Here is a 72,089-nt window from a genome sequence, read left to right on the forward strand (position 1 = left end):
AACATGTACCCCATTGTTCATCATGGCACTGTTTGTAACAGCCAGGACATGGAAGCAACCTAGATATCCATCAGCAGATGAATGGATAAGAAAGTTGTTGTACATATACACAATGGAATATTACTCAGCCATTAAAAAGAATACATTTGAATCAGTTCTAATGAGGTGGATGAAACTGGAGCCTATTATACAGAGTGAAGTAAGCCAGAAAGAAAAACACCAAAACAGTATACTAACACATATATACGGAATTTAGAAAGATGGTAACGATAACCCTGTATGAGAGACAGCAAGAGAGACACAGATTTATTGAACAGTCTTTGGGACTCTGTGGGAGTGGGCAAGGGAGGAATGATATGGGAGAATGGCATTGAAACATGTAAATTATCATATGTGAAATGAATTGCCAGTCCAGGTTTGATGCGTAAAACAGGGTGCTTGGGGCTGGTGCACTGGGATGACCCAGAGGGATGGGATGGGGAGGGCTGTGGGAGGGGGATTCAAGATGGGGAACACATGTACACCCATGAGAGATTCAAGTCAATGTATGGTAAAACCAATACAATGTTGTAAAGTAAAATAAATAAATATTTTTTTTAAAAAGGAAGATAAAAAATAAATAATTTAAATTTTTAAAAAAGAAACTATATAACAGAGTACATATTCCAAGTTAATTTATAAATTTTGAATGATTGAATGCTCTCAAGAACAAATGCAGTGTTTATGGAACTGAATGAAGAGGTTCAAAATAAGAATACAAGGCAATAAAAATACTTTATAAATCGAAGAATAGTCCTCTACCTAAAACACTACAGTAAAAAAAATACAATACTACTTAACTAGCTTAAATACATAAACATAGATTAATAAAAATTTGAAAGCTTGGAAATGGAGATAAAAATTGACATACTTTATAATTCAGTAAGGTCATTAAATAATAGGTCAATAAAAGAAATATTTCATAAACTAACATATTTAGTTGGTGTGTAGCATAAAAAATATAATTTATACATTATTGCAGATGGATTGAAGAGTCTAATAACTAACAAAAAAGATTTTAATTATTAGTCATTTAAGACTCTCCCTGGTAATTTAGACTGGCTAAGCTTTGTTGCTACAACCTTTATAAACTCGTCAAATTATATGAGTTGCATAGCAAAGAAAACTAAAATAATAAGGTTTAAAGAGGGACTGAGAAAATGGCTTTTGCTGTTATAAAACACAGACTTCGAAGATTTATAAAACTTTTTACATAATGGATAAAGAATAATAATTCAAAATTAAAATGAATAATATGACAGCAAAATAAAAATTGTAAATATATTTAATTTCTTCATCTATCACATTAAAAATAATTAAAGGTAAAATATTCCAGCTATAAAGATTAAAAATCTCCACACTACCCAATGTGTGTATATTTTATATACTTCTATGTTTCAGGCACCTGTTATGATTTCAACCACCTAATAGAATCTCTCTGCATATTTGTTGTATGAATTCATAAATCACTGGAGACATGTAGAACTGACATGGCCACACATTCTCAATAGCCACATAAAATGATTTAACAATTTTAGAAAACAATACAGTCACATACTCAAAGCAGCTTAACATTTCACATGCTTTGACCCAGCACTCCCATTCCATGAAATTATGAAGAGCAGAAATTAAATTTCTAGCATGAATGAATAATTGGGAAAAAAGTATATGTATAAAATAGGTGACTGGTTCAATGTATTATGATATGAATTCCATTGAATTCTGTGTATTCAAGAAAATTATATTAGCAAAACTATGTAGATAAGCTTAATAATTGTATATTTTTGTACCAGTATGTAAACATGGCATTTAAAAGACAAAAATTTAAGTGAACATTTGGAATTAAACAATTGATGAGTGGAATTGTGGATAAATTGTCACTGTTTATTACTATTATTGTTGTATTACATATGCCTATGCTGTATTACATTGCCTATGCTGTTTTTCCAAAAGTGCTATGTTTGTTGGTATGGTATGACCTGATATATGTTTGTGTCTGCATGTCTATATGTATTGGGAGGAAAAGGAAAGTAGTGGACCTACATTATAATATTATATATAATTGTTTATTTTCTCTTAATTTGAAAGAATAACAAAAAGTCTTATTTCAGGGTCTAAAAAAGTGAAGATGTCAAATGAAGCATTTCCATTATGATTATGGTTATAGTATTTGGTTCATCAACAGGAAAGAAAGTTTTTGTTTCTCCTCAACACTACTATATACATATTACATGCATGCTCAGTTGCTCAGTCATGTCTGACTCTTCAGCAGTGTTTACCATTTATATATAATGGATTCCAGTTATTAAATATGCTCCTTGTGTGTAATATTGGACAGCCATCAACAACAGGACAAAAATGTTTTTTTCCTGGTGAATTCACCACCCAACAGTAACTTTCTTAAAGCTCCCTTCATGGCTTCATTCCTCAAGCTGTAGATCATAGGGTTCAGTGTTGGGGGCACTACTGTATAAAAGATAGATATGATAATGTCAGAAGCAGTTGGAGAATCTGAAGTTGGTCTTAGGAACTCAAAAATGCCTGTGGAAAGAAAAAATGACACAACAAAGAGGTGGGGCAGGCAGGTAGAGAAGGCCTTGGAGCGGCCCTCAGCAGAGGGTATTCTTAGAATTGTGGAAAAGATGTGCACATAGGAGAAAACAATGGAGACGAAGCAGATGGACGAAAGCACAGTCATGAAAGCAGCCACTCCAATCACGCCTAGGTAATCATTGGAGCAAGAGAGCTTCAGCAACTGGGGGATATCACAGAAGAACTGGTGGATTATTTTGGCCCTACAGAATGTGATGGAGAATGTGGCAGCCGTATACAAGATTCCAGAGATACCACCACTCAGCCATGCTGCTATCACGACCCGCTTACAGGCTCTGGGATCCATAATGACTTCGTAGTGCAGTGGGAGGCAAACGGCGGCATACCGATCATAAGACATCACTGTGAGAATGGCCACCTCAACCCAGGCCAAAGATGTGAAGAAGAAAACCTGAAGTATGCACTGACTGTGGGCAATATAGCCATTGCCTGTCAGTAAATTTTCAATGGACTGGGGAACCGTGACAGAAATGAAGGAGAGGTCCAGTAGCGAAAGGTGCTTCAAGAAGTAATACATTGGGGATTGGAGATGTTGGTCCAGAGTTGTGATGGTGATAATCAGGAGGTTTTCTGTTAAGGTTAATAAGTATATTAACAAGAAAAGCAATGCGTGTAAGATCTGCAGCTCACGGTTGTTGGAAAACACCACGAGGAGGAATCCGCTCATTGTGGTTACATTTGCCATAACCATTTTGAAGGTACAAATTGTGCTGGCAGCTGGAAGATAGAGAAGATGGAGGAAATGCAGTAGAGAGATGTTAAAATATTCATTTATTCATCAATGTTTCTTTCAACAATTAATTTTTGAGTACCTGTCATTCATCAGCTGTGCCCTAGATGTTGGGGACTCAAAGTTGAAGATGTGCATATCTTGTGTTCAGGGAGCTTACAGAAAACAAAAGTAAACCTGAGTGCAGATGTAATCAGAGTCACTGGTCCTATCACAGAAAAATGGTTGTATTTCCTCCACTAAAAACACTATTCCATTTCCACAAAGTGAAACTTGCTGCTTTGCTTTCAGTCAAGAACAGAAATTCAGTGATCAGTTCTTAATTAGGGGTTTCACAAAATTGGATAGATTATATTGTTCTATTTTAGTACACTGAAGGGCCCTTTAGAGGAATTGTGGTTGGATGGGATGATATCTAAGGTTCTTCCCTGGCAAGCCATTCTAATAAAGAGAAAGTTCCTATAATTGTGAGGCCGACAACCAAATTATGCAGTGTTACTGCCTTTCCAGCTAACATTTTATTTAATAAACACATCTTGAAATCAAGAACAAAAAAACTTTTACAAAGGAATTACTTAACATTTCACTATCAGATTTAGTGTTTAATCTGTCTAGGGTTTCTTCTGGTACCTAACAGTTTTTTCTTTGAAATTTCATTTCATTTCATTTCTCTTCACATTGTCTTCAGCTAAAGTCATTAAGTATGTATTGACTATTTACTACATGCAAAGGCATCTGCAAAGAAGAGGAAGAAAGAGTGATTGCTCTGAGGTGACTTTCAATGTGGAAGGAAAGCTTTCAAAAACCCAATATTCAACTTCAGAAAGACACTCTGAAAAGGTATAAAGTGATCTACAATTCAGAAAAGAAATACATCAAGTTTTAAGCCATTGTATAGTGTTTTGGGCTTTGCAGGATGGAGATAAACAAAAGTTCTCCCTTCATTAAAATATACCTCAGTATATGAGAACTGACCAGTCACTTAGTCATGAGCCTCTCATATTCCTTAATTTTTTCCTCTTCTGTGAGTTATAGGCAGCAGCTGGAGGGGAAAAAAAAAACAAACTGCTGAATGAAACAATCTCTTTGAGTTTTATTCTGAACCATGTGCAAGATTGAGGGCAGGAGGAAAAGAGGTGTTAGAGGAGACATGAGGGAGACAGAATAAATCTGAATTATAAATAGGAAAGTTTGACATTAGAGAAGAGAAAAAAAAAGTAAATGAGAGAGGCTATTGAACTAACAAAAGCCTCTCAGACTGATGAGAAATGGGGGTGGGGTGCTGATCTAAATAAGATTCTCTTAGATATGATTAGCGACTGAACAACAAATGTGAAATCTCACCAGAAATTTGTGTGTGTGTGTGTGTCTCATTAATTCAGGTTCTTGGAAATCAATCTCCTTCATGAAGAATGAACTCAATATCTGCCCACCCCCTCCTTCTACCAGCAGGGGTCAGTAGTATTAGTTTTACAATTTTATATTAACATTAAATTTAAATTTTTAAATGTTTGTTTTGGCTGCCAAATTAAAAGTCTTTCTCTTTCTCTATGCATGTGAATTGCAAAGGTATCTAGAATATCACTCTCTTACTCCATTTTGATTAAAGCCTCACACAGTTAATAGAAAACAGAAAGAATTAAAGAGTAAAGGCTACGCTTTCAACAGTTTCTCCCTTTTTGCCTTGGAGAGGCAGTTGCTGCTTGTTTGTTTGTTCCTCTTTTCCTTGAACTGATAAAATAATAAATGACATTATTATCCATACTTAATTTTGATATTGGTACATTAAGTATTTTAGTTTGCCAAATTTCCATCAGTGATTATCAACAGTCTGGAAAATAAACTGAAACATTTTGAGCATTCATTTTCATGAGACAGACACCATGCTAGAGTTTGTCATAAAATATGCCTCATGTTTTATTTTTTTTATCTTCTATGGCCTAAGCATTTTAATCTCTAGTTTTAAAAGAAAAAAATAAGATTCAGAATACTTAAGTGACAGAATCAAATCTAAGCACCAAACCCTTTCCTTTGAAATTCATATCACTGTCTTACATCTAAAATCTCTGAGTATTTATGGAAGACATGCAGAAACATTGGGGAAAAAAGTCAAAATTACACTGAACATTTATCTATTCAAGACTTTGTCTTTCATGGTGATATCAGAGACTATGATATCACTATAGTACAGTTATTCTACTGTTATAGTACAGTGTAAGTACTATACATGTTATAGTGCAATTACTTTACTGAATGCTTATATAAACATATAAAATATTAACCTTTCTTAATTTACTGACTTTTCTTAAATTGCTCATTTTGTAATATATTCATGTGAATTAAATCTATGACCTTTATTAACAGCTCATTTTCCTTGTTAGAATGAATAGTCTTGCTTTTTCAAATTCAATTTGAAGAATATAACGTTCTGTCAATTTCCATAAAACATTTTTCTCTTTCCTCATTCAAGATTGTAAAACTTACCACATCTACTATTGGTGTGTGGGTAGTTATGAAAGCTGATCACAAAATTTTGACCTTTCTCATCTATAATGACATCTTTTAAAACATGTTGTTTCCCTTGAGAACCCAAGGTTTCTGTTGCTTTTGGGATTTTTTCCCCCCATCTTTTGTAATGGAAGTCTGAACTGAATGATGAGACTATTTCATTTTCTCTCCTTCTCTTGTCACCTGGGACTTGGAACTTTTCACACAGAGGGGGAGTGACTTGGTAAACTGTGGGGATTTTGTTCCTAGTTCAGCAGTTTGGAATCTTTAGCAGAGGTATGGCTCACCTGGAGAGCTTGATAAAACAGATACCTAAACCTTACACTTAGTAATTCTGATTCAGAAGGTTTAATGGTACCTCCATACATTTGAATGCTCAACAAACTGCCTGCTGCTGCTGCTGCTGGACTGAATGCCACATTTGGAGAACCGCTGTAATAGCTAAATCATGCATTCCAGAAAGGCAAACATGATTTTAAACATTAAAAGAAATTTTTAATGTCAGGTGTCCTGGGAAACTAGAAATCATTGTTTATAGAAATTGCAGCCTATGCATTGCATCTCAGATTTGGAACAGCTATTTTGGGCAACCATTGTGGTCTCTAATAAACATAAAACTATCTACTAAAAGATCCTAAAACAAATTTAGCAACAGTACCTGAAAATCTTATAAAGAAAGAGGCTCAGTTCATTAAAATTTATTATTTAAATATATGCAACTACTTTATAAGTATACTTAAAAATGAATGTTAGTCCATGATGTTGTTTTGTAATTTCTGAATTCTCTTACCATCTTTTATATACATTATTAATATCTTCCAGTAATAATCATATGTCTATAAGTTTATTCAATTTATATTACAAAGACTTCTTCTGAAGCTGTAAGGACATAGATTTACTGTTTTAAAGGCTACATAGCATTCTGCTGAAGGCTATCTCATTAGTGTATAATAGTAGAATATACTTATTTTTACAGATGATACAAAAACATGTATACTCACATGGGGTTGCAAAGAGTTGGACACAATTGAAGCAACTTAGCATGCACACACACGGAGAAACAAATCATTTGCAATGAGTACAGGCAAATAAGTGAGCTTGGAATCAGACAAATATTACTTTGAACCACATATTTACTATTCTTTGAGAAGTCTCAAGAAATTAATCTCTTCTAAATTTAGTGTCCTAATTGATAGAATGGGGCATAGGTAGAACAGTTGCTTAATAAAATCAAAAGAAAAATGTATATACTGTACCTGACGTTTATTAGAGACTGAATAAATAGGTATGGGGAAAGCTATTATAATACATAAAAGGAAGGGAAAACTAATATGGGTACTTAATGCACATAAGAAACCTGGAGGTCTATTGGAAATCACATAATACACCATAGATATACTATCTCATGAACACAATCAAGTTATTTGGCAGCAGTCTGGAATCTATCTGTTAAAAGCCAACTTTATTTTTGTCAAGCCTTTTTATTTTTTACTGGGGTATAGCTCATTAACAAACAATGTTGTGATAGTTTCAGATGAATAACGAAGGGACTCAGCTATACCCATAGATCTACAAAAGCCAGCTTTAAATTTTGCTCACCAAGTCCCAAACTAATTGCCTTTTCTCTTTTAGTTCAGAAAAAATCCTATAAGATGCCTAAAAATAAAAATTGAAATTGTGGAAAGAAGACCAATATCCCTAGAACCATAACATCTTAAATTCTGAAGAATTATGTTTTGCTGCTGCTGCTGCTAAGTCGCTTCAGTTGTGTCTGACTCTGTGTGACCCCATAGATGGCAGCCCAGCAGGCTCCCCCATCCCTGGGATTCTCCAGGCAAGAACACTGGAGTGGGTTGCCATTTCCTTCTCCAATGTGTGAAAGTGAAAAGTGGAAGTGAAGTCACTCAGTCATGTCCGACTCTTAGTGACCCCATGGACTGCAGCCTACCAGGCTCCTTTGTCCATGGGATTTTTCCAGGCAAGAGTACTGGAGTGGGTTGCCATTGCTTTCTTCGAGAAGACTATAAAGAACAGAAAAGTTAGAAGGGAGTTCTGGAAAGAAATCAGATTTATTCCTCCTACAGTCTGAAACATAATAACAGTACCTTTTATTTGTATGGTACTTTAGAGTTTAAAAGTGGCTTTTAAATGCATCTTTCTCTAAGGGAATTCTTCTTTTGACAGTATCTTCCTCAGAGCTGCCTTCATGGCTTCATTCCGCAAACTGTAGATAACTGGATTGAGCGTTGGAGGTATCACAGTATAGAAGATGGAGAACATGAGATCCATAGCTGACTGGGACTCAGAAGGGGGCCTTAGAAACTCAAAGCCTGCAGCTGAGAGGAAGAAGGTGACTACAAATAGGTGGGGTAGGCAGGTAGAGAAGACTTTGGTTCTTCCCTCAGCTGATGGAATTCTCAGCACCGCAGAGAAGATGCGAATGTAGGAAAGCACAATAGAGATCAAACAGATAAATGCTGTTGAGGTTGTGAATGCAGCCACTGCGATCTCATTAATGAATTCATAAGAGCAGGCTAGTTTCAGCACCTGAGGAACATCACAGAAGAATTGGTGAATGACTCTCTCCCCACAGAGCAGTATGGAGAAGTTAACAGCGGCATGCATGAGCCCAGAGAGGCCCCCAGCAACCCACACAGCTATCACTGCATGCCTACAGGCACAGGGGTCCATAATGGTCTCATATTGCAGTGGTTGACAGATGGCTACATACCGGTCATAAGACATCACTGTGAGGATGGCCACTTCTGACGAGGCCAGAGCTATGAAGAAGAAAACTTGAAGAATGCACTGACCAAGGGAAATGTAGCCATTGTTCATAAGTGAATTTGTGATGGACTGGGGGACAGTGACAGAGATGAAACAGAGGTCCAGAAGAGAGAGGTGCTTCAAGAAGTAATACATGGGGGAATGGAGGCGATGGTCCAAGGTAGTTATGGTGATAATGAGGAGGTTGCCTGTCAAGGCCAGCAGGTATGTCACCAAAAACAGCAGTGCATGTAAAATCTGAAGCTTACGGTCAGCAGAAAACCCCATGAGGAGGAATCCACTCACTGAGGTCAGGTTGGCCATGGTCACTCTGAAGATAGTAAGGATGACTCTGTTTAGGAAGCCAAAGAACAGTAGGAAAGAATGTATGATATTGATATAGCTATTAGTCAAGTAACTAAGTGTACTCAGCAAAGAGCTACTAAAATCAAGACAAATTTATCTTCATGGGAATATGGTAATATTTAATTCAGAAAAATCTTTAGCCTTTTTTCAAAAATTGAACTTCTAAACGTGATCAACAGCTTCACATAGTTTGAAAAAAGTTAGGAGAATTTTCTGGAGAGATAAGCAGATAAAGTCTTGATGGTTGATGAATGTGTAGATGAAGGATAAATTTTCCTATTTTTTGAAACAGAGAACAGTGACAGGCAGATGATTGGGAGAAGAAATGAGTTCTGGTGGGAGAAGCCCAGTCTGAGGTATGCCAACCATAAAGTTGGATATGAGGATTTGGAACTCAAGACTATGGCAGTGCTTGAAACACCCCCAATTCAGTAAGAGTGCTCTTACAAGAATTATTTTGAATTAAAAAAAGGATGGAAAAGAGGTCTGAGGATAGACTTTTAGATACCATCAAATTTAAATAGATGTAGAGAAGAGGACTGAGTCAGACTGAGGAAAAATATTTACAGAAAAAGGAGAAAACCTGTAAGGAGTGACATCATAGAGCCAATGGAAGATAGATGCTTTAAAAGAAAAAAAAATAATGTACAACGTGTGCTAAGTTGCTTCAGTTGTGTCTGACTCTTTGTGACTCTGTGGACCATAGTTCACCAGGTTCCTCTGTCTAAGGGGTTCTCCAGGCAAGAATACTGGAGTTGGTTGCCATGTCCTTCTCCAGGGGATCTTCCCAACCCAGGAATCAAACCCACATCTCCTGCACCTCCTGCGTTGCAGGCAGATTTCTTACCACTGAGCCACCAGAGAAGCCCCCATGTACAATAGATTCATTAATTTAAGAAAGGAAATTTAAAATAACAATAACAGTATTGAATTTACCATTGTGAGGGTCATTTGTGGATTTGCAAGAAGCATTTGGGAGGACTAATGGGTACAAAAGCATGAAAAATGTGGTTTAAAAAACAAATGAAATGTGAAAGGAAATATATAAATTTTGGAGCACAGCTATACAATGTTTTATAAAATATAGAGAAGTTTCACTCACCAGAGTTGATCTTCATCAGTAGGAACCAATCTCTTTTAATCCTAAAATTGAACATCTCTAGAATTGAGCTGGTGGCTCGATCTTTGTAATTTTCATGTAGGGAAAGGACTGAGATGTTTTCATATAAGATTAAACAGTGAGCATAGACCCAGAGATATTTTAACTTCCCACTAAGCCGTTGATACCCATGAGCCTATGGACAGCCCATGAAGTCAGTCTTTCCCAGGCACTAGGGAACAAACTTGTTCAGTGTGGTTGATGTTTCACGTAAACACTATGAGTTCAAGCATGGGACTTCATGGACCTGTCCCTCAAGGATTGTTTCAGTGAAAAGTAGTTAATTATCATCTGGGTTTAACTGAATCTTAGATTCTGCATTCCAGGGAGTGAAAAATATACAACATATATAATTTATTTTCTGTAAGTTCAGACTTAAGTTTCTCTAGTAAGAATGATCAATTTTAACTTTATTGGTCACCCATGAAGTCATGTGTGTTTGTATGGACCTCACTTAAAAAGAGAATGTTTAGTAATTGTTACGTAAGCTCATACAAAATTACAGAATCAAAGGAGTTAGAGTTAAAAGAAGACTGAGTCTAGGCTTCATCCAAACACTATATCTTTTCTAAAATAACTCTGAACCTGATAATTCACTCACCAGTTTAACAATAGGCTACCACAGATGGATAATACATCCAAAAATGAACATATTCTCTTTTCAAATACCTATGATAATGGGAAAGGCATTTAAAAAAAAAATTGTGGTACGAACATTAAACATGAGATCTACCTTTTAAACAATAAGATAAATTTTTAAAAGTGTTTAATCTTACATCTACTCCTAAATGTAAAAAAAAAAAAAGCGAAATAATGCTATTTGCAGAAACATGATGAACCTAGAGATTTTTATACTAAGTGAAGTAACTCAGAGAAAGAAAATTATCATATGATATCACTCACATGTAGAATTTCATTTCAAAAAGGTAATAAATGGACTTATCTACAAAACAGAAGCAAAGAGATATCAAAAGCAAATTTGTGGTTACCAAAGGGGAAATGTGGGGAGGGTTAAATCAGAATTCTATTCTTTAGTATTTTTTTGTTTCTACTTTATGTGGGTTCATTTTGTTTCTCTTTTTTTGTTTTTTACTTAAGGTAAAAGTTTAGATTATTGATTTGAGGCCTTTACTATTTTTTTAAAATGAGCATTTACTAGTAAGTATTACCCTTTAAGCACTGCATACCACAAATTTTGATATTTCCTTTGATTTTCTCTTTGATCCATGATTTACTTAGAGAAATATTACTTAGTTTCAAAGCCTTAGATATTCTCCTGTTATCTTTCTGCTTCTGATTTCTAGTTTAATTTCATTATGGTCTGAGAACATGTCACAGATAGATGAGTGAGGAATTTAAGACCTGAAATCTCGTTCACCTTTTACTTTCAAGGATTTGCTCACTTAGAACCTATTGTGTGATTGAGGAGAAAGACCTAACTATTCCCACTCTACTTTTCCTTCTAAATACCGAGGATTAAAACACTAGAACTCCTTTAACAGGTTTCTTTTTTCTTCTGCTACTCCTTAATCTAGAAAATTAAAGTAACCAGTAAGATTGATTCATGTAGAATTATTGCCATAAGCGAGTGGTCCTAAGGCTATGGTCCAATGTAGTTATTAACTGAAAAATTTCCCCAGAATTTACTTTATGAAAAATCAAAGTATTTGTGGTAAAAAGAGTGATAAAGTTTCAGTTGGATACCTTTATATTAGTAGTGCCATCTTTTTGTACAAGTTCAACTAATGTAAGAAATATGAGTTTAAACCTGCTTGCTGATTTGTGTTCTCTATGTAACCCTCTCACCAATCAAGCTGTAGATTTAGAAAGAAATTTAGGGTTTTTAAATTTTATCAGTCTAACTCAGAAAATCATGTGCTGGCTTATGTTTATAAACAGGACTATTGTTGTAAGGGGCAGCATGAACAAAAGTGGCTTATATTTCTAGTAATTTTACATGAATCATAATGGGAATACTGATACTTTACCTAACTGCAATATTTACTGCAGGTATCAGTTTTAAGCATTTTTTTTACAATTATATTTAAATAATACAATTTCTTACATTTGGAATTTTGTGTGTATGGTACTTATATTAGTCAAGGTAACATAGGTCTTGCTGCAATAACAAATCAATTTCAAATCCCAGTGATTTAAAACAAAACACTGTATTTCTTATGCACATAAAATCTGACTTGGGAAGTTGGTGCTTCCTTCTTTCCAATAATTGGGGATACAGATTTTATTTATCTTGGGATCCAGTCATCTCAAAATATGGCATACATGAAGTAGGAAAAAGTGTTTTTTTAAAAACTGTTAATCCAGAAAAGATACTCATCACTTAGACTCACATTTTATTTACCTGAATTATGTGGTCCCCCAAAAATTAGAAGGTAGATGTTAAAATGGGATATCACACACGGTAGGAAAGAGGAATCTGTATAGTGCCACATAATCTAAGCTTTGATTTGTTTTTGACATCGTTGGGAATTTTCTAGTGCTCCTCTAATAAATAGACACTAGTCTTTGTTTTGAAATAGGTAAGTTTACCTTGTTGAATATGGTTCCCTACTGCTTTTTCTATATCACAAAATATTTTTCAGTTTAATGACTTACTGATATTTATAAAATTTACTAATATAAATTTTAATAAATTTACTGATGTTTTAGTAATACTTCTAAGAATATTTAAATTTTTTCATTAATTGTGTTTTCAATATTGCACTATATTTATTTGCCTGCTTGACAGTACCTGTACTGTAATTCATTTAACTGTGTATTTTAATGTATAAAATTCTAAAATATCAGATATCATTTATGTAAAAATATTAAAAATTCAGAATTTTTTTAAGTCTCAAGTTTTTGTTCTGATATGTCTGTAATATTGAAGGTAAATCAAAACATACCCTTAGGATTTGGGAGGGGGCATATTGGAAGCAACCTCCAATAGCAGCGCTAATTTTTTTTGTGGTCCCATGTTTTTGCTTAAAAATGTATGCAACTTCCACAGCATAATAGATCTATGTTTGTTCTAATACAAAATAGTAGTTTCAATGTTCACTTATTTAAATTTTATCTAGACTGTCAAGCAAAACTAATAAACTCAAGAAGATTAGCATTTTTATTTAATACTCTCTGAGAAGTACAACATACAAGCTCTGAGAAATACATTGCTTTATCAAGAATGAATAAATTAATACTATAAACATTTTAATATAACTATTAGCATATATTTTATTATATAGTGACATGAAGTCCTGTGTAAAAATGGATCATGAATTGTGACAAACACTGTTATCAAATTTTTTTTTAAGTTTAGTATACTTTTCCAGATTATGTCAGAATTGAGGGAACAGATTGTCTTTCTCTAATCTAACTAGGAATCTTCATTTCTTTAAAATCCATTTCCTTATATTTTAGCTTCATCTGTCTCCTAGTTGGACCACACAAATTGGAAGTGTTCACTGTAACTTAACTGACAGGAAGTAGATCTTTGCATTGTTCTTTTTAGGAGGAGAGGGGGAGGGTTGCAGTGGGAAAAAAGAGAAAAAGGAACAGGTCTAGATTCAATCATGTTGGGTGCATTTACTGAACATTTATCGTGTCCAAAGCATGAAAAAGAAATCTGCAGTAATCTGAGAAATTACAAATATGAATGTTATATGGGCTTGGGAAGGACTTACATTGAAAGGCAATGCATTGATAAAGTGTTCAAATAGAACCCACCTGAGAGGACACCTCATGTGATTGGGGTTAACTGTTGTCAGAAAAACAAATTCTAAATACATTCAAATATGCTGAGTAGGAAAATGCCAAGATTCTTACTGATATGTGGGGAGAAAGAGAAATTCATATGAAATATTCCATTATATGAGGTGATCTCGATTTACTAGAATATTTTATCTTTGAGAGGGAGAGTTTTTGCATATTTAATTACATCTTGTCTTCAGTATTTGCAATTCAAAATTTTACATGATTTTTGGCTGTGTTGAACACATAGATTGTTAATGTTCCTAGTCATACACCAATTTAATTCAGATTCCAAAATTCATACCATCCAGTGTATTTATTCTCCAAAATTAAGGAATCTGATGAAACACACTGATGGATTTTGAGAAATTCATGTTTATCAAGACCCTAGAGATTACTTTATTAAGGGACTGTGATTCATTACTTTGAAATAACTAGAGGACTAAAATAAGTAAAAATGGTTAAATGTATTTTGGAAAGGATGATTTTACAAAGAAAGTTTGGGGATGTGTACTACAAAAGAGAGATTGGCAGAAATTTTACTGATCCTCAGAATAATGCTCTGTAATGACCCATATGGGAAAAGAATTATGTACAGTTCTATGAATTTAGAATTAAAATTTTGTTATTTAGATTTGTTTTATGGGCCACAGAGCTATAGTATTAAATATTAAATTCAAAGTTTGCTAAGAAAGGCAATTTCAAGCACCTTTTAATTAAGGCAAGTGTTAATGTCCCTATTTGGTGGCAAAGAAACTATAGTCAAAGATAATAATTGGTTTTCCTTACTGAGGCACACGTATGTTTATCACTCTATCTATGGGGCTAAAAATACTCATTAATGAACAAAAAGATTTGATTTGCATTCCAGGCAATGATGAGTTTTTACTGAACTCAGTTGCTTTTCTTTAGGCATGTTTAACTAATTCATATTTGTAAGGCAGTTTATAACCAGAGGCTATAAGACTTTTCAAGTAAAGCTAAGAAGTCAACCAAGGCTTGAAACTCAATATGATATTCTCATAACTCCTACATTGAACTAGGCCTACCTTACCCAGTGAAGTGGTAAAGGAAGTTGTCTCTCATAAACTACTAACTCATAACTGCTAGTAACTCATAAATTACTAGTAAATTTTCTTGAGTTAGAATATTTTCAGCCTTAGGTTTTTCCATCACTGTTCACTGTTCAAAGCATTCTTCTGCTTTTCCTCTCTTCCTCCACAGTAAGTTTTATTTGTATTTGCCCTGGCCTCATTGTTATTTATCATACCATAAAACTGGCTAAGGTTTATGGCAAAAGTAACATATTTAAAATCACTGAGTCTAAATTTTTTATGTATTTCCCTTTGCATATGTCTATCTTATAAGCTTTTGACCTAAATGTTTCTTGATTTCACTTGCCTCTGGGGTCTTTGGTGAATGACATAATTGGACATTGATTGTTAGAAGATGACTAAATGCTTTCAATATATGTTGGTTAAAGTTAACTCAGGACAGTAGTGGCATTTTTTAAAACATGGGATCATTTCCAATTTACTTGGGATTCACTTAGGAACAGTTTATGTCAAATATACCTTTTAAAACTTTCTAAATATCTTTTCTCTAGCTATGACACCAGATTTTTCCCCTGAAACTAAGTTATCTAGTCGTAAGGGTTAGGGAAAAAATTGACATGACTTGGTAAGATCCAATATTGCAAAAACAGATAGTCTCAAAAGTAGATAAGGGCTCTATGGAGATCATTAAGAGTTGATGGTTTCTTTCTTTGTCCTGTTTCACCTGTGAACTTTATGATACTGTCCTCTCATCACTTCCATGTCTGAAATCTTCTTTGAAAGGCAGAAACATTTATCTTTACTTCTTAGGTCTTCTCTTCAAAAATCATCTTGTCCTGACCCAAAATTCCTTAGCTAGTGCCCTTCTGAGGGCAGCTTTCACATCCTTGTTCCTTAGTGTATAGATAAATGGATTGAGTGTGGGTGTGACGATTCCATAGAAGAGAGCCATGATCTTCCCTCTGTCCCGAGAATAACTAGAGGGAGGCTGGACATACATACTGATGGCTGTAAAGTAAAAGAGAGAGACCACCAGCAAATGTGAAGCACAGGTATTAAAGGCCTTCCAGCGACTTTCAGCAGAGCGGATTCTCATTACTGCCCGGGCAATGAACACATAAGTGCCCAGGATGAGGAAGAGGGGCACCAGAAGTAGCAAAGCCGCTAGCACATTGAGCTCAGCCTCATTCACATGGGTATCTGTACAAGCTAGTTTCAGAAGAGCAGGAACTTCACAGAAGAAATGGTCCACCACCCTCTGTCCACATCTTGGGGTCAACACGGTGAGAGTGGACTGCACAAGGGAGTTAGCAAAGCCACTAATCCAGGTCCCAGTGGCCATGTAGATACAGCGTCTCTGGTTCATGATGATTGGGTAGCGGAGGGGCTTGCAAATAGCAGCATAACGGTCAAAGGCCATGAAGGCTAGAAGTATGCATTCCGTAGAACCCAAGGCCAAGAAAATATAGAGCTGGGCAATGCAACCACCATAGCTAATGGTCTTTTTTGGTCCCTGAAGGTTGACTAGCATCTGTGGGACAGTACTGGTAGTAAAGCAGAGATCCAGAAGAGATAGATTAGAGACAAAAAAGTACATGGGGCTATCCAGCTGGGGATCCAGGTGGGAAACTAGGATAATAGAGATATTTCCAAAGAGGGCAAAGAGGTAAGCCACCAGAAAGATTACAAAGAGTGGTGTTTCCAGCCAGGATCGATCAGAAAATCCCAATAAGATAAAACCATCTAGTGAGCTCTGATTACTGACCCACATATTGGCACTGATAGGAGAAATTACAGCGGAGACCTCTAAACACCCCTTCTAAAGATGGGTATCAATGACAAAAGGAAGCCTCTGGAAACTAAAAACCAGAGATGCTAAGATGAAACTCTCATTTCTGCTGTAACCTGCATCTGTATTCCAATTATGATGAAATATCAAGCCAACATTATCAGTGTAATATTGAAAGATTATTAAGAAAATAATAAAAAGAACCAGCAAATAATTGGGAAATTTTCCTTATGTGATGAGTGTCTTCTGGTTAGTTATCATTCCTTTGGATTTTGTTGTCTTCTCTTCTAAAAAGTTTCAATAGAGCTACCATCAACCCTACTTGTCATGAATATTTAACCGAAAACAACATAGTATAGATGAAAACAGATTGCAAGAAGGCAGAGTTTCCCAAATACAGGTTGAGCAAAGGACAGCATGAAGAAGGCAGGTGGATCAGCAGTCCAAGGGGAGCCAAGGCATTTTGGTATCTTCATCTTTCTCAAACTGACCCTAGTCAGAAACATCATGGGAACTGGAGCACGTCATAGATTTCGCACAGTGAAAAGACAGAGTATCAGGACTCCTTTTACCTCTTCCAAGCATTAGTGCTGATCCTATTAAGAAAATTTGAAGGTAAAAGGAAGAAACAAAAAATTCAAACAAGATAACACACACAAAAAACAATCAAGCATTGGAAACTTACTTGCTCTGAAATAAGAAATTTGATGAATTTCTAACCTCTGGGTGAAAACACCAGAAAGAGTTTCAAATACTTGGCTCCTTTAAGTAAATTTCTCTTATTTTTATATACAAATTTCTAACTCCTCAAGATAATTATGGGCACATTAAACATTTTCCCCTCTCCCTTCTTTATTTTGTTTTCTTACACCCTGTTTTACCCTTAGAGCAAATATTTTAAGGCTTTTCTGCTCATTCCCAAAATGATGCAACTAATCAATCAATAAATTTATTTATTTTACTTATCAAAATCAATGGATTTTCAATGACACTTCTAACTCCATACTGCTTGCATGATAATTGGATCAAGAAAAAACTATATAATATTAAGGGAAATATAAGCAGTAGCTGAAATATTAGTAGGACTACTTACATGGTAAAATCATATAAAAATGTTTCTGGAAATTTTCAAGTGCCTGTGAACTTCTATGGAAAATCAAGTTGATTATAGAGACTCCCCCTTATAAATCCTGTCCTTATATATAGATTAACACTCTTCATTTAAAACTGGTCTTATCCAATATCTTTTCTTCTCCCATTTCTGATCATATGATAGTGGGACTTTAGGAATAGAGTCTTGGAAATATGATTATGCTTGGCATTATATTTTATTTGCAAAGAAATGGCACAGATATCATTGCCAGTTGATTAGAGAATTAGAGCAATAAAACATAGGATCCTGATTCAACATTGAGAAACATTTTTATCTTTATACATAATTTCTGAACCAAATTTTGCCTCATCTATTTTGATCAAAGAAAAATCACTCACCTGTTGCAGGGTTACTTTATAGAAGGATCCGCCTCAATGAGCACATGAGTATTTCCAATTAGAATCATAAAAGATACAATTGTAGAATTCACCCTATCTGAATTGCTTTCTTGCTAAATAAACACTCAGGATCTCATTATGTAGTTACCTGCACTCAGACACTATTTTTAAATCTAAAGAAAGCTGAAAATTTTCTCCTACCATTCACAGATTATGGCCATGCTATTTTCCCGATCTTTATTATTTTCTCTTATATCCCTCTAAATGGATCCAGCATGTCTTTAAGTTTCTGAGATAAGCTTGGACTGTTATGAATAAAATCAAATCACATACTTACTTCAGGAAGAGTAAAAATTTTAAAAGGAAAATATGTAGTATGTTTTATTGGTTTTCAGAATACATGAAAGTATTCCTAAACATTGAAGGTATATAGAAACATAGTGATAAAATAAGTGATGATAAAATGATGGCAACAGATAAGTAAAGAGGGGGAAAAATAAAGAAAGAAAATAGGGCAAGAGGGAATTTCCTGGTGGTCCAGTGGTTAACAGGTTGGATTCCTGGTCAGGGAAACATAGTGATAAAATAGGTGATGATAAAATGATAGCAACAGATAAGTAAAGAGGGGGGAAAATAAAGAAAGAAAATAGGGAAAGAAGGAATTTCCTGGTGGTCCAGTGGTTTACGGGTTGGATCCCTGGTCAGGGAGCTAAGATCTCTCATGCTATGTGGCAAGGACAAAAAAAAAAAAAAAAAATAGAATTGATAGAACTATTTAGAAAAAAGAAAGAAAAATGGGAATGAGAGAGAAAAGATATACACAGACAGAAAGAACGTACTCTTTTGTCTAGCACATTGCAGATGATCAGTTAAATGTGTCTTCTGAATATGCAACAGGAGAGAGAAACAGAAAAAATTAGGATGCAAAGATTACAGGGGTGATCCAAATCCAGTAGTTTTTTATTTGCCTGGAAAGGGCTGTGGGGAGTTTTTGCCTTTCTGGTTGTGTGTGAAAAATTATGGGATTAGTAGAGCTTAATTTGTCTAAATAGGAAGTTAAAGGAAACGCTGATGAACCCCCCAGAGGATGAGAAAATGGAGCTGGGAAGACAGAAGAATCTGTGCTTCTCCAGCAAATAGGACCTGCAAAGGAATGAAAGGGCAGCAAGAAAGAAGTATCTTAAAACATGGCTTAAGGAAACATGGGCCATTTTTATAGATGTTTGCATCATGATATACTCTTTAACAACTTCATAAGCATGACTCAAATATAATATGTTTTGACAAAATAAAAACAATATTTAAGTATTCATTTCACCTCTGATTTACTTTAGATATTGTCTGAAGATCTTTGCTGTGATCTCAATGCCATGTTCTCAGCCTATCAGATTCCTTTATTCTAAATTGTCAGAGATTTAAACAGTCTTTGATTTGTTTGAATAGTAGGACCTTCAGAGCTTAATTGCTATCTACACAAAATCAATATCTTGCTGTTCACAAACTTTGTAATACAAATAGCAGTTTTAACCTAGAGAAGTGATTAAAAAAAAGGCACACCTAAAAATATTTAAATGAAAATATAAAGTCTCAGAGGTACCTAACACTAATAGTAAATTTATATTTTCCCATAGCTTTCCTCATAATAAAATAATGTATACCTAGGATTTAGAAATACCAGAATATATCAGATTTCCCATAAACATATATGCAACCGTATATATATATATATATATTTTTTTTTTTTTTTTTGCTTTCATACTCATATAGCAATCTTCCTCACATGTATGTTTGTTTTGTTCTCATAATAACCTTCTAAAGTAAAAAGGATTCTTTTTAACAATAGAGGAGAAGAAACTCGGGCAGCAAGAAGTTACAGGACTTACCCAAGTATATAAACCTAGAAAATTCAGAAGCAAAAATTTGAATAAAATAGGATTTTGAAACCTAGGTCTGTACACTTTTCCTAATTTCATTGTTCTCCTCTCAAACAAAAATATATGCATCTGTGGAATCAACCCTTTAAATTTAAAAGAAAATTACTTAGCGTTCCACTACTGAATGGTCCCTTTACTCTATCTTTTAAAGCAACCAATGGCAAAGCAAGGTGACTTTTGATTTTTTATTATCCTTACCTCCCCAAATTCCTTCTGCACTTACTTGATGATGAGTTGTAATTCATCAGTTGTTCAGTGCATGACAGAGTGGGGGAGTTATGGGAGACTGACCTGTGGCTAAAACATAATACCATAATACCCAGACCTTGGTTTTCTGTTTACATTTCTTCTCAGTTCTGCAGAGTTTCAGCCAGGCTCTGACCTACTGAATGGTCAACTTCAAGAAGCCAACTCCAAATTAAGGCTATTCATAGAATTCATAGATCCACAGGAAGCTCTCCCAGGAGTTGTCATGCTGTTCCTATCTTGGCTCATCCTTCCATTTAAACCTCTGAGATTCAGCATAATTAACATTTATGATGCCAGCATGTCCAGGAGAAAAAAACCAGAGGGACTAAAGGTGAGACAGCCTCAAAGACAACCAGGAAAATGTTTCTAATGAAACACAAACATTGGGCATATCAGTATGGAGAGTCATCTAAGAGGAAACCAAATAAATTCCAATAAGATTTAGTGATTGTTGATATCATTTTATATGAATGATTATATTAATACATATGGATAATTACATTAATATAGAGTATATGGTATATAGATATTATATATAATTTTATATATTATAGAATAATTTATATTTTATATGGTATATTAATACATTAATGCATGTCAATATATTAATAACTACATTAATAATAAGCAATATTAAATAGGTAAAACTATACATATGCTTACTATTCTGAGAAAAATAGGACAACTCAGTATAGTTGCAAAATCTTTCTAAATTATGATTCTTTTCATGTTTCACCACCATAGTGGTTCCTCATTCTCACTCTATATTTGTTTTTATTACAAAAACTATTTAATAAACATAAGATGTATATTTATTTGGTAGTCATAGTCACTGTATAAATTAGGGGTATACATTTTGATAATTCAGGTTTAGCTAATGATAATTCTAAAACTCAGAAAAATAAAACAACTTGCCCAAAATATACAGCCAAGTAGAATCAGAATCTGCTCAGTCACCCATTCATGTCCAACTCTTTGTGACCCCATGGGCTGCAGCACAGCAGGCTTCCCTGTCCATCACCAACTCCTGGAGCTTGCTCAAACTCCTGTCCATCAAGCCAGTAATACTATCCAACTATCCCATCCGCTGTCGTCCCCTTCTCCTGCCTTCAATCTTTCCCAACATCAGGATCATTTCCAGTGAGTCAGTTGTTTGCATCAGGTGGCCAAAGTGTTGGAGATTCAGCTTCAGCATCAGTTCTTTCGATGAATATTCAGGACTAATTTCCTTTAGGGTTGACTGGTGTGATATCCTTGCAGTCCAAGGGACTCTCAACCAGGAATAAAACTAGTGCTTCTAAATTCGATCTAGTTTTTCTTTCTCCAAGTTACTGAGCAATACTAATCCAGATTCCCCAGTTTGAATGTCAAAATTAAAATTCAACATGTTTTTACCCAGTGTCTCTGCTGTATTAGCCTTTTTTTTTTCTTTCACAATACATATGTAGTAGAAAAAGTAATGGACATGAAGCTGCTATGATTGTTTATAAATATTAAATCTGTAATTTTGGACAAATAACTCCAAAAGCCAGACTTTGTACTTCGTTATCATAAAAATTCTGATTATTCAACTCCTGACTTACTTGGTGTCAGATTATGATATGAAACTAATTTTTTGAAAGGAATTTATATCAGGCTTCAGAAATAAACTCAAATGTGCATGAAGGTTTACTTTACAATAAGGGTAGAATTGTATTATTATAATTTCATGTCATCAAGAGAATTTTTCAATAGAATGTAATCGTGCCAACTGATTAAAATCTTTAAAAAAAGATCATAAATTCCTACCTTCAAATTAACTCCAAAACAATAAAAACTTTAAGTGTAGAAACAAGATAATAGCATGCAAAAGATCTACAATAACTCAAAAAATCACTAAAACTCAGGGCTTAAAATGATTAAAGCATTTGTTATATAAAAATTTCTGTAAAGAAAAATAAGATACAAAAAAATGAAACAAAAGATGTGATAAACTTCCAAAAACATTTGTGAAGCATCTTCTCTGTCCATAGAATTCTCCAAGCAAGAATACTGGAGTGGGTAGCCATTCCCTTCTCCAGGGAATCTTCCCAACCTAGGCATGAATCCAGATCTCCCTCACAGCAGGCAGATTCTTTAGTGTCTGAGCCACTAGGGAAGTCCCATGTGAAAGACTAAAAAGGCTAAACTCAACATATACATGTCAATTATTTAAAAAAAAATTCAGTATGGAAAAAAACCATCCAACTGAAACAACAGCAAAAGTACAGGACATAGGCTTTTGCTTGACTTTCAAATATATGATAAAATGGTTTACTCTTGTACATGCAAAAATGCAAATTATATTAAATGGGTAAAAATTTTTGCTTATCAAATTGCACAGAGCAGATTATATCATGTTGAAAAGTCATTTTGCTTTAGCTTTTTCTTTAGAGCATTTTAAGACTATATACTATGTGCAAAAATGTACATTTACTGACACAGCATTTCCATTTCCAGAATTCACTCAGACAGATATTCTCACATTGGCATGCAGAGACGGATGTGCAAAGACTTTACTGCAGCATTGTTTGCATTAGCAAAAGGCTACAAACATCATAAGTGACTACCAGCTCTGGAGTTGTTAAATATGTCTTTACAAAGTAATATTATGTATTTATTAAAATTAACAAGGCAAATCTATGGCTACAGAATTAGAATGGTCTCTAAGGTATATATATTTGAGAGAAAAAGTTACAGAAGGGTATTGATAACACAAGATGCTATTTATTTATCAATCAACATACATGTATAAATAAATGGACATATAAAAACACACTTGCACATACCCTAAGTGTGCTACTTTGTATACAGAGGATACCAGGAAGAGCAGAGTGCCATCATGGAGTTAGGAGTGGAGGAGAAATTTATTTCTCCCATGAATAGTCTTACTATGTGTATTTCTTGTCTAAGGTTTTTCACATTTTTTAAACTTTTAACAATAATCATGACAAAACAACTCTACACACCTATGGTGTCCTTTATGGGAGGTTTCCTGATGGATATAAAGAGAATGTGTTGACAGCTGTGAAAAAAATGTGCTTAAAGCCTGCAAGGCAGGAGACCTGGGTTCAATCCCTGGATCAGGAAGATGCCTTGGAGAAGGGACTGGCAATCCACTCCAGTATTCTTGCCTGGAGAATCCCGTGGACAGAGGAGCCTGGTGGGCTACAGTTCATAAGGTTGCAAAGAGTTAGACACAACTGAGTGACTAACACTTTTACTCACTTTAAAAGCTTGAAAGTAAATAAACCAACATTTTACCTTAACCAAATTCCCCTTATATACATCTCTTTATTTTTCATAAAACTTGACTTTTTATTCAATGATTTCTCAAAGATATATGTAAATAATATGAAGTCAAATATTTCTACATCGATTAAAAAAAACAAACAGCAGCAGCTAATATTCCACATCCTCTCTACCTCCATTTTCTGTTACGACAAGAAAGTACATTCAGCTCTTCTAGATTTTTTTATCTGGCAGTTTCTTGAATATTTCTAAATTATTTCAACAATTTCAAACATAGTCACTCATTGCTTAAGAGTGCCAGGTACTGCTCCATGCAGTTAGAATGCATCAGCAAATAGCAAAGATTATTGTCTCTTTGAAGTTAAAACTTAAGGGGAAGGAGGAAGATAATAAAAAATAAGCCTAATAAATTGTGCTGTAGAGTATTTCAGAAGAGGAAAAGTGCCCTGGGTGAAAGAAACCATAGAGTAGGAAGAGAAGCAGCCAGTGGATGAGATGGACAGATGGTAGAATTAAACGGAGCGGTCAGGAGATCTCTCCTTGAAAAGGTGAGATTTAAATACTTGAAGGAGGGGAAGAAGGGAGCCAAGCAGGAATAAAGCTTCCCAGCCAGAGAATGGCAAAGGCCTTACCTGGTGTATTTTAATAACAACATGGAGGCCAACAGGCTGAGTAGAGTGAGTCAGGAGGGGGTTGTGAGATGAGGTCAGGAGATGCCACTGTAAGAATTCGGGCTTTTCCTGTGCTTAGACATCTTGGGCTTTAAAAAGAGAAATAAGAAGATAAATGATTTACCTTAAATTTCAGAATATCTGTTGTGCTTAGAATTCCCTGGAAGCATGGAAGTGATTACAAAAATAGACACTGAAAGAGTAATCTAGCTGAGAGACGATGGAGGCTCAGAGCAGGGTCTTAGCAAGAGAAGTGGTGAAATTCTGAATATCTTTGAAGTTGAAGATAATAGGATTCCCGGATGCATTGGATGTTGGCTGCTGTGTTTTATTTCTGCCTCCCAATCTTTTAAAAGCAGTTAGATGTCATACTTTTCTCTATAAGTCACTTACTGTCTTCCACCGCTAGTGGTAAAGAACCCACCTGCCATTGCAGAAGATAAAAAAAGAAACTCAAGTTCAGGGTCAGGATGATCCCTGGGGGAGAATCAGGCATCCCACTCCAGTGTTCTTATTTGGAGAATTCCCATAGACAGAGGAGCCTGGTGGGCTACAGTCCACGGTGTCTCGAAGAGTTGGACATGACTGAAGTGTCTGAGAACACAAGCACCTACTTCCCATCTCCCTAATGTTTATAGATCTCTCCTCTGCTCATAGTTTGGCTCCAGTTCGATTTGTTCTTACATATTCATACAATTTTGTATTTAATGCAATTTTTATGATTTTTAGAAAGGAATGGGAATAAATATTTTTGCTAAATTTACTATGTTTAATCAGAACCATTTTTCAAAAAATCTATTTAGATGGCTGGTTATGAGAATACAATAATAGAAAATATATGTTAAGCTTAAAAAAATGCACCTTAACTTTTTATTCAGCAAAGTTTTATACAATTACAAAATGTAAGGTACCATATTATTTTTATTCTTCATATATATTATTGGAAGCCAGGGATGTGATTTCCATCCTTCAAAAATGATGCCCTCTAAGCCTTACCAGATTCAGGATATTCTTTCCTGGAAGGCAACTTTCTTGATTCCACACGTATTTGCAGTTTTATCTCTTCCTTCAAAGTACTACATAGTAAACAGTGAAAGTAATAGTTGCTCGGTCATGTCTGACTCTTTGCGACCCCATGGACTGTAGCCCACCAGCCTCCCCTGTCCATGGGATTTCCCAGGCAAGAATAGTGGAGTGGGTTGCCATTTCCTTCAGGGGATCTTTCCAACCCAGGGATTGAACCTGGGTCTCCTGCATTGTGGGCAGATTCTTTACTATCTGAGCTACCAGGGAAATCTCAGGAATCCCCTATAAAATAAATTTTGTGATTTATGAAGCAATTATAATAGATCTATCCTTTAGTATGAATTTCTTAAACACATAGATATTCTATATGCCTGCCCTTTTGTTTTATTTTGCATCTATCATGATCTTCAATTAATTTTTAATTGTTTCATAAATCATGAAATATATTTTATAGGAATATTATATATTATTCTTCAATAATGCTAGGATATTCTAATTCTTCACAGTGATAAAAATACAATGGTGCATAAATTATTACTGATTGAGTAAATTAGGGATAAACTTATATGACTCGATTTGTTATTTCTTAGTGCCATGTTTTCATCTTAAGGAGAGTTCTTAAATAGTAGAGATCACAGGTTCATTTTCTTTAGTATAAATTTCTTATTGATTTAGGTTTAATGTGAGAAATTAAGTAACTGTGAAAATTAAAAAGGTTAACTGTGAGGATAATAGGGAGAAAGAGACAGCTTATGGTTATAAAAACTAAAAGAAAAAATATGGATGATTATACAGGTGATTAATGGATCCTGCTGATACAGCTTGTCAGGAGAACTTTGCCAATAAAGACTTCATCTGTTACTATTACAGTAGATGAATCCAGTCTGGAGGTTTGGAGGTGAACTATAAGCAAATATGAAGTGTACCAGGAATAGAGATATCTTCGTTCAGAATTTACATGAGGAATACATTTTCCCCTAGGCTCTGGCAACAGAAAACCACCAAAATCAAAGCAAGACTTAGATAACTATAATTGAGTCACAATTATTAGATCACAGTAGACTAATTGTTATTGGCCTGTCTATGAAAAAAAAAAACACGTTTGAATGAAACAACTTATCAACATATTTGGTTAGGTGTCAAAAGCAGAACTCATTTACTTTTCAAAAGAAAAACTAGTAGAATTGTGAGTTGCGACTACCCACAAAATTTATGCCTGGAAAACATATATTTACTATCAAGGCCACTCAGTCGGACACCATGCTTATCACTGAGATCAACAAAGATTTTTAATGATAGCTGACATTGATCAAATTCTTACTATATGCCTTCTAAGGCTGTCTTCACTTTAGAAATGGAGAAAATGAGGGTTAGAAATGCTTAGTGATTTACCTGGAGTTATGCAGATGGGAAATAAATGATGGAGACAGGACATAGAGTCTGATCTCTGAGTTCAGATATTCTTTACTACCACCCTGCTATACTTGTCCTTTCGGAAATAACAGCTTTGACTCTGTTGTCACCATTGAAAGCAAATGTGTCACACTTTTTGAGTGGAGAAAACAAACAAGTTTTTTCCATATTATGAGGACAAAAAAAAAAATGGACTAACTTATTTTTGCCACATTTTCAGGTGATTATTTTTCATTTTCTTTCCTTCTCTTTTTCTTTCTTTCTTTAGAATTCTGTTTTATTTGGCAGACTTTCTGAGGACTTCAGGCCTGGGAGGCAGCCTCTCAGAATAGCTCTCCTCAGGTAGTTATTTTTCCATCCAGATATAAATGAGTAACTAATTACTGACTATGTAAATTGAACATAACTGTAAGCAGTAAGCATATATAGACTAAAATAGAGGGAATATTATGATCAGAAAATTAGAAGATTGAAAAGATGTTAATTGCTATTTATTGATCAGTTTTTGCATATGTTTTACTTATTGTTTTGTGCTGGTCTCAGCCTATGGGTAAACAGTGTTGTGGCTGGATTAGCCCTTGTGGTTCTTATTATGATTGCAAGATGCCCTCAACAATAACCACTGAGAAACTTGAAAAAAGAACAAGGTTCATTACTAACAATTTCAAGAGTATACTTGGCAAGTCAGGTCTTGGCTAGAGAGAGAGCAGGTCTAGGGTTCTGCTTTCAATGAGGCTGAACGTGGTGGCCTTGGGTTTCTGGGTTCCCTCTTCATTGATGAAAACATAAGAGAGGGAATTAAAAGAGCAGGGGGTGAAAAACAAGTGCCCAAATTGTCAGTTACCTAAAATCAACCAAGATCTCTGAAACAAAAGAGTCTAAGAGTATGGGATTGGGGGCAGCCTGGCTCTTTATCTATTCATGTGATTAGCAATGGTTCTTTTTAAGAACATTTGAAGTGGATGCCTCCACAATCATAGCTTAAGTCAGGCACTTGCATTACAAAATGAACAAAGAAAAGCCTCTTAAACTTACACTATATTGCCTTTTGGATCTTTTAATAAACATAATAATGACGTTCATTCATGTTTTACTCCTAAGTAAATGTGATACAAAAAAACTTTAATAAAACTTGCACAAGCTCAGAAGGGAAGTTGTGGAGTTAAAATCCACACATTTAGAGTCTATTCTCTGCACTGGACACCACACAGCAAATGAAAGCTCTTTATTGTGATAAACAGGAAATTACTTTTAGACAGAGTTGTTTCCAGGAATTGTTAGAATACTGTTGGGAAGATATACAGTGTAGAAGCAACCAGGGAAATGGTTGTTGAGCACCTCATAAAAATGGAAAAAAATGAAAGCCTAAAAAGAGGGGAAGGAAGGAAGCAACAAAAAGGAGGGAAGGGAAGGCAACGGTAATACAGGAAAGAACAATTGGAAACATAGAATGAACAGTGGAAAAAGGGAAGGAAGATTGAAGAAAAGCAGGAAGGGAGGGCAAGAAACAGAAATTATGTGAATAATGGACAATTAAAGGGTGTGGGGAGATAGCGGTTTCAAAGGGTCCAAAAGAAGCCTGGGAAAGAGGTTGAGAGGACAGATAATTCTGAGGCCAAGTAACAGACAGTAATGCAGACTGTGATGATTGCGTGTGTTCCTTATAGGTTAGTGTTTCTTTAGAGAAAGAATGTACAAATGGCCTTCAACTTCATTTTGCCATCAAAAAATCGACCTCTATGTGCTCAGCTTCATTTTTTTATGAGCCCAGGTCTCTGGCTCTGTGAAAAAGTCTTCCCAGTGCTCCTTTCACATCTTTATTCCTCAGTGTGTAGATGAGAGGATTGAGGGCTGGAGTCACTACTGTGTAGAAGAGGGAGATGAATTTTCCATAAGTATGGGCATAAGAGCTGTTGGGCTGGATGTAAACAGCTGTGATGGTCCCATAGAAGAGGGACACTACCGTCAAGTGGGATCCACATGTCCCCAGGGCTTTGCCCCAGGCCTGGACTGACTTGATCCTAATAACTGCCTTGACTATATGTCCATAGGACATCAGTATCAGTGCTAAGGGCAAGAGGAGCAAGACCAATGAAGCAATGAATAGCTGGACCTCATTGGCGTGGATGTCCACACAAGCAAGTTTAATCATTGAGGGTACTTCACAGAAGAAATGATGGAGCCACCGGTGTCCACAGCGAGGCAGCCAGAGGGTGACAGTGCTCTGGGTGAGAGTGTTTCCTACTCCACTCAGCCACGCACCCCCTGCCAGAGCCTGGCACAGCCGTGGGTTCATCACGGCTGCGTAGTGGAGAGGTTTGCACACCGCAGCATAGCGGTCGAAAGCCATTACAGCCAGGAGGATGCACTCAGTGGAGCCCAGAGCCAGAGAGACGTAGAGCTGGACGGCACAGCCCAGGGCTGATATGGTCTTGGCTGGTCCTCTTAGGTTCCACAGCAGCTGGGGGACAATGCTGGTAGTAAAGCAGATATCGACTAGGGAGAGGTGAGTAAGGAAAAAGTACATGGGTGTTCTGAGTTTAGGGTCTGTAGAGGAGATCAGAATAATGACTGTATTTCCCAGCAGAGTCAGGAGATACGATACCAGAACAACCACAAAGAGTATCTTTTCTAGGTTGGGCTGATCAGAGAAGCCCACCAGGACAAAGTCTTCTTTGACACTGCTACTGTTCATGCCCATCACCCTGTTCACAAAAAGGAGGAAAACACTGTAAGAATTTAGAGAAAGGATAATGTATTGGCCTCTGGTCACAATGTGGTGGCGGCGGCAGTGGTTTAGTTGCTGAGTTGTGTCTGCCTCTCACGACTCCATGGACTGTAAGCACGTCAGGCTCCTCTGACCATGGGATTCTCCAGGCAAGAGTACTGGAGTGGGTTGCCATTTCCTCCTCCAGGGCATCTTCCTGACCCAGGGATCTAACCCTCACCTCCTACATTACAGGCAGATTCTTTACCAACGGAGCCACCAGGGAAGTCAATATCAACCTTTTAAAATTTCTCTTTGAAATGCTGACTCTGAGAGAAATTACTGTGCCCCATAGAATAAATTTTGGCAATGCTGTTCAGAAGCTGCAGCAAATGACATTAAAGTCGAGACTACAAAGAGACGCACATGAAGGTTAACCGTAGAAGAAAGAATTTTCTTGAGAGATAACTATCAGAAGATGAGATAAAATTTATTATAAAAAAATAAAGAATAGCAGAAGAATAAAATGCATATGATTAATTTATAGCTTATGAAAAATCATTCAAATTAAATGGGGAAAACCCAGTAATACTGATAGTTTAATATATGTAAATAATACTTCAATTCTTCAGCTATAATTTTGAGTTGGGCCTTTTTCCCCCAGGATTTTCATACATATAAATAACAGCCTACTTCTCGAGATTATAGAGATTATTTTTCCTATAAAATGGCAAGCATTTGGCTATTGAAAGGAATAACATTTACATTTATATCTAAATATTTAGTCATTATACACACATGATTTCAAAACTGTATTTTCTTTAAGGATTAGTCAACTCATTTAACCCACCACTTATTAGTGATGTAAATTTATTAACTATTCAGAGCAAACCTCCTTGCCTTCTTCGGTGAGTGGTGTTGAGGAAGGGAGTCAGCTTTCCTGTCTTGTGTATTGAAAGAAGAGGTGGTTGAATCTGATGGAAGGATAAGGATCAGGAAAGGAAGCGTCTTTCGTGGGATGAAAAGGATGCTTCAATGCACTGCAAATCCACATCGAATTTTTATCTTCTTTCGTGGGATGAAAAGGATGCTTCAATGCACTGCAAATCCACATCGAATTTTTATCTTCAGGAAGATTAAAAGGCCAGGATTTGTAATGGACTTTTAAAAAGTCCAAACAGCTAAAATGCAAATGTTTGAAGTATATTCACTGATACAAACCTTATTCCCCAAAGACCATTAACTCTATTTCCTGCTTAAGACAAACAGGTGCTTTTACATGTCATCAGTGAAAATCACTCAGGTTTCAAAATTCTTCCTTAATAATTGCATATCCTAAAATTGTTTTATTACTTGTTGGGAAAATTAATCACGGAAGTAAAATATACTCTTATATATAAGATGTATTGATTTAACTTATCATGTAAAAATGATACTTAGTAGAACCCAGTGAAAAGGAAAGAAGTTAAGGGAAGCATCCGGTGTGGGATCTAGACATTCAACAGCAGCATGATGGCACTGAGTGATCACTCAAACTAGCAAAAGTAAATAACAGTAAAATGAGCATACAAAAGGACCTCTAAGGAACAAACCAGTTTATATTATACAGACATATTTTTCTTATAAATGCTCTCACAATTATATATCTTCACATGCATGCACAAAAATACACATACATGCATACATGCATAATTCCTTTGATTCTATTATTCATGGTCAATTCCCAACTATTTAGTTTTCTAAAAATTACTCATTTTTCCTATCAAAGGAGTAGCAAAAAGCCAAACCCAGGTCTCTTATTTGATTTTCTTTAATTCAGACTGCAGGTTGCTACCTTATCCTCTCAAATGAGAATTTCTCCTGTGTTTTAAGTCCTGCCACATTCCCCCACACTTATATGCAATACCTCAACAGAAATACCATGAAAGATCAATTCAGTCATGAACTTGCTCCTTATTTATACAGAAAGTTATAACAGTATGTTTACTTTAGGCTTCTAGAAGGATTCTGTTCCACTGTGATGCAAAATTTATCTTCACCCATGTACCATATGATCTCTACACCTAGATGAACATCACTTTAAAATAGAATCTCAATTTGCCGTTAAAATTTAAGAGTCATAAAAAAAAAGATTAAGAGTCATAAGCATGATGTAGATATAAAAGCAAGGTATCAGAAGAAGTGAATAAGTTAAAAGAGGAACATTTCCAGATTTCCTTTTTTTTTTTTTTGGAATACTGATACTCTTATTGTGAAAAAGAACTGTTAGTCATAGGATTCAAATTAGTATTACCTTGAAATGAGCTCTGAAGGCCCATGTACTAGTTTTAGGGACTGTTATTTAAGATGGAGCTCCCTGAAGGTCAGCAAGTCAGGAGAGACTGGAAAGGACACAGAACACCAAATATGGAAAAGTTCCATGGAAACAGTTCTCCCAACATGGCAATTAATATCAGGCTCTGTAGCATCATAAGAAGAACTGTCCCAGGAGATGATCCTGAAAGGGATAGTTTTATCTCTCTGATTTTTCAGTTTTGTTTCCATCTAGGCCAAACCACCTCTTGATGAAAGCCTCTTGATGAAAGTGAAAGAGGAGAGTGAAAAAGTTGGCTTAAAGCTCAACATTCAGAAAACTAAGATCATGGCATCTGGTTCCATCACTTCACCGGAAATAGATGGGAAACAGTGGAAATAGGGTCAGACTTTATTTTGGGGGGCTCCAAAATCACTGCAGATGGTGACTGCAGCCATGAAATTAAAAGATGCCTACTCCTTGGAAGGAAAGTTATAACCAACCTAGACAGCATATTAAAAAGCAGAGACATTACTTTGCCAACAAAGGTCCATCTAGTCAAGGCTATGGTTTTTCCAGTAGTCATGTATGGATGTAAGAGTTGGACTGTGAAGAAAGCTGAGTGCTGAAAAATTGATGTTTTTGAACTGTGGTGTTGGAGAAGACTCTCGAGAATCCCTTGGACTGCAAAGAGATCCAATCAGTCCATCCTGAAGAAGATCAGTCTGAAACTCCAATACTTTGGCCACTTCATGAGAAGAGTTGATTCATTGGAAAAGATCCTGATGCTGGGAGGGGTTGGGGGCAGGAGGAGAAGGGGATGACAGAGGATGAGATGGCTAGATGGCATCACTGACTCGATGGACATGAGTTTGAGTAAACTCTGGGAACTGGTGATGAACAGGGAGGCCTGGCATGCTGCGATTCATGGGGTCGCAAAGAGTTGGACACGACTGAGTGACTGAACTGAACTGAACTGAGGCCAAACCACAGAGATATTTGAAGTCGGCCCTCATTACCATCAAATGCTGAGTTGTTTTCTCATTTCTGCCATATTCATATTAAATTTCTAATAATATAATCTATATTATACATATATGTACCTGCTAGTTACAAATATATTCTGCTATATTTGTAATTAAAGGCTACAAATTGACTTGTAATCTTGAATATTTGTATATTTAAGAATATGCAAAAGGAAATCTTATATATTTGAATTGAAGATACAAATATATCTTCATATTTTCTGTATTTTAAATTTTAGCCAATCTGGTTGTATATTTCATGATTTCAATTGTACTCCCCTGATAACTGATGAAGTTAGCTAGTTGACCTTACATTAATAATTGCCTGATAATTGACTAAAAATAACATAAATGTGAGAAACTGAAAAATCAGTCTTTTACTACAGAGACTAGTAAACATTCCTGCCTAGATTCCTCTTTTCCCTCTGCACAGGCTTCCCCTGGCAAGTTCAGAAACTACACTTATCAGCTAGAGGCACAGAGTAAGATGCACAAGGTCGAAGGCAGGGACTGACCTCACCCAAATCCCCACTGCAAAGTCTTAGATGGGGACAGGCTCAAGCTCAGGAAACACAGAATCATTACATGTAAATTAAGTGTCATTTGACAATGGACATTTTAATTACTAATGTGAAAACATTTTATTACTAAAAGTTGACATTTTTACCATTTGAAAATGGCTGGAAAGTTTATGGGACATTCTAAAAATGTAATCCAGGAGCAGGGAAAGAACTGCTACATGGTACAGGCAGGATGGATAAAGGAATAAAATTGTTGTTCTTCTACTTTAATCACACCCCATGAGTACTTACTGGGTACTGATGGGATATCATGGGTAAACATGGGCTGAGTTTTGCTAGGTGTCAGGCACTCTGCCAAGCTGTTACACTTATCACTCACCACCCTAGGAACTTGATATTATTGTTCCACTCACTATAGAGGAATAATTTTACCTACACGTTCAATAACTCGCCCTGAATATTAAGAAATTGCTGGGTGTTTAAATATTAATTGAACAAAAGATGAATGACAGCATATTGTAGAAGATAAGGGATAAATTAGATCATAATGCTGGAGAACCTGGAATGTTGTGCTACTTAGACTTTATTTAAAAAAAGAAATGACCAACCCCAGATGGAGTCACTGTGCTAAGCTCAGAAAAGTAAACCAAGACACAAAACTTAACCTAATTGTAGTTACAGCCTCCTTCAGGAGTGTGTGGTTTTAGCTATCAGTCTAAAATTTTCTTGTCAACACATTGAAATAAAATTAATATTTTCTGACAGTACTATAAAAATTTAAACATAAAATTTCTTCTCTGCTCTTAGCCTCCTCTCTTCCCACACAGTGAATTGTGTCTCTACGTTTATGTGTTGATTAAACCTGCCCCATTGGCAGGAACACCTGATCATCCATAAAGGGCAGCCACAAGATAACTCCTTAAAAGACAACATTTCTTCTTGATATTGTTTAGGGTCACATGACTCACCATGAAGGTGCTAAAATCTGATTATATAAACTGTCAAGAATACATCATTTGATATACAGCCCTCTGTCTCAATAAACTTATATAAACTATGTTTTGACTTCTAATGGGGAAACAGTTCTCTGAGCTTTCTGAGATGCTCTTCTTGGGTTATAATCCTTGAATTTGGCTCAAATAAAATTTTCCAATTCTTTCTTAGATAGGCTGAAGCTGATTAAATTTTTGTTGACAGCACCAATGAGGTAATCTAATACATAGTCCCTTTTCATCCCCCATAGGTAGCTTACCTGATCCTGAAACAATCCAGTTTTTTTTCCTTCTGCCTATAAAAGTCTTCTATTATGTATAACTTCTCTCTACTTAGTAGATGGGAAGCTACCTGATTTATGACTTGCTGAATAAAGCCAATTAAATCTTAAAATTTATTAGGCTGAATTTTTGTTTTTTTGACATCAGTAATCAGTGCCTCAGTAGTAAAGAATCTGTCTGCCAATGCAGGAGATGCGGGTTTGATCCCTGGGCTGGGAAGATCCCCTAGAGAATGAAATGGCAACCCACTCTAGTATTCTTGCCTGGGAAACCCCATGGACAGAGGAGCCTGGTGGGCTACAGTTCATGGGGTCACAAAAGAGTTGCGCACAGTTTAGCAACTAAAGAACAGCAATCATTTGAAGCCATTTAAATTAGAAAAGTAGAATTATATATGGAAAATAATTTTATGGAATAATCAAACTTATGGAGAAAAGAAAGGTTTGAAGAAACAGTTTGGAGATTTAGAAATTCAGTCATAGATAACAACAAGTGTCTAAGAGACTAGAAGTTGAACTATATGAGCTGCTTGGGTTGGTGTAAAGGTCTGTTGTGAAGCAGAGAGCATATTACACAGCTGAAGGCACTCACAGTCATTGAAATAACTATTATCTCCACACCAAATATATCCATAAACTCATTTCAGCTCAGGGTCACATACTTGCAAACTTATTTAAAATCAAGATACAAGATCTGGATTAGGGCAATGGAATGTGAATAAAATGGAGGGAAAAGATTAACATAACAATAGGGAGTAAGATTAAGAAGACTTTGATATTCATATGAGGGTCATGTAGACCTAACTATAAAGTAGAACTCATATTTAGATTTTTTGCTGAGTTAGAGGAGTTAAGAAAAGGAATAGGGATACTTTGGTCTATTTAAAGGTTATTAAAATGATTTTAGAAAGTGGTGAAAATTTCTATCAGAGAGAGCAAATGGCTAAGGTCTATCAAGTCATCATGAGGTTTTAAATCACAAAAGTGGTGTAGAAGTAGCCAAAATTATTGTGTGGCTTCTATTAATAAATAACAGGCCGTGGGCTAAGCTCAGATTTGCTTATCACAACAGTCATGTAAATTAGGAACTATTGTTACCACTTAAGTATTAAATAGTAATCTGCTTGATTAGCTTGATAGATTGGGTTTTGAACTCAAGTATTTTGACCCAAAATATCAATCATATTCTTTTCAGCACGGATGACACAATCTGTACTGGCTCCTCAGAAGTGACAATTGGTGTTGATCTAAAGAGAAGTGAAATAAAGAGAGATTTTGGTTGGTCTCGGGGTTTCCAGCACAATGAAAAAGAAGCGCAATGTACAGGACGCTGCGGAATACAGGACAATTGCAAACAAACAAACCAAGCACAAGTTAAGAAGGATGGAGGAGGAGTGAAGAATTTGGAGGTTATAGAACACCATAGTGTTTTCCAAAGTATCTCATAATCTTTAAGATTTATTCAGCACTTACCAGAGCCATGAGTCATTTAAAAGTACATTGCATGAATTAATGTATTTAATTCTCACTGCAAACCTGTGAGGTGATTAAATTGAGGAACAAAGAGATTAAGTAAAGAACAAAAGGTTTTACCAAGCTGGCTTCAGAACCCATGTGTTTTACAATTTCAGAGACCTTGAAAGAAGAAATATAGCATTGAGTAAGATTCAATACAAGGTTTTGCCCTGTAGCTCCTCGGTCCATTTGAAATTAGATTACATTAAGTTTTAGTATTTCATTAAACTATTAAGTAGCTTCTATAATTATTTAAAAATTATTTCTATTGTTTTCATTTAAAAGCAAACCTTTTCCTTCCTTAATAGCTTTTTAAATAGATTCACAAGTCTGGTACATTACTGTAAAAAGAGCCCATATTTTCAAGTTTTTTTTTTTTTTTTTTTCTTGAAAGAATTGGGATTCCGTGGTAGAATGTTTTAAGCAGTGTCACACCAGGGCTCTTTTACTAAAGAAGTACAACAGTAATCACCTCATGCTAAGATATACTTTTCCATTTTCTGATTCATATTAAACACTATTTAATTCCCTAATCAAATATGTAAGCACATGCATATTGGGTAGATCACTAAATCTCCCTATACTGGGATATGCCCTTTAAAGACATTTAGTAGAAGAAAGTATGAAGAGGTTTATAAAACACACACATACACACAGATGAAGTTCCATGAGATGTACAAGTAGAATCGAAATGTGCTTCTTTTTTCTAAACCACAGTAGCCATATTGTTGGTAAGACAGAAAGGTAAGTAGTCACTTGGGAGTAGTTATTCAAGCTTAGGTCTCTTCAATAATTTTCCTCAATGAAAAGTCACCATTTCCTTTTTTTTTCCTTAGTAATTTTGTTCTATTCTCAGCATCCTTCTCAAGGCTCCTTTCACATCCTTGTTCCTCAGAGGATATGTGAGGGGGTTGAGGGTGGGAGTTACAACAGTGTAGAAGAGTGTAAAGAACTCCCTCTGGCTATGGCCATAGAATCTCTTTGGTTGAATGTATATGGCTGAGTTGGTCCCAAAGAAGAGGGACACCACCAGCAGAAGGGAACCGCAGGTCCCTAGAGCCCTACGCCAAGCTTGGAATGACTTAATTTTTGACACTGCCTGCACGATGAATCCATAAGAGACCAATATCAATGCCACAGGAAGAAGAAGGAGAACTAATGTGGCCACAAAATGCTGGACTTCATTTGTATGGAAGTCAATGCAGGCCAAACTGATCATGGCAGGCACTTCGCATAAGAAGTTGTGCACACGGTGATGTCCACAGCGAGGAAGGCGAAGGGTGATGGTTCCTTGGATAAGAGTGCTTCCTACTCCACACAGCCAGGCTATTCCTGCTAAGGACTTACAAAATGATGGGTGCATAACACTGGTGTAATTGAGAGGTCTGCAGACTGCTACATAGTGATCAAAGACCATGATGATCAGGAGAACACACTCAGTGGAACCCAGTGAGAGGGACACATAGAGTTATGGCACAGCCTGTCGATGTGATGGTCTTGGCTGCTCCCTTCAGGTTCCACAATAACTGGGGGACGATGCTGGTAGCTAAGCAAAGGTCAAGAAATGAGAGATTTGTGAGGAAGAAATACATAGGTGTGTGAAGTCTAGGGTCCAGGCAGGAGACCAGCATAATGGCTGTGTTGCCCAGGAGGGTCAAAAGATAGGATATCAAGATGACCACAAAAAGGATGGCCTCCAATTGAGGCTGGTCTGAGAATCCAAGCAAAATAAAATCTCCCCCAGATGTTTCATTGTTTTGTTCCATTAGTCTGTTATTGTAAAAGAGAAAAATGGACTCAAAATTCAATTGAGGGAAATCACATCATTACTATTTACTTCAAAATTTGGAAGAAAACTCAGATTTTCTTGACTAGTCAGTTTTCACAGAGAAGGAAAAATGGTAATTATTAAAAAGGCATTCTTACAAACAAAGGCATTGTTTTGTGCCATCATTTCTTGATTCAATAAATATTTGACCCATCCTCTTTTTTTGTGTGTGCCCATTCTCTTTTCCCATTAGTTGAAAATTATTATTAAAGGTAATTTTCCTAAGAAGGAAAGTATAGCTCTCAGTTTGAGTGGCTATATAATTCTGTTAGTGGAAGTGGGAGGAAAGAAGAGAGGAAAGCTGAAGCAAATTTAAGCGCCTAGTATGAAAGGAATTGTAAGTGATCTTTGTTTCCACAGAAACTACAATGCAAAATAATGAATAACAGTTGAGTCAGTAGATCAGAAAAATAAATGGAACATATTTTGTGCCTTTTGTTACTCAAAGACAAAGCAAGTTCTGATAATGTTTCTTATAACTAAATATTTGATCTGAGTGTGTGTAGGGTCAGACACAGGTGAATTTCAGCAGAGAGGAAAGCTAAATAATTTTGCAAGCTATTTAGCAACTGACTACAAGTTTTTATACCTCAAAGTTGGTGAAAAAAACATATTTGGAATACATCCACATAAAAATGGATGCACAAACTCAGGTGTGCAGTTGGTTCAGTTTTTGATAAAATGTCTTCAGATTAAAAAAAATAAGGTAAAAACTCACTTACACACACCCACTAAGTTAAAGACAAGGAATTGGCATTTGGGAACATCATGAAAAGGCAAAATATGTCTTTGTCATCAATTTTGCATTCTGCAGAACAGAATCAGTCCAGATTATATTTCGCCGTACCTCTTCATTTACTATTTTTCTACAGTATCATCTTCTGTGTCCTCAAATTTTATGCTCTCATCAAGCATGCATGCTCAGTCATGTCCAGCTCTTTGCAAACCATGGACTGTAACTAGCCATGCTTCTCTGTCCATGGGATTCTCCATGCAAGAATACTGCAGTGAGTTGCCATTCCTTCGTCAGAGCATCTTCCCAATTCAGGGACCGAATCCACATCTCCTGAATTGGCAGGCAGATTGGTTACCTCTGCACCACCTGGGAAGTCCCCTTTATGCTCTAAAATCAGTATCTTGTTGAAACAGGAATAATGAAAGCTGAATTTGTAAGCTTATTCAGGTATATATATATACTTTTAAAAGTAACCTTGCATCTTAAGTGAAATAAACACACTTTCAAAATTTTGTTTTTTTAATGTTATTGAAGAAAGTTGAGCAATGTAATTGTATGTGTTTAAAGTGTACAACATGATAACATGCTTTATGTATATATTGCAGAATGATTACAAAGATCAAGAAAATTAACATATTCATCACCTCACATAGATAACATTGGTTAACTCTTTTCTCTGTGTGAGGTGAGAATGCTTCTGATCTACTTTCAGCAACTTTCAAGTCTACAATACCATGTTAGTAACTAAAGTCACCATGTCACACATTAGCTCCTCAGTACTTACTCTTATAACTGAAAACTTTTATCCTTTCACTTGTTCCATATACCCCTCCCCCTAGTCTCTGGAACCCACTATTCTAGTCTCTATTTTCTGTTTCTCTCTTTGTCTTTTTTTAATTCAGCACCTAAGTGGTACCATATGGTATTTTCATACAGGTTGTAGCAAATGGCAGGATCTCCTTCTTTCTCATGGCTATACCAGATAGATACATAATCTCATTTTCTTTATCCATTTTTCCATTGAAGAACATATAGCTTATATCCAGAGTTTAGCTACTGTCAAACAGAAGAAATATCTAGAGGAATATCTTTTTCCTTAGGCAAAAAGTTCAAGAATTTTCTTTCTGCCATGCCCTTTTTTGATTATTTGTGCGGTATGAAAAATGATTATATTTGGCATAAATATGTAGAGGAAGGACTCCTGAAAGGGAATCTGGAGGAGAGACAAAGTGAATCTTTAAAGTTGCTGAGTCAGTCCATGCTGGCTAAGGTACCTGGAGGCCACCCAAGAGGGAGAGAGAAGTGGTGATAAAAGAAACTAAGAGGGGTTTCTTCCGTCATCTAGGTCATCCTCCTTCTGCCTTATAGCTTTGTCAGCATGCAGAAAAAAAGACGGGCAACATGATTTAAGCATGTTACAATTGCTTCACTGAAGTGGATATCACTGCCCAATACCAATGAACTCAGCAGAAGTAAAGAGTTCTTGAGCAGTAGTCCTTCGAGAAAATCAAATCAGGAAAAAGTGAGAAGTACATAGGAGATAGATGTTCAAGAGCTCAGGGATCTGTAACTCCAAGTTGCTAATTAACATGAAGTTTAGTGTCCAGAACAGAGTTTTCTCAAGGGAGAAGTGTAAAGGAAGGCATTCCTCAACTGGACATTTGCTTTATCTCCAGCCAGGCAATATCATAGACAAACTCTGTCACCTTCACCCCAGCCCCTCAAGCATGTGCATTCTTATATTCTTTTCTGTGGCTGAAGAAAAGAAAAGAAAAGTACTGTCTTTGCCATTAGGGTTTAGTTACATAATTGGATAAGTGAGACTTGTTTCTCATTTGTAATCAATTATCTTCATTAACAAATAAAATATTTTTCAATGTCAATAAATATTAACTGTAACAGCAGTGCCTGAGTAATACTTTGTTATAAGAATGCACCAAGTTATTTGAGTAAGTTCCATATTCTTAGGCATTAAATGTGTTTATCATTTTACCATAAGTTAAAAATTTCTGTGATGAAATTTTTATAATAAAATGTGCTTTATAATATGTCCTCATAATATTACATTTTTACTTTACAGATATAACATTGTTATATTTAAAGGAATTTAAAAAAATCTATATTCTCATAAGGTCAGTGCGTAAGAGTTCCTCCACTTATTCCAATTCAGTGATTATTTTTGTCATGTGATCTGAAATGGCAGCCCACTCCAGTATTCTTTCCTGGAGAATCCCATGGGTGGAGGAGCCTGGTAGGCTACAGCCCATGGGGTTTCAAATAGTCAGACACGACTGAAGGAACTCATTTTCACTTTCAATCTGCTAGGCAAAAAATGTACACATCACCATGGTTTTTGATTGGCCTATGAAACTCTTCCAAATACTAAGTTTATGCAAGTTTTCATCTATAGTTTTTTCCATTATCCAAGTAAGATTCATACTCTGCAGTAAAATCTTTACGTATTTAATCCTTTTATGTATATTTTCATTAAGTTTGTTAGCCAGAGATCTAATATTCGATCATCATTGAGCCCTTAAATAATGATTAGTTCCTCACTGATTTGACATATTGAATATTTTGTAGTTGTTAACATCTTTGAATGTAAATGATTAAGAGGAAATATATTCAATTACACACATACAATGGAATATTAGCCAGAAAAAGGAACAAATTTGAGTCAGTTGTAGTGAGATGGATGAATCTAGAGCCTGTTTTACAGAGTAAAGTAAATCAGAAAGAAAGAAACAAATATCATATATTAACGTATATGTATGGATTCCAGAAAAATAGTAGTGATGAACCTGTTTACAGGGAAGAAATGGAGATGACACATAGAGAACAGACTTGTGGATACAGCAGGGGAAGGAGAGAGTAGGACGAACTGAGAAAGTAACTTTGACATATATACACTACCATGCATACGATAGACAGCTAGTGGAAAGCTGCTTTATTACACAGACAGCCCGGCTAGTGCCCTGTGATAACCTAGAGGGGTGGGATATGGTGGAGGGAGGGAGGCTTAAAAGGGAGGGGAAATATATATAATAATGGCTGATTCGCATTGTTGTATGGCAGAAACCAGCACAACATTATAAAGCAATTATCCTCCAATTTAAAAAAAAAAAAAGAATCTTGAAGTGAATTATTCAGAAACACTTTCTGAGAGTTGAACTACTATTAATATATACTAGAATAGTAAGCTGTTTATCAGATAGAGTTTAGTGCTAGAGAAAGCATCTGTAGATTTGTTGCCATTGGCCTTTTTCTTCAATATTGGTAAATTATTCTCAGCACATAAAGAATCTTAAGTGTAATCGATAATTTTCCAAAATGCATTTGTGGCATTAAGTGAGATTGTGAAAGTCATGTCTGACTCTTTGCGACCCCATGGACTATGGAAATTCTCCAGGCCAGGATACTGGAGTGGATAGCCTTTCCATTCTCCAGGGGATGTTCCCCAACCCAGGGATTGAGTAGGGGTCTCCCACATTACAGGTGGATTCTTTACCAGCTGAGCCACAAGGGAAACCCAAGAATACTGGAACGGGTAGCCTATCCCTTCTCCAGCGGACCTTCCTGACCCAGGAATCAAACCAGAGTCTCCTGCATTGCAGGCAGATTCTTTACCAACTGAACTATCAGGGAAGCCCTTAAGTGAGATTCAGTTTTATATAATGAATGTCTCAGTGTAATCTAGAATATCATACATATCAGTAACTGAGTTTTTGAGCCTCATTCAAAAGAAGGGCCAATATTTTCAATATTCAAAATCAGTCCTTCTCAAGCAGCATTTCAAGGAAGAAAGAAACATTGATTAGTCCCAGTACACTCCAATGATTATAATGGTATCTAAATCCAACTTAAAAATTCATTGCTTTGGAGTAGGGCGTTGTCTACTGTGGAAATTTGTAAGACTATTTCATAGAAAATAGATTTTGTCACCAGAACATGATTAGAACTGGACTATTTCCTAAGAAGTATACTTTCTGGAAAAGAAGAGTGTACAGAGTCCAGAGTGTGGGTTGTTGCAAATGATTTTGGATCTTTTGCAATAATGAGCCTTTAATGCATGAGTGGGCTACACAAGTGATGGGGTAGCTGGAAAACCAAACAGTAAAATGAGAGTTGAACTTGAGATTAGAAATAGCTGGCAGCTGCTCCCACTGCTGGACTTGAAGAAGCAAAAGAAGCAAAAGGCCCAGGATAACCTGGTGGAAGCCTGGACAATGGTAAGCTTGCCAATAGAACTAGAACCAAAAGAGGAGATGGGCACCTCATCTTGAAAAGCCTCCTACAGCACAGTGGAAGGCAGAATGACCCTGGCTTCTCTTTTCTCTTCATTCTGCTCTCCTGCCAGTCAGTGTTTCCCGTGTGAAAGCCAGTCAGTCAGGGAGCCTGGACGAAGCAGCCTTCAGACCCCAGTCCTCCTGGAATACAGAACGGTGATGGAAAGGGACGATGAGAAAATTTGAGGGCAAACAAACCCAGGACCAGCACACCTAGCAAATATTTTTATCCCTCTTTGGCACTACACTTTCACATTTTGTCACTACAGTTGAAAGAAAAGTTTATGGAAGGAAAATGACGACATAGTCTACGTATCAGTTTTTTCTAATGTTTACTATTATGTGACCATTAGTCGCTAAGATGTGTCGGGCTCTTTGAGACCCCATGGACTGTAGCCCACCGAGCACCTCTGTCCATGAGAGTCTCCAGGCAAGAATACTGGAGTGGGTTGCCATTCCCTTCTCTAGGGGATCTTTCCAACCCAGGGACCGAACCCGCATCTCCTGCACTGTAGGCAGATTCTTTACCACCTAAGCTACCAGGGAAGCCCAACCTCATCAGAAACTTTTTCAGACAATCTCAACACATGAACACTGCAATTTTAAAATTAGATGTATATATTTATATCTTATATTTTATCCATAGATTTATAATTTTTGTAAAATATAAATTGTACCTGAATGGATTATTTTACACAAAACCTGATATACACCATATACTTAAGAGACAACTATAGAATAACATTGGGAATACTTTAAGAAGTGATTATCCTGCTGTGTGTAGAGCATAATTCATATTTAATACAAAGACTTCTTTTAAAAAAAAAAGACTTTTTAGAAACAAATTTATTCATTTTAATTGGAGGCTAATTACCTTACAATATTGTAGTGGTTTTGCCATATATTGCCATGAATCAGCCACAGGTGTACGTTTAGATCTTTAATTCATTTTGAATTTATTTTTGTGTATGGTGTTAGAAAGTGTTCTAGTTTCATCCTTTTACAAGTGGTTGACCAGTTCTCCCACAAAGGCTTTATTTTTAACCATTCCTTAAAAGATTCTATGGAATGCATATGTACAAAACTAAGGTTCTCTAACAAAAATTTTATGAATTAAAATTTCAGTGAGGAATGAATGAAAAGTTTAGGTTGACAGAAAAACACTACTATGTAGTACTATAAAGTAAATTTAAAAGGATACTGAATATCAATCCCTATAGAGCACATGGACTGATATTCAATAGCTGGTGATGATATATACTGGAAAAGAATATTAAAAGAATGTAGATGTACATATAAGTTATATATGGGGCTTCCCAGGGTGGCTCAGCATTAAGAATCTGCCTACCAATATAGGAGACATGAGTTCAATCTTTGGGTCAGGAAGATCCCCCTGGAGAAGGAAATGGCAACCCACTCCAGTTTTCTTGCCTGGTAAATTCCATGGATAGAGGAGCCTGGTGGACATCAGTCCATGAAATTGCAAAAGAGTTGGACACAACTTAACACCTAAACATCATAAATCACATATAAATGTATATTAAACATGCAAGAATATAAAAACTATATATGTATAAAGTTGGATCAATTTGATATACACCTAAAAAAACACATTGTAACTCAACTATACTTCAATAAAAAATCTTTTAGGGTACTATCCAAATAATATTGACACATTATTACCTAGTTATATTTAATAGTATGTAATAGAAAGTAGGTGAAAGACTTTAACAGGCTCCAGAAACTTCATTATGTGTAGAACTAAAGGATGTTCTCACAGAAGGAACTTCAATGGTCCTTTCTATCTGTTATCCAGTAGACTATGACAACATGAAAGTATCTGTTTTGAATACCTTACAGCAAAATGCCTGTGTACATGCACGTGTGTGTTTACAAGGCATTATGCAATTGATTGTCTTCCACTGACAACAGAAGCACAAGTCTCTGTGGCTCTCCTCTCTCCAGGGGCCTCTCTCTCTCTTTAATGTAGTGGTGGAAAGTTACCTGGGAAGAAAAACTAAAGACATTTGTGCTGAGTAAACAAGTTAGCCACCATTCATCTGAAGAGAGCTTCAGATTAGAGGGGTTTGGGATTACAAGAGCATGAGACAACAGGAGAGACTGAGTTTACTGCCCACATGGGGTTCCTCCACTGCCTATCCTAGAACTGTGATCACGATTGAACTTTTCATCAAAACCCCCAAGAACCTCTATCCTGGATTGCCATTCTCTCCAGAAGGTAGAACGTACTCTCTGTCGTTTTCAGAAAAAAGGAAAAGTGCTCGCTTTGGCATCACATATACAAAAAAAAAAAAAAAAAAAGCAGAAAAAAGGAAAATTAATTTCAAAAGTTAAGAAATCTAGAGCTACTTGCCTTCCGCAGTGAATGTAAGTAGTTTTTCAAATGTGCAACCCAACATTGACTAATGATGAATAATTGACTACCTTCTCCTCTTGGCAGATGTAAAACCCCATATTCTCACCTTGACTAACAACAGGAATATGAAAGTGAGAACAGGTTCAGTGTGGTCTGTTTGGAAAATATTGGTTATTCTTGCAACATAAATGCACAAGGAAAAAATTGTGAAAATGTAGAACTACATCAAGCAAAATGAGGCCACTCAGGTGCTGACATTTTTCCAGGAGTCACTGAATATTTCAACAATACAGTTATTTTATTCTTTACCGAATAGTAGAGTCAAAGTTAGCCAGAAGAGGTCAATGTCAATTATAGTGTATTTAGTGTTAATTTTAATTCAGGGTTTTTATTTCCCCACCAAAATGCATGGGCAGATAGATGCTAGCCAATGTGACCACCAGGGTCAGTTACTTCCTTTTGCTCTAATTCTGGTAAAACAATCATACTCTACTCAAAATACATGATAGTTTTGTCTTAGCAAAAATTCAAAATCTAGCTGATTTTTAGCTTGGATGTCAATAAGCCACTTATTCCCTCTAAAGTGGACTATGCAATAATTGCCTGAGAGTCGCTGTAATGGCCACGGGTTCTTGGAAGTAAGTTTTATTTTCTAGTGGAGATATTTAGGGGAAAACCAGAAATTTTCAATGGAGGGTTTATTGTTGTTTTTTATTACTTTGTTTTTAAGGGATTTTTTAGATTTGAAATCAAAAGTAAATGACTGCAACCATTTTGAAAATCTCTGAACAAACCATTCAGAACTACAAATTTTCATAACTTTGCAAGTTTATGGTTAAAAAGACACAGGTGAGTTCTACATAATTTACTTTTAGCAAAGTCAACACATTGTATTAGGTGGCTGAATTCGTATACTCTTGTAATAAAATGACATTAAAGTATGTGAACTGAGGGGCTACTAGGGGCAAGAATTTGCTATTTTAGAGACTGTAAAGTAGATTTTTCTAGAGAGTAGTGTTTACTCTCTAGAAAGTAAATACTAGAAAATATTACTCTCTAGAAAGTTCTCAGACTAGGGACTCAAATAGCGAGATCACCGAAGTTTTCTTTAATACTATTATCAGGTTAATAATTATTTGCTTCACACAAAAAGATTGAATATTAGTGATAACCATATCTAACACTTGCAATGTGAAAATTCTAACTCTTCTTAATTTGTCTTTAGTTCTCCAGTTCTGTGTATCTTGTCAGACTCTTGCTCTCTCAATGTATTTGTCAACTTACCTTTTATATCTGTTATCTATCATTTATCCATATATGTAACCATCATCTTTCTTTCAATTTCTTTGGCTTTCACACCATGCACATTAATGGCCTGTATATTTTATCTTCAGAGAATTTGGGATACGTCTCAAACCTGCTTTTGTATATGTTCAGTTCTAATCTATATTTATATATTTTTTTAAGCATTAGGTGTTTTCATGATGTTGTATATTTCTTTCTGTATAACAAGTCAACAAGTTACATTTTTTATTTTGCACAATTTTACTTTGCCTTTTATTTCTCTATAGAAAAATCAGTGCCAAAATGTTCACCTTACTCAGTTAGTTAATTTTCCACTGACTTTAATATCTGATTTTCTTCCCAAAATAGAAATGACCAAGAATGGTGACTCATAATTAAGCAATGAAAGGAACAAATGCTAGCACTCTGGCAGGTTTCATCTTACTGGGCTTTTCTGACCAGCCCCACCTGGAAATGGTCCTCCTTCTCGTCGTCTCTATCATATACATTCTGACACTGATGGGGAACACAGCGATCATACTGGTCTCGTACTTTAGCCCCAAACTCCACACGCCCATGTATTTCTTCCTCTCCAATCTCTCCTTCCTGGACCTCTGTTTCACCACCAGTGTTGTCCCACAAATGCTTTGGAATCTCAAGGGGCCTGACAAGACCATCAGCTACACTGGTTGTGTGATCCAGCTGTATGTTGCTTTGGGGCTGGGCTCCACAGAGTGCATCCTGCTGACTGTTATGGCCTATGACCGCTTCAGTGCTATCTGTCGACCCCTCCACTATGGAGTCATCATGCACCCAAAGCTTCTCCGGCAACTAGCAGCCCTGGCCTGGATCAGTGGTTTTGTGGGGTCCACGGTTCAGACCATCCTTGTTTTCCAGTTGCCTCTCTGCAGCCATCACATGGTGGATGATTTCACGTGTGAGGAGCCTGCCCTGATTAAGATTGCCTGTGTGAACACAACCTTCCTGGAAAATGAGCTCTCCATAGCTTCTGTTCTCTATGTGGTGATACCTCTGGGGCTTATTCTGGTCTCCTATGGCTGCATTGTTAGGACTGTGCTGAGGATAAAATCCGCTGAAGGCAGGAGGAAAGCATTTGGGACTTGTGGGTCCCACCTAATCGTTGTGGTTTTGTTTTTTGGGACTCTAACTTCCATTTACATTCAACCCAAGAGCAAATACACCCAGAATTACAGTAAATTCCTCACCCTCTTCTACACTGTAGTGACACCCTCACTTAATCCTTTGATCTACACCTTGAGAAACAAAGAAACTAAGTGGGCGCTACAAAGGTTGCTGGGAAGAGACTCAAGTTAGGGAGAAATGTGAAATATCCTCATGCAATTCCTCAGGTATTAAGGATTTTTAGCATCATTTAGGTTTGGTTTTTCCTTGTGTTGTAAAGATCACAGCTAAATCTCCTGAATAAAATGGTATGAAATTTTCTTTCAATGACATTGTGCAGTCAAATGCTCTTCCTCTTGATGTGCTCTTTCCATGACATTGTGAAGTTGCTTACTCTAAATCCTTCTCAAATTCCTTTCCAGAAATGTTATGTCTCTTTTTCCTTTTGGCTGTTTCCTAAAGATTATATGAATAAATAAATAAATATTTATAGTGGTGCATATGTATACATATTATAATTTCACAAATCCTGGAGTTATTGTTCTAGGGATTAACTAATGGCAGGGTGGATATGTTCATGGCAGATCTATTTTCTCATCACAGAAGAAATCACCTGCCTCACAGAGATAGAACTTTCTTGAGAACTTTCTGTTGTTTTCCAGATTGCTCATTTAATAGTTCCATAGGCCATAACTGTTCTGTCCATTGTTTACATAGAAGCATAAAGGTCCACTGGAAAATCTACAATTACCTAACAGTTTTTCTTTCAGTGGGATTCTTGATTCTTGTTCATTTACTAGAGGAATCTGGTACTAAGTACATACAGGGATATTTCTGATCTCTTCCACCCACAGAGGAAGCTTCCACGAGATATGAGCCATGAGACTGAGTATTTCTCATTTATACATCTCTTGTTCTCACACAATGGCTCTCAATCTCTTGATCAATTCTTTACCTCTCTATCTGAAATCTAAGCAAATATGTATTAGAATTTTAAAGTATTGTCATTTAAGCTAAAAATCTATATTTGTCACAATATATAGATTTCTTTACCAAAAATGTCTTTGCCACCTATATGTTATTCCCTTTTATGGCTATCATAACTTTATAAAATAATTCTCTTCATATTAAATATAAAGTTTTATCTATTCTAATAACATACTTTATAATCTTGGTAATATGTTCAGTTTAAAAATGTTGACCTTAATTTACACATATCCACATAGCTTTGTTTATAAAATATTATCAATAGTTTATTGGCTTTAATTCTAGAGCCTGCTTAGATATACTTGCAAAATGCTTTGGTTTTATAAATGTAGTCTGCTTTTTTCTTAAATGGGAATTTCTCTGGTGGTCCAGTGGTTAAGACTGCGTGTTTCCAAAGCAGGAAGTGTGGTTTGATCCCTGGTTGGGGAACTAGTTCCCAAATGCTGTGTGCTGCTGCCAAAAATATTAATTCTTTTAATAGAGATTAAACCCTAGGAATCATTTTAACAACAATAAATAATTCTATCTGGATATATTAATTTGAATAAATTAGTAAAGAAAAGCAACTATATTGGAGAAGAGAATAAATGATCTAGTTAGGAGGCATTGATAAGGTGAACAAGTGGCGTCTAAGTAAACTTTCTATATCTCTGTTCATAAATAAAATTTTATTGACATAATGGTTAAAACTGGTTAGAGTCAAATCAAATTACTTCACTGATTGATTAGTTAAAGGCAAATGCTTACTAAGCAATAAGATTACCCAAATCATTAAAATTTTATAATTTTAATTATACAATAAAATTTTTAAAGCTATTGAAAATGATATCTTTATGCCCACACTAGGATAGAACAGTAATACTTTCCATATATTCCTTTTGTATGTAGCAGAGTAATTTCAAAAATAGGACAAGTCTATAAGAAGATGCCCTGTAAAGAATACAGAAAAGACATACCACGTGAATACTAGCCAATAAAGAAGACTGGCATGATCTTACTGGTATCAAACAGGGTAGCCTTTAAGGGAAGAACTATTATTAGGAAGAAGGGGAGACATTCCATAATGTAAACTATTTAGTTAACTTCAAACCTATAATAATCTCTAATTAAAATGCTTTCTATCAAATAACTTTAAAATATAAAGCAAAACCTAACATGTAAGAAAGGAAATAGGCAAATTCACAGCCAGAATTGAATGGATAACTAGTAGAAAAGATATACAAACATAAATGAATCAGGATATAGAAAATATAAACAGCACAGCAAAAATTGCAAAATTAATGTAGTGAAAACACTGAAGGCATGAAGACATACAAAATTTTTCAGGCACACACAGGACATTTATAAAACGTTGACATATATTGAATAATAAATGAATACATTTCATAACTTTAAAAGCGTAAGAGCATTTTGTCTAAAGAAAAAAAACCAAATGAGGCCAGAAGTCAGTAACACGGTGAACAAGGTATTAGTGCTCTTAACATGTAAAAATTTCAAATATGGAAAATAGATATAGAATAATTTAATATAAACTCATGTATGTTAACAAGCACCTTATAATTATCAATATCATGCCAATTTTGTTTCATCAATTTAGTCAACTAAACTTTCCTGCCTAATGTCTCCTTTTCCCTCTGCACGGGTTTGCCCAGGCAAGTTCTGCAAACCTATGAGGTGATTACATTGAGGAACAAAGAGATTAAGAACAAAAGGTTTTACAAAGCTGGCTTCAGAATCCATGTGTTTTACAATTTCAGAGACCCTGAAAGAAGAAATACAGCATCGAGTAAGATTCAATACAAGGTTTTGCCCTGTAGCCCCTCGGTCCATTTGAAATTAGATTACATTAAGTTTTAGTACTTCATTAAATCATTAAGTAGCTTCTATAATTATTTAACAATTATTTCTATTATTTTCATTTAAAAGCAAACCTTTTTCTTCCTTAATAGCTTTTTAAGTAGATTCACAAATCTGGTACATTATTGTAAAAAAACCCCATATTTTCAAGTTTGTTTGTTTTTTCTTGAAAGAATTGGGATTCCGTGGTAGAATGTTTTAAACCGTGTCACACCAGGGCTCTTTTACAAAAGAAGTACAACAGTAATCACCTCATGCTAACATATACTTTTCCATTTTCTGGTTCATGTTAAACACTATTTAATTCCCTAATCAAATATGTAAGCACATGCATATTTGGTAGATCACTAAGTCTCCCTATTCTGGGATATGCCCTTTAAAGACATTTAGTAGAAGAAAGTATGAATAGGTTTATAAAAGACACACATACACACAGATGAAGTTCCATGAGATGTACAAGTAGAATCGAAATGTGCTTCTTTTTTCTAAACCACAGTAGCCATATTGTTGGTAAGACAGAAAGGTAAGCAGTCACTTGGGAGTAGTTATTCAAGCTTAGGTCTCCTTAATAATTTTCCTCAATGAAAAGTCACCATTTCCTTTTTTTTTCCTTAGGAATATTGTTCTATTCTCAGCATCCTTCTCAAGGCTCCTTTCACATCCTTGTTCCTCAGAGGATATATGAGGGGGTTGAGGGTGGGTAGAAGAGTGTAAAGAACTCCCTCTGGCTATGGCCATAGAATCTCTTTGGTTGAATGTATATGGCTGAGCTGGTCCCAAAGAAGAGGGACACCACCAGCAGAAGGGAACCGCAGGTCCCTAGAGCCCTACGCCAAGCTTGGAATGACTTAATTTTTGACACTGCCTGCATGACGAATCCATAAGAGACCAATATCAATGCCACAGGAAGAAGAAGGAGAACTAATGTGGCCACAAAACGCTGGACTTCATTTGTATGGATGTCAATGTAGGCCAAATTGATCATGGCAGGCACTTCGCATAAGAAGTTGTGCACACGGTGATGTCCACAGCGAGGAAGGCGAAGGGTGATGGTTCCTTGGATAAGAGTGTTTCCTACTCCACACAGCCAGGCTATTCCTGCTAAGGACTTACAAAATGATGGGTGCATAACACTGGTGTAATTGAGAGGTCTGCAGACTGTTACACAGCGATCAAAGGCCATGATGGTCAGGAGAACACACTCAGTGGAACCCAGTGAGAGGGACACATAGAGTTGTATGACACAGCCTGTCGATGTGATGGTCTTGGCTGGTCCCTTCAGGTTCCACAATAACTGGGGGACGATGCTGGTAGCTAAGCAAAGGTCAAGAAATGAGAGATTTGTGAGGAAGAAATACGTAGGTGTGTGAAGTTTCGAGTCCATGCAGGAGACCAGGATAATGGCTGTGTTGCCCAGGAGGGTCAAAATATAGGATACCAAGATGACCGCAAAAAGGATGGCCTCCAATTGAGGCTGGTCTGAGAATCCAAGCAAAATAAAATCTCCCCCAGATGTTTCATTGTTTTGTTCCATTAGTCTGTTATTGTAAAAGAGAAAAATGGACTCAAAATTCAATTGAGGGAAATCACATTATTACTATTTACTTCTAAAATTGGAAGGAAACTCAGATTTTCTTGACTAGTCAGTTTTCACAGAGAAGGAAAATGGTAATTATTAAAAAGGCATTCTTACAAACAAAGGCATTGTTTGGTGTCATCATTTCTTGATTCAATAAATATTTGACCCATCCTCTTTTTTTGTGTGTGCCCATTCTCTTTTCCCATTAGTTGAAAATTATTATTAAAGGTAATTTTCCTAAGAAGAAAAGAAAAGAGTTTGAGTGGCTATATAATTCTGTTTGTAGACATGGGAGGAAAAGAGGATAGGAATGCTGAAGCAAATTTAAGCGCCTAGTATGAAAGGAATTGTAAGTGATCTTTGTTTGTTTCCACAGAAATTACAATGCAAAATAATGAATAACAGTTGAGTCAGTAGATCAGAAAAATAAATGGAACATATTTTGTGCCTTTTGTTAGTCAAAGACAAAGCATGTTCTGATAATGTTTCTTATAACTAAATATTTGATCAGAGTGTGTGTAGGGTCAGACACAGGTGAATTTCAGCAGAGAGGAAAGCTAAATAATTTTGCAAGCTATTTAGCAACTGACCACAAGTTTTTATACCTCAAAGTTGATGAGAAAAAGATATTGGGGATACATGCACATAAAAACGGATGCACAAACTCAGGTGTGAAGTTTGTTCAGTTTTTGAAAAAATGTCTTCAGATTAAAAAAAATAAGGTGAAAACTCACTTACACACACCCACTAAGTTAAAGACAAGGAATTGGCATTTGGGAACATCATGAAAAGGCAAAATATGTCTTTGTCATCAATTTTGCATTCTGCAGAACAGAATCAGTCCAGATTATATTTCGCCATACCTCTTCATTTACTATTTTTCTACAGTATCATCTTCTGTGTCCTCAAATTTTATGCTCTCATCAAGCATGCATGCTCAGTCATGTCCAACTCTGTGCAACCCCATGGACTGTAACTAGCCATGCTTCTCTGTCCATGGGATTCTCCATGCAAGAATACTGCAGTGGGTTGCCATTAACTTCTCCTGGGCATCTTCCCAATTCAGGGACCAAATCCATTTCTCCTGCATTGGCAGGCAGATTGGTTACCTCTGCACCACCTGGGAAGTCCCCTTTATGCTCTAAAATCAGTATCTTGTTGAAACAGGAATAATGAAAGCTGAATTTGTAAGCTTATTCAGGTATGTATATACTTTTAAAAGTAACCTTGCATCTTAAGTGAAATAAACACACTTTCAAAATTTTGTTTTTTTAATGTTATTGAAGAAAGTTGAGCAATGTAATTGTGTTTAAAGTGTACAACACGATAACATGCTTTATGTATATATTGCAGAATGATTACAAAGATCAAGAAAATTAACATATTCATCACCTCACATAGATAGCATCGGTTAACTCTTTTCTCTGTGTGAGGTGAGAATGCTTCTGATCTACTTTCAGCAACTTTCAAGTCTACAATACCATGTTAGTAACTAAAGTCACCATATCGCACATTAGCTCCTCAGTACTTACTCTTATAACTGAAAACTTTTATCGTTTCACTTACCTTGTTCCAGTTACCCCTCCCCCTAGTCTCTGGAACCCACTATTCTAGTCTCTATTTTCTGTTTCTCTCTTTGTCTTTTTTTAATTCAGCACCTAAGTGGTACCATATGGTATTTTCATACAGGTTGTAGCAAATGGCAGGATCTCCTTCTTTCTCATGGCTATACCAGATAGATACATAATCTCATTTTCTTTATCCATTTTTCCATTGAAGAACATATAACTTATATCCAGAGTTTAGCTACTGTCAAACAGAAGAAATATCTAGAGGAATATCTTTTTCCTTAGGCAAAAAGTTCAAGAATTTTCTTTCTGCCATGCCCTTTTTTGATTATTTTTGTGGTATGAAAAATGATTATATTTGGCATAAATATGTAGAGGAAGGACTCCTGAAAGGGAATCTGGAGGAGAGACAAAGTGAGTCTTTAAAGTTGCTGAGTCAGTCCATGCTGGCTAAGGTACCTGGAGGCCACCCAAGAGGGAGAGAGAAGTGGTGATAAAAGAAACTAGGAGGGGTTTCTTCCGTCATCTAGGTCATCCTCCTTCTGCCTTATAGCTTTGCCAGCATGCAGAAAAGAAGATGGACAACATGATTTAAGCATGTTACAATTGCTTCACTGAAGTGAATATCACTGCCCAATACCAATGAACTCAGCAGAAGTAAAGAGTTCTTGAGCAGTAGTCCTTTGAGAAAATCAAACCAGGAAAAAGTGAGAAGTACATAGGAGATAGATGTTCAAGAGCTCAGGGATCTGTAACTCCAAGTTGCTAATTAACATGAAGTTTAGTGTCCAGAACAGAGTTTTCTCAAGGGAGAGGTATAAAGGAAGGCATTCCTCAACAGGACATTTGCTTTATCTCCAGCCAGGCAATATCATAGACAAACTCTGTCACCTTCACCCCAGCCCCTCAAGCGCGTGCATTCTTATATTCTTTTCTGTGGGTGAAGAAAAAAAAAGAAAAGTATTGTCTTTGCCATTAGGGTTTAGTTACATAATTGGATAAGTGAGATTTGTTTCTCATTTATAACCAATTATCTCCATTAACAAATAAAATATTTTTCAACGTCAATAAATATTAACCTTAAGAGCGCTGCCTGAATAATACTTTGTTATAAGAATGCACCAAGTTATTTGAATAAATTCCATATTCTTAGGCATTAAATGCGTTTATAATTTTACCATAAGTTAAAAATTTCTGTGATGAAATTTTTTATGATAAAATATGTGCTTTATAATATGTCCTCATAATATTACATTTTTACTTTACAGATATAGCATTGTTATATTTAAATGAGTTTAAAGAAATCTATATTCTCATAAGGTCAGTGCATAAGAGTTCCTCCACTCATTCCAATTCAGTGATTCTTTTTGTCATGTGAAATGGCAGCCCACTCCAGTATTCTTGCCTAGAGAATCCCATCGATGGAGGAGCCTGGTAGGCTACAGTCCATGGGGTTGTAAAGAGTCGGACACGACTGAGGGACTTCACTTTCACTTTCAATCTGCTAGGCAAAAAATGTACACATCACCATGGTTTTTGATTGGCCTATGAAACTCTTCCAAATACGAAGTTGATGCAAGTTTTCATCTACAGTTTTTTCCATTATCCAAGTAAGATTCATACTCTGCAGTAACATCTTTACATATTTAATCCTTTTATGTATATTTTCATTAAGTTTGTTAGCCAGAGATCTAATATTCGATCATCATTGAGCCCTTAAATAATGATTAGTTCCTCACTGATTTGACATATTGAATATTTTGTAGTTGTTATCATCTTTGAATATTAATGATTAAGAGGGAATATATTCTATTACACACATACAATGGAATATTAGCCAGAAAAAGGAACAAATTTGAGTCAGTTGTAGTGAGATGGATGAATCTAGAGCCTGTTTTACAGAGTAAAGTAAATCAGAAAGAGAAAAACAAATATCATATATTAGCGTATATGTATGGGTTCCAGAAAAATAGTAATGATGAAGCTGTTTACAGGGAAGAAATGGAGATGACACATAGAGAATAGACTTGTGGATACAGCAGGGGAAGGAGAGAGTAGGACGAACTGAGAAAGTAACTTTGACATATACACACCCTGCGTAAGATAGATAGCTAGTGGAAAGCTGCTTTATTACACAGACCGCCCGGCTGGTGCCCTGTGATAACCCAGAGGGGTGGGATGGGGTGGAGGGAGGGAGGCTTAAAAGGAAGGGGAAATATATATAATAATGGCTGATTTGCATTGTTGTATGGCAGAAACCAGCACAACATTATAAAGCAATTATCCTCCAATTTAAAGAAAAAGAGTATTGAAGTGAATTATTCAGAAACACTTTCTGAGAGTTGAACTACTATTAATATATACTAGAAGAGTAAGCTGTTTATCAGATAGTTGGAGTTTAGTGCTAGAGAAAGCATCAGTAGATTTATGGCCGTTGGCCTTTTTCTTCAACATTGATAAATTATTCTCAGCACATAAAGAATCTTAAGTGTAATCAATAATTTTCCAAAAGGCATTTGTGGCATTAAGTGAGATTGTGAAAGTCATGTCTGACTCTTTGTGACCCCATGGACTATGGGAATTCTCCAGGCCTGGATACTGGAGTGGGTAGCTTATCCCTTCTCCAGAGGATATTCCTGACCCAGGAATTAAAGTGGGGTCTCCTGCATTGCAGGCATATTCTTTACCAACTGAACTATCAGGGAAGCCCTTAAGTGAGATTCAGTTTTATACAATGAATGTCTCAGTGTAATCTAGAATATCATATATATCAGTAATTGAGTTCTTGAGCCTCATTCAAAAGAAGGGCCAATATTTTCAATATTCAGAATCAGTCTTTCTCAAGCAGCATTTCAAGGAAGAAGGAAACATTGATTATCCCAGTACACTCCAATGATTATAATGGTATCTAAATCCAACTTAAACATTCATTGCTTTGGAATAAGGCGTTGTCCACTGTGGAAATTTGTAAGACTATTTCATAGAAAATAGATTTTGTCACCAGAACATGATTAGAATTGGACTAATTATTTCCTAAGAAGTATACTTTCTGGAAAAGAAGAGTGTACAGAGTCCAGAGTGTGGGTCAGTTACAAATAGTTTTGGATCTTTTGCAATAGGGAGACTTTAATGCATGAGTGGGCTACACATGTGAGGGGATAGCTGGAAAACCAAACAGTGAAATGAGAGTTGAACTTGAGATTAGAAATAGCTGGCAGCTGCTCCCACTGCTGGACTTGAAGAAGCAAAAGAAGCCAAAGGCCCCGGATAACCTGGTGGAAGCAGGGACAACGGTAAGCTTGCCAACAGAACTAGAACCAAAAGAGGAGATGGCCACCTCATCTTGAAAAGCCTCCTACAGGGGGGAGGAGTCAAGATGGCAGAAGAATAGGAAGGGGAGACCACTTTCTCCCCTACAAATTCATGGAATGAACCATTGAATGCTGAGCAAACTTCAGAAAACAACTTCTGATCGCTAGCTGAGGACATCAGGCGCCCAGAAAAGCAGCCCATTGTCTTCGAAAGGAGGTAGGACAAAATATAAAAGATAAAAAGAGAGACAAAAGAGCGAGGGATGGAGACCAGTCCCGGGAAGGGAGTCTTAATAGAGGAAGTTTCCAAACACCAGGAAACCCTCGCACTGGCGGGTCTGGGGGAAGTTTTTGAATCTCGGAGGGCAACCTAACTGGGAGGAAAAATAAATAAAACCCACATATTACGTGCCTAAATGCAACTCCCAGCAGGAAAGTACCCCAGACACCCGCATCCGCCACCAGCAAGTAGGGGTGGAAGGGAGAGGAGCGGGTGGCATTGCTTAGGGTAAGGACCGGGCCTGAGTGCCCTGAGGGCAATCGGAGGGCGCTAATGCGAGATAGCAACTTAAACTGTGGGATAGCAAGAGAGAGAGAGAGAAAATTAACCGGCCCGAACACACTGCCGGCCATTCGCAGAACAAAGGGACCGAGCAAGTCCAGAGGAGCTAGCCGGCTGCAGACCGGCCCATCCCAGCTGGAGGGAGGAGGCAGGGGGGAGGGGAAAGGGGCAAACTCGGCCCCAGAGGCGGCATCCCCTACCACACTGCAAACAGGCCTCCAGTTTCTAACCAAGGACTTCCTGAAATTCTGGATGGTCGACATCCGCCAGGAGGGTCGCAGCTAAACACAAGGTGCACGCACCCGACCGGCAGAAACTGAGGCTGGGACGCGGAGGGGAGAAGGTGCGCCGCACCCGGGGAAAGTGTGCCAGTCAAGCTCATGGCTGCCTGAGCTGCTCCGCCGGGGAAGGCACAAAACGCAGGCGCAACCGAGTCCGCTCTTTTGTGGAGGACCCGAAAACTGGAACCGCATGCAATGCAGAGCACGCTCCATATAGAGCAGCCGGGAGCCTGAGCAGTGTAGACAGGGAAAGCAGCGCCTCTCCCTCCCTGCAGCGCGACAGAACTAGCGAACCTGAACAAGAGACCACCTCCGCCTGCCTGTGTCAGGGCGGAAATTAGACACTGAAGAGACCAGCAAACAGAAACGAAGAAACAAAGGGAACCGCTTCAGAAGGGACCTGTGCAACAGATCAAAATCCCTGTAGATAACACTGACTGCACCGGAAGGGACCTATAGATATCGAGAAGTGTAAGCTGGAACGAGGAGCTATCTGAAACTGAACCGAACCCACACTGACTGCAACAGCTCAAGAGAAATTCCTAGATATATACTTACCTTTTCTTTTTAACTGAAAAAAAATTTTTTTTTCTTTTCTTTTTTATTTTTTCTCTTTTATTTTCTTTTAAAATTCCCTAATACTCCCCCATTACTCCTTAACTTTCATTTTCATATATTTTTATGATTTTTTTAATTAGGAAAAAAATTTATATTCTTTTTTTTTCTTTTCTTATCTTTTTTTCTCTTATTTTCTTTTAAAGTCCTCTATTACCCCTCTACTACTCCTTAATTTTAATTTTCATTTCACTATAACCTTGCAAAAAAAAAAAAAAAGAGAGAGAGAAGCCCTATTTTTAATCCGAACTTCATATATATTTTAAAATTTTTTGTGTTTTTGTTTTTAATATTGTATTTTTAAGAGTCTAACCTCTACCCTAGATTTTTAATCTTTGTTTTTCAGTATGTGATATAAATTTTGGACATTTAAGAATCCAATATTCAGTTCCCATTTTTATTCAGGAGTGTGTTGATTACTCTCTCCCACTTTTGACTCTCCGTTTTATACCTCAGAACACCTCTATTTCCTCCTTTCCCCTTCTCTTCCCAATCCAATTCTGTGAATCTTTGTGGGTGTCTGGGCTACGGAGTACACTTTGGGAACAGACAACTGTGTAGGTCTGTCTCTTTCCTCTTGAGTCCCCCCTTTTCTCCTCCTGCTCATCTCTATCTCCCTCCTCCCTAACCTCTTTTTCATGTAACTCTGTGAACCTCTCTGGTTGTCCCTGACAGTGGAGAATCTTTTCACCATTAACCTAGAAGTTTTATCATCAGTGCTGTATAGTTGGAGAAGTCTTGAGACTACTGGAAGAATAAAACTGAAATCCAGAGGCAGGAGACTTAAGCCCAAAACCTGAGAACACCAGAAAACTCCTGACTACATGGAGCATTAAGTAATAAGAGACCTTCCAAAAGCCTCCATACCCACACTGAAACCAACCACCACCCAAGAGCCAGTAAGTTTCAGAGTAAGACATACCACGCAAATTATCCAGCAATCCAGGAACATAGCCCTGAGCATCAACATACAGGCTTCCCAAAGTCACACCTAACACATAGACCCATCTCAAAACTCATTGCTGGACACTCCATTGCACTCCAGAGAGAAGAAATGCAGTTCCATGCACCAGTACACGGACGCAAGCTTCCCTAATCAGCAAACCTCGACAAGGCAATTGTCCAACCCCACCCACTGGGTGACACCTCCACAACAAAAAGGAACCATAGACCTCCAGAATACAGAAAGCCCACTCCAGACACAGCAATCTAATCAAGATGAAAAGGCAGAGATATATCCAACAGGTAAAGGAACATGAAAAATGCCCACCAAGTCAAACAAAAGAGGAGGAGATAGGGAATCTACCTGAAAAATAATTTAGAATAATGATAATAAAAATGATCCAAAATCTTGAAAACAAAATGGAGTTACCGATAAATAGCCTGGAGACAAAGATTGAGAAGATGCAAGAAATGTTTAACAAAGAGCTAGAAGAAATTAAAAAGTGTTAATTAAAAATGAATAATGCAATAAATGAGATCAAAAACATTCTGGAGGGAACCAAGAGTAGAATAACGGAGACAGAAGATAGGATAAGTGAGGTAGAAGATAAAATGGTGGAAATAAATGAAGCAGAGGGGAAAAAAGAAAAAAGAATCAAAGGAAATGAGGACAACCTCAGGGACCTCTGGGACATTGTGAAACGCCCCAACATTCGAATCTTAGGAGTCCCAGAAGAAGAAGACAAAAAAAAAGCCCATGAGAAAATACTCGAGGAGATAATAGCTGAAAACTTCCCTAAAATGGGGAAGGAAATAGCCACCCAAGTCCAAGAAACCCAGAGAGTCCCAAACAGGATAAACCCAAGGCAAAACACCCCAAGACACATACTAATCAAATTAACAAAGATCAAACACAAAGAACAAATATTAAAAGCAGCAGGGGAGAAACAACAAATAACACACAAAAGGATTCCCATAAGGATAACAGCAGATCTATCAATAGAAACCCTTCAAGCCAGAAGGGAATGGCAGGACATACTTCAGGTAATGAAAGAGAATAACCTACAATCCAGATTACTGTACCCAGCAAGGGTCTCATTCAGATATGAAGGAGAATTCAAAAGCTTTACAGACAAGCAAAAGCCGAGAGAATTCTGCACCACCAAACCAGCTCTTCAACAAATGCTAAAGGATCTTCTCTAGACAGGAAACACAGAAAGGTTGTATAAACGTGAACCCAAAACAACAAAGTAAAGGGTAACAGGACCGTGCCTATCAATAATTACCTTAAATGTAAATGGGTTGAATGCCCCAATGAAAAGACAAAGACTGGCTGAATGGATACAAAAACAAGACCCCTATATATGCTGCCTACAAGAGACCCACCTCAAAACAAGGGACATATACAAACTAAAAGTGAAGGGCTAGAAAAAAATATTTCACGCAAATGGAGACCAAAATAAAGCAGGAGTCGCAATACTCATATCAGATAAAATAGACTTTCAAACAAAGGCTGTGAAAAGAGACAAAAAGGACACTACATAATGATCAAAGGATCAATCCAAGAAGATATAACAATTATAAATATATATGCACCCAACATAGGAGCACAGCAATATGTAAGGCAAACGCTAAAGAGTAGGAAAGAGGAAATTAGCAGAAACACAATAATAGTGGGAGACTTTAATACCCCACTCACCCCTATGGATAGATCAACTAAACAGAAAATTAACAAGGAAACACAAACTTCAAATGGCACAATAGACCAGCTAGCCCTAATTGATATCTATAGGACACATCACCCCAAAACAATCAAATTCACCTTTTTCTCAAGTGCACACGGAACCTTCTCCAGAATAGATCACGTCCTGGGCCATAAATCTAGTCTTGGTAAATTCAAAAAAATTGAAATCATTCCAGTCATCTTTTCTGACCACAGTTCAGTAAGATTAGATCTCAATTACAGGAAAAAAATTATTAAAAATTCAAACATTTGGAGGCTAAAAGCACGCTTCTGAATAACCAACAAATCATAGAAGAAATCAAAAAAGACATCAAAATTTCCATAAAAATGAATGAAAATGAAAATAAAACAACCCAAAACCTATGGGACACTGTAAAAGCAGTGCTAAGGGGAAGGTTCATAGCATTACAGGCTTACCTCAAGAAAGAAGAAAAAAGTCAAATAAATAACCTAACTCTACATCTAAAGCAACTAGAGAAGGAAGAAATGAAGAACCCCAGGGTTAGTAGAAGGAAAGAAATCTTAAAAATTAGGGCAGAAATAAATGCAAAAGAAACTAAAGAGAACATAGCAAAAATCAACAAAGCTAAAAGCTGGTTTTTTGAAAAAATAAACAAACTTGGCAAACCATTAGCAAGACTCACTAAGAAACAAAGGGAGAAGAACCAAATTAACAAAATTAGAAATGTAAATGGAGAGATCACAACAGACAACACTGAAATACAAAGGATCATAAGAGACTACTACCAGCAGCTCTATGCCAATAAAATGGAAAACTTGGAAGAAATGGACAAATTCTTAGAAAAGTATAACTTTCCAAAACTGAACCAGGAAGAAATGGAAGATCTTAACAGACCCATCACAGGCAAGGAAATCGAAACTGTAATCAGAAATCTTCCAGCAAACAAAAGCCCAGGACCAGATGGCTTCACAGCTGAATTCTACCAAAAATCTAGAGAAGAGCTAACACCTATCTTATTCAAACTCTTTCAGAAAACTGCAGAAGAAGGTAAGCTTCCAAACTCATTCTATGAGGCCACCATCACCCTAATTCCAAAACCAGACAAAGATGCCACAAAAAAAGAAAACTACAGGCCAATATCACTGATGAACATAGATGCAAAAATCCTTAACAAAATTCTAGCAAACGGAATCCAACAACATATTAAGATCATACACCATGACCAAGTGGGCTTTATCCCAGGAATGCAAGGATTCTTTAATATCTGCAAATCAATCAATGTGATATATTACATTAACAAATTGAAAGATAAAAACCATATAATTATCTCAATAGATGCAGAGAAAGCCTTTGACAAAATTCAACACCCATTTATGATTAAAACTCTCCAGAAAGCAGGAATAGAGGGAACAAACCTCAACAAAATAAAAGCTATATATGACAAACCCACAGCAAGCATCACCCTCAATGGTGAAAAATTGAAAGCATTTCCCCTGAAATCAGGAACAAGACAAGGGTGCTCACTCTCACTACGACTATTCAACATAGTTTTGGAAGTTTTGGCCACAGCAATCAGAGCAGAAAAAGAAGGAAAAGGAATCCAGATAGGAAAAGAAGAAGTGAAACTCTCACTGTTTGCAGATGACATAATCCTCTACATAGAAAACCCTAAAGACTCTACCAGAAAATTACTAGAGCTAATCCATGAATACAGTAAAGTTGCAGGGTTTAAAATTAACACACAGAAATCCCTTACATTCCTATACACTAACAATGAGAAAACAGAAAGAGAAATTAAGGAAACAATATCATTCACCACTGCAACAAAAAGAATAAAATACTTAGGAGTATATCTACCTAAAGAAACAAAACACCTATACATAGAAAACTATAAAACACTGATGAAAGAAATCAAAGAGGACACAAACAGATGGAAAAACATACCGTGTTCATGAATTGGAAGAATCAATACTGTCAAAATGGCTATACTACCCAAAACTATCTATAGATTCAATGCAATCCCTATTAAGCTACCAATGGTATTTTTCACAGAACTAGAACAAATAATTTCACAATTTGTATGGAAATGCAAAAAGCCTCAAACAGCCAAAGTAATCTTGAGAAAGAAGAATGGAACTGGAGGAATCAACCTGCCTGACTTCAGACTCTACTACAAAGTCACAGTCAATGAAGACAGTATGGTACTGGCACAAAGACAGAAATATAGATCAATGGAACAGAATAGAAAGCCCAGAAATAAATCCACGAACCTATGAACACCTTATCTTCAACAAAGAAGGCAAGGATATACAATGGAAAAAAGACAATCTCTTTAACAAGTGGTGCTGGGAAAACTGGTCAACCACTTGTAAAAGAATGAAACTAGAACACTTTCTACCACCATACACAAAAATAAACTCCAAGTGGATTAAAGATCTAAATGTAAGACCAGAAACTATAAAACTCCTAGAGGAGAACATAGGCAAAACACTCTCCGACATAAATCACAGCAGGATCCTCTATGACCTACCTCCCAGAATATTGGAAATAAAAGCAAAAATAAACAAATGGGACCTAATGAAACTTAAAACTTTTGCACAACAAAGGAAACTACAAGCAAGGTGAAAAGACAGCCCTCAGATTGGGAGAAAATAATAGCAAACGAAGCAACAGACAAAGGATTAATCTAAAAAATATACAAGCAACTCCTGAAGCTCAATTCCAGAAAAATAAACGACCCAATCAAAAAATGGGCCAAAGAACTAAACAGACATTTCTCCAAAGAAGACATACAGATGGCTAACAAACACAAACACATGAAAAGATGCTCAACATCACTCATTATTAGAGAAATGCAAATCAAAACCACAATGAGGTATCATTTCATGCCAGTCAGGATGGCTGCTATCCAAAAGTCTACAAGCATTAAATGCTGGAGAGGGTGTGGAGAAAAGGGAACCCTCTTACACTGCTGGTGGGAATGCAAACTAGTACAGCCACTATGGAGAACAGTGTGGAGATTCCTTAAAAACCTGGAAATAGAACTGCCATATGACCCAGAAATCCCACTTCTGGGCATACACAACGAGGAAACCAGATCTGAAAGAGACACGTGCACCCCAATGTTCATCGCAGCACTGTATATAATAGCCAGGACATGGAAGCAACCTAGATGCCCATCAGCAGATGAATGGATAAGGAAGCTGTGGTACATATACACCATGGAATATCACTCAGTCATTAAAAAGAATTCATTTGGATCAGTTCTAATGAGATGGATAAAACTGGAACCCATTATACAGAGTGAAGTAAGCCAGAAAGATAAAGAACATTACAGCATACTAACACATTTATATGGAATTTAGAAAGATGGTAATGATAACCCTATATGCAAAACAGAAAAAGAGACACAGATATACAGAACAGACTTTTGGTCTCTGTGGGAGAAGGCGAGGGTGGGATGTTTCGGGAGAACAGCTTCAAAACATGTATATTATCTATGGTGAAACAGATCACCAGCCCAGGTTGGATGCATGAGAAAAGTGCTCCGGCCTGGTACACTGGGAAGACCCAGAGGGATCAGGTAGAGAGAGAAGTGGGAGGGGGAATTGGGAAGGGGAATACATGTAAATCCATGGCTAATTCATGTCAATGTATGACAAAAACCACTACAATATTATAAAGTAATTAGCCTCCAACTAATAAAAATAAATGGAAAAAAAAAAAAAAAAAAAGAAATGCCTCCTACAGCACAGTGGAAGGCAGAATGACCCTGGCTTCTCTTTTCCCTTCATTCTGCCCTCCCGCCAGTCAACATGTCCCGAGTGAAAGACAGTCAATCAGGGAGCCTGGAGGAAGCAGCCTTCATACCCCAGTCCTCCTGGAATACAGAACAGTGATGGCAAGGGACAATGAGAGAATTTGAGGGCAAACAAACCCAGGACCAGCACACCTAGCACATATTGTTATCCCTCTTTGGCACTACACTTTCACACTTTGTCACTACAGTTAAAAGAAAAGCTTATAGAAGGAAAATTATGACATAGTCTACATATCAGTTGTTTCTAATATTTACTATTATGTGAGCCTTAGTCGCTAGGATGTGTCAGACTCTTTGAGACCTCATGGACTATAGCCCACCGAGCACCTCTGTCCATGAGATTCTCCAGGCAAGAATACTGGAGTGGGTTGCCATTCCCTTCTCTAGGGGATCTTTCCAACCCAGGGAATGAACCCGCATCTCCTGCACTGTAGGCAGATTCTTTACCGCTGAGCCACCAGGGAAGCCCAACCTCATCAGAACCTTTTACAGACAATCCAAATACATGAACACTGCAATTTTAAAATTAGATGTATATATTTATATCTTATTTTTATCCATATATTTATAATTTTTATAAAATATAAATTGCACCTGAACAGATTATTTTATATAAAACCTGACATACACCACCTACTTAAGAGACAACTATAGAATAACATTGGCAATACTTTAAGAAGTGATAATCCTGCTGTGTGTAGAGCATAATTCATTTTTGATACAAAGGCTTTTTTTAAAATAAATTTATTCATTTTTATTGGAGGCTGATTGCTTTACAATATTGTAGTGGTTTTGTCATACATTGCCATGAATCAGCCACAGGTGTACATGTTTTCCCCATCCTGAATCCTCCTCTGACCTCCCTCCCCATCCCATCCCTCTGGGTCATCCCAGTGCACCAGGCCAGAGCACCCTGTCCCATGCATCAAACCTGGACTGGTGATCCATTTCACATATGATGATATACATGTTTCAATGCCATTCTTCCAAATCATCACACCCTTGCCTTCTCCCACAGTGTCCAAAACACTGTTCTACACATCTGTGTCTCTTTTGCTATCACGTGTATAGGGTTATCATTACCATCTTTCTAAATTCCATATATATGCATTAATATACTGTATTGGTGTTTTTCTTTCTGGCTTACTTCACTCTGTATAATAGGCTCCATTTTCATCCACCTCATTAGAACTGATTCAAATGTATTCTTTTTAATGGCTGAGTAATATTCCATGGTGTATATGTACCACAGCTTCCTTATCCATTCATCTGCTGATGGGCATCTAGGTTGCTTCCATGTCCTGGCTATTATATAAAGTGCTGTGATGAACATTGGGGTGCACGTGTCTCTTTCAGATCTGGTTTCCTCGTTGTGTATGCCCAGAAGTGGGATTTCTGGGTCATATGGCAGTTCTATTTCCAGGTTTTTAAGGAATCTCCACACTGTTCTCCACAGTGGCTGTACTTGTTTGCATTCCCACCAGCAGTGTAAGAGGGTTCCCTTTTCTCCACACCCTCTCCAGCATTTATTGCTTATAGACTTTTGGATGGCAACCATTCTGTCTGGCATGAAATGGTACCTCATTGTGGTTTTGATTTGCATTTCTCTAATAATGAGTGATGTTGAGGATCTTTTCATGTGTTTGTTAGCCATGTGTATGTCTTCTTTGGAGAAATGTCTGTTTAGCACTTTGGCCCATTTTTTTGATTGGGTCGTTTATTTTTCTGGAATTGAGCTGCAGGAGTTGCTTGTATATTTTTAAGATTAATTCTTTGTCTGTTGTTTCATTTCCTATTATTTGCTCTCATTATGAAGGTTGTCTTTTCACCTTGCTTTTAGTCTCTTTCATTGTGCATAACTTTCAGTTTCATTAGGTCCTATTTGTTTATTTTTGCTTTTATTTACATCACTCTAGAGGTGGGTCATAGAGGATTCTGCTGTGGTTTATGTCAGAGTGTTTTGCCTAGGTTTTCTTCTAGGAGTTTTATAGTTTCTGGTCATAGGTTTAGATCTTTAATCTATTTTGAATTTATTTTTGTGTATGGTGTTAGAAAGTGTTGTAGTTTCATTCTTATACAAGTGGTTGACCAGTTTTCCCACAAAGGCTTTATTTTTAACCATTCCTTAAAAGATTCTGTGGCATGCATGTGTACAAAACTGATGTTCTCTAAAAAAGAAATTTAATGAATTAAAATTTTAATGAAGAATTAAAGAAAAGTTTAGGTTAACAGAAAAACACTACTACGTAGTACTATAAAGTAAATTTAAAAGGATACTGATTATCAGTCCCTATAGAGCACATGCCTGATATTCAATCACTGGTGAGGATATATAATGGAAAAGAATATTAAAAGAATGTAGATGTACATATAAATTATATGTGAGGCTTCCCAGGGTGACTCAGTATTAAGAATCTGCCTACCAATATAGGAGACATGAGTTCAATCTTTGCGTCAGGAAGATCCCCTGGAGAAGGAAATGGCAACCCACTACAGTTTTCTTGCCTGGAAAATTCCATGGACAGGGGAGCCCATGGTGGACATCAGTCCATGAAGTTGCAAAAGAGTTGGACACAGCTTAACAGCTAAACATCATAAATCATATATAAATATATATTAAACATACAAGAATATAAAAACTATATATGTATAAAGTTGGATCAATTTGATATACACCTGAAGAAAAAAACATTGTAACTCAACTATACTTCAATAAAAGATCTTTTAAGATACTATCCAAATAATATTGACACATTATTACCTAACTATATTTAATAATATGTAATAGAAAGTAGGTGAAAGACTTTAACAGGCTCCAGAAACTTTATTATATGTAGAACTAAAGGATGTTCTCACAGATGGAGCTTCATCGGTCCTTTCTATCTGTTATCCAGTAGACCATGACAACATGAAATATCTGCTTTGAATACCTTACAGCAAAATGCCTGTGTACATGCACGCGTGTATTTACAAGGCATTATGCAATTGATTGTCTTCCACTGACAGCAGAAGCACAAGTCTCTGTGGCTCTCCTCTCTCCAGGGGCCTCTCTCTCTCTTTAATATAGTGGTGGAAAGTTACTTGGGAAGAAAAACCCAGGACATTTGTGTTGAGTAAACAAGCTAACCACCATCCGTCTGAAGAGAGCTTCAGATTAGAGGGGTTTGAGATTACAAGAGCATGAGATAACAGGAGAGACTGAGTTTACTGCCCACATGGGGTCCCTCCACTGCCTGTCCTAGATCTCTGATCATGATTGAACTTTTCATCAAAACCCCCAAGAACCTCTACCCTGGATTGCCATTCTCTTGAGAAGGTAGAACGTACTCTCTGTTGTTTTCGAAAAAAGGAAAAGTACTCGCTTTGGCAGCACATATACTAAAAAAAAAAAAAAAAAAAGCAGAAAAAAGGAAAATTAATTTCAAAAGTTAAGAAATCTAGAGCTACTTGCCTTCTGCAGTGAATGTAAGTAGTTTTTCAAATGTGCAACCCAACTTTGACTAATGATGAATAATTGACTACCTTCTCCTCTTGGCAGATGTAAATCCCCATATTTCACCTTGATTAACAACAGGAATATGAAAGAGAGAACAGGTCCAGTGTGGTCTGTTTGGAAAATATTGGTTATTCTTGCAACATAAATGCACAAAGAAAAAATTGTGAAAATGTAGAATTACATCAAGCAAAATGAGGCCACTCAGGTGCTGACATTTTTCCAGGAGTCATTGAATATTTCAACAATACAGTTATTTCATTCTTTACTGAATAGTAGAGTCAAAGTTAGCCAGAAGAGGTCAATGTCAATTTTAGTGTATCTAGTGTCAATATTAATTCAGGGTTTTTATTTCCCCACCAAAATGCATGGGCAGATAGATGCTAGCCAATGTGACCACCAGGGTCAGTTACTTCCTTTTGCTCTAATTCTGGTAAAACAGTCATACTCTACTCAAAATACATGATAGTTTTGTCTTAGCAAAAATTCAAAATCTAGCTGATTTTTAGCTTGGATGTCAATAAGCCACTTATTCCCTCTAAAGTGGACTATGCAATAATTGCCTGAGAGTTGATGTAATGGCCACGGGTTCTTGGAAGTAAGTTTTATTTTCTAGTGGAGATATTTAAGGGAAAACCAGAAATTTTCAATAGAGGGCTTATTGTTGTTTTTTATTACTTTGCTTTTAAGGGATTTGTTTAGATTTGATATCAAAAGTAAATGACTGCAACCATTTTGAAGATCTCTGAACTGATCATTCAGAACCACAAATTTTCATAACATTGCAAGTTAATGGTTAAAAAGACACAAGTAAGTTCTAGATAATTTACTTCTAATGAAGTCAACACATTGTATTAGGTGGCTGAATTCGTATACTCTTGTTATAAAATGGCATTAAAGTATGTGAACTGAGGGGCTTCTAGGGGCAAAAGCTTGCTATTTTAGGGGCTGTAAAGTGGATTTTTATTACTCTCAAGAAAGTAAATACTAGAAAGTATTACTCTCTAGAAAGTTGTCAGACTAGTGACTCAATTAGGGAGATCACTTTAACACTATTATCAGATTAATAATTATTTGCTTCACAGAAAAAGAATGGATATTAATGATAACCATGTCTAACACTTGCAATGTGAAAATTCTAACTCTTCTTAATTTGTCTTTAGGTCTCCAGTTCTGTGTATCCTGTTAGACTCTTGCTCTCTCAATGTATTTTTCAACTTGTCTTTTCTGTCTATTATCTCTCATGTATCCATATGTGTAACCATCATCTTTCTTTCAATTTCTTTGGTTTTCACACTATGCACATTAATGGCCTGTATATTTTATCTTCAGAGAATTTGGGATACGTCTCAAACCTGCTTTTGTATATGTTCAATTCTAATCTATATTATATATTTTTTAAGCATTGGGTGTTTTCATGACGTTGTATATTTCTTTCTGTATAACAAGTCAGCATGTTACATTTTTTATTTTGCACAATTTTATTTTGTGTGTTATTTCTCTATATAAAAATCAGTGTCTAGATGTTCACTTTACTCAGTTATTTTTTCACTGACTTTATTTTATTTTTTTTTCCCAGTGGGTTTTTTCATACATTGATATGAATCAGCCATAGAGTTACATGTATTCCCCATCCCGGTCCCCCATCCCACCTTCCTCTCCACCCGATTCCTCTGGGTCTTCCCAGCCCACCAGGCCCGAGCACTTGACTCATGCATCCCACCTGGGCTGGTGGTCTGTTTCACCACAGATAATATACATGCTGTTCTTTCGAAACATCCCACCCTCACCTTCTCCCCCAGAGTTCAAAAGTCTGTTCTGTACTTCTGCGTCTCTTCTTCTGCCCTGCATATAGGGCCATCGTTACCATCTTTCTAAATTCCATATATATGTGTTAGTATACTGTAATGTTCTTTATCTTTCTGGCTTCCTTCACTCTGTATAATGGGCTCAAGTTTCATCCATCTCATTAGAACTGATTCAAATGAATTCTTTTTAACAGCTGAGTAATATTCCATGGTGTATATGTACCACAGCTTCCTTATTCAATGCAATCCCTATCAAGTTACCAACAGTATTTTTCACAGAACTAGAACAAATAATTTCACAATTTATATGGAAATACAAAAAACCTTGAATAGCCAAAGTAATCTTGAGAAAGAAGAATGGAACTGGAGGAATCAACCTGCCTGACTTCAGACTCTACTACAAAGCCACAGTCATCAAGACAGTATGGTACTGGCACAAAGACAGAAATATAGATCAATGGAACAGAATAGAAAGCCCAGAGATAAATCCATGAACCTATGGACACCTTATCTTTTTCACTGACTTTAATATCTGATTTTCTTCCCACAGGAAGAAAATAGAAATGACCAAGAATGGTGACGAAAAATTAAGCAATGAAAGGAACAAATGCTAGCACTCCGGCCCGTTTCATCTTACTGGGCTTCTCAGACCAGCCCCACCTGGAGATGGTTCTCCTTCTCGTCGTCTCTATCATATACATTCTGACACTGATGGGGAACACAGCGATCATACTGGTCTCATACTTTAACCCCAAACTCCACACGCCCATGTATTTCTTCCTCTCCAATCTCTCCTTCCTGGACCTCTGTTTCACCACCAGTGTTGTCCCACAAATGCTTTGGAATCTCAAGGGGCCTGACAAGACCATTAGCTACACTGGTTGTATGATCCAGCTGTATGTTGCTTTGGGGCTGGGCTCCACAGAGTGCATCCTGCTGACTGTTATGGCCTATGACCGCTTCAGTGCTATCTGTCGACCTCTCCACTATGGAGTCATCATGCACCCAAAGCTTCTCCGGCAACTAGCAGCTCTGGCTTGGATCAGTGGTTTTGTGGGGTCCACGGTTCAGACCATCCTTGTTTTCCAGTTGCCTATCTGCAGCCATCATATGGTGGATGATTTCATGTGCGAGGAGCCTGCCCTGATTAAGATTGCCTGTGTGAACACAACCTTCCTGGAAAATGAGCTCTCCATAGCTTCTGTTCTCTATGTGGTGATACCTCTGGGGCTTATTCTGGTCTCCTATGGCTGCATTGTTAGGACTGTGCTGAGGATAAAATCCGCTGAAGGCAGGAGGAAAGCATTTGGGACTTGTGGGTCCCACCTAATCGTTGTGGTTTTGTTTTTTGGGACTCTAACTTCCATTTACATTCAACCCAAGAGCAAATACACCCAGAATTACAGTAAATTCCTCACCCTCTTCTACACTGTAGTGACACCCTCACTTAATCCTTTGATCTACACCTTGAGAAACAAAGAAGCTAAGTGGGCGCTACAAAGGTTGCTGGGAAGAGGCTCAAGTTAGGGAGAAATGTGAAATATCCTCATGCAATCCCTCAGGTATTAAGGATTTTTAGCATCATTTAGGTTTGGTTTTTCCTTTTGTTTGTAAAGATCACAGCTAAATCTCCTGAATAAAATGGTATGAAATTTTCTTTAAATGACATCCTGAAGTTGCCTATTCTATATCCTTCTCATATTCCTTTCCAGAAATGTTATGTCTCTTTTTTCTTTTGGCTGT

At 36.6% G+C, this 72,089-nt stretch overlaps 6 protein-coding genes and 2 pseudogenes across 6 annotated transcripts; 2 read left to right on the forward strand and 6 right to left on the reverse strand.

Moving 5' to 3' along the window:
* Positions 1-2,380: 2,380 nt before the first annotated feature.
* Positions 2,381-3,343, reverse strand: LOC136151800 (olfactory receptor 14J1-like). The gene has a single exon (XM_065913228.1). It carries the CDS (start codon positions 3,341-3,343, stop codon positions 2,381-2,383), a length of 963 nt encoding a protein of 320 aa, XP_065769300.1.
* Positions 3,344-8,050: 4,707 nt separating this feature from the next.
* LOC136151775 (olfactory receptor 14J1) lies at positions 8,051-8,980 on the reverse strand. The gene has a single exon (XM_065913177.1). It carries the CDS (start codon positions 8,978-8,980, stop codon positions 8,051-8,053), a length of 930 nt encoding a protein of 309 aa, XP_065769249.1.
* A 6,832-nt stretch (positions 8,981-15,812) lies between these two features.
* On the reverse strand, positions 15,813-16,757 carry LOC136151691 (olfactory receptor 2B2-like). Its single transcript, XM_065913022.1, has one exon. The coding sequence runs from the start codon at positions 16,755-16,757 to the stop codon at positions 15,813-15,815; it is 945 nt and encodes a 314-aa protein (XP_065769094.1).
* An 11,831-nt stretch (positions 16,758-28,588) lies between these two features.
* On the reverse strand, positions 28,589-29,530 carry LOC136151213 (olfactory receptor 2G3-like). The gene has a single exon (XM_065912160.1). It carries the CDS (start codon positions 29,528-29,530, stop codon positions 28,589-28,591), a length of 942 nt encoding a protein of 313 aa, XP_065768232.1.
* A 7,465-nt stretch (positions 29,531-36,995) lies between these two features.
* On the reverse strand, positions 36,996-37,929 carry LOC136151214 (olfactory receptor 2G3-like; annotated as a pseudogene).
* A 9,147-nt stretch (positions 37,930-47,076) lies between these two features.
* On the forward strand, positions 47,077-48,009 carry LOC136151605 (putative olfactory receptor 2W6). Its single transcript, XM_065912860.1, has one exon. The coding sequence runs from the start codon at positions 47,077-47,079 to the stop codon at positions 48,007-48,009; it is 933 nt and encodes a 310-aa protein (XP_065768932.1).
* A 3,263-nt stretch (positions 48,010-51,272) lies between these two features.
* Positions 51,273-52,195, reverse strand: LOC136151215 (olfactory receptor 2G6-like; annotated as a pseudogene).
* Positions 52,196-70,940: 18,745 nt separating this feature from the next.
* On the forward strand, positions 70,941-71,873 carry LOC136151609 (putative olfactory receptor 2W6). The gene has a single exon (XM_065912867.1). It carries the CDS (start codon positions 70,941-70,943, stop codon positions 71,871-71,873), a length of 933 nt encoding a protein of 310 aa, XP_065768939.1.
* Positions 71,874-72,089: the final 216 nt, after the last annotated feature.

This window comes from Muntiacus reevesi, chromosome 20 (genome assembly GCF_963930625.1).
Source record: "Muntiacus reevesi chromosome 20, mMunRee1.1, whole genome shotgun sequence".
NCBI lineage: Eukaryota > Metazoa > Chordata > Mammalia > Artiodactyla > Cervidae > Muntiacus > Muntiacus reevesi.

What these genes read in the sequence shown, in the direction of transcription:
- LOC136151213 (XM_065912160.1), bottom strand. Translation starts at nt 29,530, where the DNA reads ATGGGCATGAACAGTAGCAGTGTCAAAGAAGACTTTGTCCTGGTGGGC.
- LOC136151691 (XM_065913022.1), bottom strand. Translation starts at nt 16,757, where the DNA reads ATGTGGGTCAGTAATCAGAGCTCACTAGATGGTTTTATCTTATTGGGA.
- LOC136151609 (XM_065912867.1), top strand. Translation starts at nt 70,941, where the DNA reads ATGAAAGGAACAAATGCTAGCACTCCGGCCCGTTTCATCTTACTGGGC.
- LOC136151800 (XM_065913228.1), bottom strand. Translation starts at nt 3,343, where the DNA reads ATGGTTATGGCAAATGTAACCACAATGAGCGGATTCCTCCTCGTGGTG.
- LOC136151775 (XM_065913177.1), bottom strand. Translation starts at nt 8,980, where the DNA reads ATGGCCAACCTGACCTCAGTGAGTGGATTCCTCCTCATGGGGTTTTCT.
- LOC136151605 (XM_065912860.1), top strand. Translation starts at nt 47,077, where the DNA reads ATGAAAGGAACAAATGCTAGCACTCTGGCAGGTTTCATCTTACTGGGC.